This window comes from Rhinoraja longicauda, chromosome 16, assembly GCF_053455715.1.
Source record: "Rhinoraja longicauda isolate Sanriku21f chromosome 16, sRhiLon1.1, whole genome shotgun sequence".
Lineage (NCBI taxonomy): Eukaryota > Metazoa > Chordata > Chondrichthyes > Rajiformes > Arhynchobatidae > Rhinoraja > Rhinoraja longicauda.
Genome location: NC_135968.1, coordinates 6,227,068 through 6,298,712, shown reverse-complemented (window position 1 = coordinate 6,298,712; position 71,645 = coordinate 6,227,068). Strand labels below are relative to the sequence as shown.

General features: G+C 45.8%; 4 protein-coding genes across 4 annotated transcripts in view; 2 read left to right on the top strand and 2 right to left on the bottom strand.

Moving 5' to 3' along the window:
• Nucleotides 1-16,192: 16,192 nt before the first annotated feature.
• Nucleotides 16,193-34,703, bottom strand: LOC144601125 (uncharacterized). The gene is made up of 2 exons (XM_078413080.1): nucleotides 34,646-34,703; nucleotides 16,193-20,638 (listed from the first exon to the last, which is right to left on the bottom strand). Exon 2 carries the CDS (start codon nucleotides 20,545-20,547, stop codon nucleotides 19,762-19,764), a length of 786 nt encoding a protein of 261 aa, XP_078269206.1. The 5' UTR covers nucleotides 20,548-20,638; nucleotides 34,646-34,703; the 3' UTR covers nucleotides 16,193-19,761.
• A 1,077-nt stretch (nucleotides 34,704-35,780) lies between these two features.
• Nucleotides 35,781-55,824, top strand: LOC144600803 (uncharacterized). Its single transcript, XM_078412696.1, has 5 exons — nucleotides 35,781-36,053; nucleotides 42,729-43,663; nucleotides 48,914-49,038; nucleotides 49,429-49,535; nucleotides 51,736-55,824. The coding sequence occupies exons 2-5, from the start codon at nucleotides 43,215-43,217 to the stop codon at nucleotides 52,360-52,362; spliced, it is 1,308 nt and encodes a 435-aa protein (XP_078268822.1). The 5' UTR covers nucleotides 35,781-36,053; nucleotides 42,729-43,214; the 3' UTR covers nucleotides 52,363-55,824.
• Nucleotides 36,490-38,783, top strand: LOC144601115 (uncharacterized). The gene has a single exon (XM_078413067.1). The coding sequence runs from the start codon at nucleotides 36,544-36,546 to the stop codon at nucleotides 37,597-37,599; it is 1,056 nt and encodes a 351-aa protein (XP_078269193.1). The 5' UTR covers nucleotides 36,490-36,543; the 3' UTR covers nucleotides 37,600-38,783.
• A 15,423-nt stretch (nucleotides 55,825-71,247) lies between the features above and the next one.
• The window catches only part of LOC144600802 (putative G-protein coupled receptor 139), a 2,677-nt gene continuing 2,279 nt past the window's right edge, over nucleotides 71,248-71,645 (bottom strand). The window contains exon 2 of the mRNA XM_078412694.1: nucleotides 71,248-71,645. This exon is cut by the window's right edge and continues 513 nt beyond it. Within this exon, the coding sequence (XP_078268820.1) occupies nucleotides 71,248-71,645 (398 nt within the window).

Here is a 71,645-nt window from a genome sequence, read left to right as displayed (position 1 = left end):
GTAGTTTAATGTAGATAAGTGTGAGGTTATCCACTTTGGTGGTAAGAATAGGAAGATTATTATCTGAATGGTGTCAAGTTAGGAAAAGGGGACGTACAACGTGATCTGGGTGTCTTAGTGCATCAGTCACTGAAAGGAAGCATGCAGGTACAGCAGGCAGTGAAGAAAGCCAATGGAATGTTGGCCTTCATAACAAGAGGAGTTGAGTATAGGAGCAAAGAGGTCCTTGTGCAGTTGTACAGGGCCCTAGTGAGACCGCACCTGGAGTACTGTGTACAGTTTTGGTCTCCAAATTTGAGGAAGGATATTCTTGCTATTGAGGGCGTAGGTTTACTAGGTTAATTCCCGGAATGGCGGGACTGTCATATGTTGAAAGACTGGAGCGACTAGGTTTGTATACACTGGAATTTAGAAGGATGAGAGGGGATCTTATCGAAACGTATAAAATTATTAAGGGGTTGGACACGTTAGAGGCAGGAAACATGTTCCCAATGTTGAGGGAGTCCAGAACCAGGGGCCACAGTTTAAGAATAAGGGGTAGGCCATTTAGAACAGAGATGAGGAAAAACCTTTTTAGTCAGAGAGTTGTGAATCTGTGGAATTCTCTGCCTCAGAGGGCAGTGGAGGCCAATACTCTGAATACATTCAAGAGAGAGAGCTAGATAGAGCTCTTAAGGATAGCGGAGTCAGGGGGTATGGGGAGAAGGCAGGAACGGGGTACTGATTGAGAATGATCAGCTATGATCACATTGAATGGCGGTGCTGGCTCGAAGGGCCGAATGGCCTTCTCCTGCACATATTTTCTATTCTATTCTATTCTAACTCTACTGCTGCGCCGCCATGCAGCGAGTGTAGAGCAGATATGCAGAGAATGTATTGTAGAATGAACCAGGGACCAGACATGTTCATAATTTACCTGTTTTTCAGGACTTCACCATTATAATGAGCAGGTCCAGAGGGTATTTCAGTCCATGTTTGAATTCCTCCCTGAATTTCCTCTGGGTTGCCGCATAGGTGCAGGTGTTAGTGGAGCAGCTCAGCAGTTGCAACATAATCCCGATCTCCTGGAAAAGGAAGGTCGGGTCACCCGAAGATCCCGTCGAATAACTCCCGCTGTTAATTCTCACATTGAGGAAGTTTAAGAAGTAAGCCATCCACAACACGATGAAGCTCCCGGAGATAGTGAAGAGTAAAATGATGGACTTCCTCCGGCTCTCCATCTCCGGGTCTCTCTGTTTCTCCCCGTTACTCTGGGCTCGGAGTCTTTTGCGGGCTCTGTTGGCCAGGAGAATGTGTTTCACAGTCAGGGCGTTGAATACCAGCATCAGGAGGAAGGGAGCACAGGGGATTAAAAGGCGATCGATCCATTCAAGGATAGTCCAGAAAAAATCAGAGTAAAAGCTTAGCCTAATATTACAGTACCACGGGACGTCGTTAATCATGTACAACGGTTCGTACAGGAAGTACCAGGGTATATTTTTGACACAGCTCACAACACAAACTGTTCCGATGACAATCCCTGCCGTTCTTTCAGTGCAATATTTTGTTTTCATCTTCGGGCAACAAATGGCTATAAATCGATCAAAGGTGAACCCGACTGTTAGCCAGACCGAGCTGTCCCTGGCTATGAGAATGACAACTATTCTGGCACTGCAGATGGGAGTGGTGTGGATAACGAGAGCGGGAAAGTATAACATACTGATCCGGTGAAACACCACAGCCATGACAAGGAACAAGAGGTCAGTCGCCGCCATTCCCATCAGGTAACGAGAGATGCACCTGGAAAGACCACATTTACCCCGTGACAGGATCACTATCGTCACCAAGTTACCTGATTAGAGAGGAGGAGAAGACATCATTTTAATTCCTGAGTTTGTGCCGCACAAAAGTAGCATAAGGTCATAAGGTCATAAATGATAGGTGCACAATGAGACCCGTCAAGTCTACTCCCGCTATTCAATCTTGGCTGATCTATCTTTTTTTAAAAAAGAGATACAGACCCTTCGGTCCACCGAGACAGCACCGACCAGCGATTCCTGCACATTAACGCCGTCCGACACACACTTAGGACAATATACACTTATACCAAGCCAATCTCTTTGGAGCCTGGGAGGAAACCAAAGATCCCGGAGAAAACCCACGCAGTCACGGCGAGAACGCACAAACTCCGTACAGACAGTGCCCGTAGTCGGGATCGAACCCGGGTCTCAGGCGCTGTAAGCGCAGCAACTCTATCGCACCACCTTGCCGCCCGCCCCCCCCCCCCCCCCCTCCCACCCCCTTAGCCCCATTCTCCTGCCTCCTCTCCTTAACCCCTGACACATTCAGAGAGCTCAGGACTGTGGCTGCAGCCAAGCTCTGATGAGGGATAATTTATTTCACTAATCATGATGATACTAAGCAGATCTTTAAATAGTGGTGGATAGTGGTGACTGGTTAGCATGCAACAGATTTTTTTAAAACTGTACCTCGGTACACGTGACAGTAAACTAAACTAAACTATTTCAGATTTCCGAGAAATACTTGACCTAAAATCATTAAGGACAACATTTTAGACAAAAGTCATCAGAAAAGCAGGTTGTGATAGATAATTCAGATTTTTACAGAGTCTTACAACGTGGAAACAGGCCCTTTGGCCCAACTTGCTCACGCCGGCCAACATGTCCCATCTTCACTTGTCCAACCTACCTGCATTTGGCCCATATCCCCCTAAATCTATCCTAACCATGTTCTTGGAATCAAATCCTCTTACGATAGTCCCCTTACACGTAATGCTGATCCTGCATACTAACTTCTAGTTATTCTTGCACAAGAACTTCCAGATCATTCAGAACACCAATTTCTTAACATTTTAAAGTAATCAGCCTTCACATTTTTTCTGCGGAAAAACCTTTTTTGTTCCATCACAACAAATCCAGACAAAATTCCACTTGCGATGCCCTCACTCACTGTGCACAGTTCCCACACAATCAAATTCCATCCATTCAAAATATTCCAGCAACTGCAGTCACATTCATCTCAACACAGTCACATTGATCTTTTGCACAACTTTCAACGCAGGACCCTACCTGGAATACCAAAAGCTGCCAGAACTGGATAATAAATGGCAAAAACTAAGCCCGTAACTCGTGCATGCATTTTCCCTCTCGAGCCACAGGTAACTTGTTGACATTGTGCAACATTCGAATGGTCTCGTTATATATTTGTTGCAAATACCCAGTAGAACAATTCGATCACGTCATGAAGGACATAATGACGATTTGGAACATCCCCAGTAATATTACTCACGCTTGTTAAACAAACACACTAAATCCGTCGGTTATTGTTTTTCTCTTTTACCGGAATCCTCATTAAACGTATGTCGTTATTAAATTAAACAATGCACGAGTACAATCGAAGTTTGATGCACCAGTTCACTGTATGGAACTGAGTATGGGAAATGACGGGACGATATTAATCGCCCATCCTAAAGGACCATCCTAAAGGACCTGATCCGGTTGTACGCTACTTCCCATGGAACTGTTGTAATCTGCACCATGAGTTGTTCTTTTCACCGCTGGGGGTGTAGATTTCCACAGGTTTTCTAACTTTGGTCATATTTATACTTGCTACACGTTTTAGAACTACAGACCAATTCAGGGTATTGTCAAAGGCGATGTGTAAAAAAATAGTACAGTTCGTGTTGCTGACCTGTGTAGCACAGGTGGTGCAGCAGTAGAGTTGCTGCCTTACAGTGCCAGAGACTCAGGTTCGATCCTGACTATGGGTGCTGTCTGTACGGAGTTTACTGTGACCTACGTGGGTTTTCCCTGGGATCTCTGGTTTCTGGGCGATCGTTTATAGACAATAGACAATATGAGCAGGAGTAGGCCATTCGGCCATTCGAGCCAGCACCACCATTCAATGTGATCATGGCTCATCATTCTCAATCAGTACCCCGTTCCTGCCTTCTCCCCATAACCCCTGACTCCACTATCCTTAAGAGCTGTATCGAGCTCTCTCTTGGAAGCATTCAGAGAACTGGCCTCCACTGCCTTCTGAGGCAGAGAATTCCACAGATTTACAACTCTCTGACTGAAAAAGTTTTTCCTCATCGCTGTTCTAAATGCCCTACCCCTTATTCTTAAACTGTGGCCCCTGGTTCTGGATTCCCCCAACATTGGGAACATGTTTCCTGCCTCTAACGTGTCCAACCCCTTAATAATCTTATATGTTTCAATAAGATCCCCTCTCATCCGTCTAAATTCCAGTGTATACAAGCTTAGTCGCTCCAGTCTTTCAACATACGACAGTTCCGCCATTCCGGGAATTAACCGAGTAAACCTACACTGCACGCCCTCAATAGCAAGAATATCCTTCCTCAAATTTGGAGACCAAAACTGCACACAGTATTCCAGGTGCGGTCTCACTAGGGCCCTGAACAACTGTAGAAGGATCTCTTTGCTCCTATATTCAACTGCTCTTGATATCAAGGCCAACATTCCATTGGCTTTCGTCACTGCTTGCTGTACCTACATGCTTCCTTTCAGTGACTGATGTACTAGGACACCCAGATCTCGTTGTACGTCCCCTTTTCCTAACTTGACACCATTCAGATAATAATCTGCCTTCGTATTCTTACCACCAAAGTGGATAACCTCACACTTATCCACATTAAACTGCATCTACCATGCATCTGCCCACTCACACAGCCTGTCCAAGTCACCCTGCAACCTCATAGCATATTCCTCACAGTTCACACTGCCACCCAGCTTTGTGTCATCTGCAAATGTGCTAATGTTATTTTTAATCCCTTCATCCAAGTCATTAATGTATATTGTAAATAGCTGCGGTTCCAGCAACGAGCCTTGCGGTACCCCACTAGTCACTGCCTGCCATTCTGAAAGGGACCCATTTATCCCCACTCTTTGCTTTCTGTCTGCCAATCAATTTTCTATCCATGTCAGTACCCTACCGCCAATGCCATATGCTCTCATTTTGAACACTAATCGTCTTTGTGGGACCTTGTCGAAGGCTTTCTGAAAGTCAAGGTACACTACATCCACCGGCTCTCCCCTGTCCATTTTTCTAGTTACATTTCGCTGAACACCTTCGCTCAGTCTGCCAAGACCTACCTGTTCTGCTGGTTATCAAACACTTTTATTCCCCTACCCATTCCCACCTTGACCTTTCTGTCCTGGGCCTCTTCCATTGTCAGAGTGAGGCCGAACACAAATTGGAGGAAGAGCACCTCATATTTCGCTTCGGCAGCTTATAATGCAGCAATCAGCAGTAGCAGCAGCAACAGCAGCAATCAGCAGTAGCAGCAGCAGCAAGCAGCAGTAGCAGCAGCAAGCAGCAGCAGTAGCAAGCAGCACCAAGCTGTGTTGCTTGGGAAGTAGTGTTTGGGGATTGTGTGGGGATTGTGTGGGGATAGTAAGGAGTAAGACCTGTGTGATCTCCCGGACTAGTTTCGATCGCCTAGCTTGGGGTCGGAGAGGAATTTCCCGGATTTTTTCCCATATTGGCCTGGGTTTTTTATCCGGTTTTTCGCCTCTCCCAGGAGATCACTCAGTTCTTTTGGGTGGGCGGTTGGAGCGGTTGGAGAAGCGGCCGGGCGGTAGGTTTAGTAACCGAGCGCGGGGCTTTGTTTGGAGAGTATGACTGCCAGGGCAGTTTTTTGTTCTGGGTGTCAGATGTGGGGAATCTGGGAGTCTGAGAGTCTTCCAGACATCCACATCTGCGCCAGGTGTGACGAGATGGGGCTCCTAAGGGACCGTATTAGGAACCTGGAGCGGCAGATTGATGACCTCCGTCTGATCAGGGAGAGTGAGGAGGTTATAGATAGGAGTTACAGGGAGGTGGTCACTCCTAGACCACGGGAGGTAGACAAGTGGGTCACTGTTAGGGGGGGCAAGGAACAGAGGCAGGGACTAGGGAGTACCCCGGTGGCTGTACCCCTTGGAAATAAGTACTCCTGTTTAAGTACTGTTGGGGGGGACAGCCTACCTGGGGGCAACGACGGTGCCCGGGCCTCTGGCAAGGAGTCCGGCCCTGTTGCTCAGAAGGGTAGGGAAAGGAAGAGGAGAGCAGTAGTAATAGGGGACTCTATAGTGAGGGGGTCAGATAGGCGTTTCTGTGGACGCAGTCGGGAGACCCGGATGGTGGTTTGCCTCCCTGGTGCCGGTGTCCGGGATGTGTCTGAGCGTGTCCAGGATATCCTGAAAGGGGAGGGAGAGGAGCCAGAGGTCGTGGTACATATAGGTACCAACAATATAGGTAGGATAAGGGAAGAGGTCCTGAAAGGAGAATTCAGGGAGCTAGGAAGAGAGTTAAAAAAAAGGACTTCCAAAGTAATAATCTCAGGCTTACTGCCTGTGCCACGCGATAGTGAGAATAGGAATGGAGTGAGGTGGAGGATAAATACGTGGCTGAGGAACTGGTGCAGGGAGCAGGGTTTCAAGTTTCTGGATCATTGGGACCTCTTCTGGGGGAAGTATGACCTGTACAAAAAGGACGGGTTGCATCTGAACCCGAGGGGAACCAATATCCTGGCGGGGAGATTTGCTAAAATAACTGCGGAGACTTTAAACTAGTACGGTTGGGGGGAGGGACTCAAACACAGATAGCTAATAGGCAGTGTGTGAGGCAGGAGGCAGAAAAGGGAAACACTCAGACCCAATATGTAGGAGAGAAAGAAGGGAAAAGAAATAAACTGAGAATAAGAAATGATGGGTCCCTTAAATGTGTATATTTTAATGCTAGGAGCATTGTAAGAAAGGTGGATGAGCTTAGAGCCTGGATTGACATCTGGAAGTATGATGTTGTGGCGATCAGTGAAACATGGTTGCAGGAGGGTTGCGATTGGCAATTAAATATTCCAGGATTTCATTGTTTCAGATGTGATAGAATCGGAGGGGTAAGAGGTGGGGGTGTTGCATTGCTTGTCAGGGAGGATATCACAGCAGTGCTTTGGCAGGACAGACTAGAAGGCTCGATTAAGGAGGCTGTTTGGGTGGAACTCAGAAATGAGAAAGGTTTAGCAACACTTATAGGGGTGTATTATAGACCGCCAAATAGGGAACGAGAATTGGAAGAGCAAATATGTAAGGAGATAGCAGATATTAGTAGTAAGCACAGAGTGGTGATTGTGGGTGATTTCAATTTTCCGTATATAGACTGGGATTCACATTCTGTTAAAGGGCTGGATGGTTTGGAGTTTGTAAAATGTGTGCAGGATAGTTTTTTGCAGCAATACGTAGAGGTGCCTACCAGAGAAGGGGCAGTGTTGGACCTCCTGTTAGGAAATGAGATGGGTCAGGTGACGGAGGTATGTGTTGAGGAGCACTTTGGGTCTAGTGATCATAATGCCATTAGTTTCAATATCATTATGGAGAAGGTCAAATCTGGACCAAGGGTTGAGATTTTGGATTGGGGAAAGGCTCATTTTGAGATGAGAAAGGATTTAAAAGGAGTGAAATGGAAATTTTTGTTTTATGAAAAGGATATAATAGAGAAATGGAGGATATTTAAAGGTGAAATTTTGAGAGTACAGAGTCTTTATGTCCCTGTTCGGTGGAAAGGAAAGAATAATAATTTGAAAGAGCCGTGGTTTTCCAGGGAAATTGGACACTTGGTTCGGAAAAAGAGGGAGATATACAATAAATATAAGCGGCAGGGAGTAAATGAGGTTCTTGAGGAATATAAAGAATGTAAAAGGAATCTTAAAAAGGAAATTAGAAAAGCGAAAAAAAGATATGAGGCTGCTTTGGCAAGTAATGTAAAAGTAAACCCCAAGGGGTTCTACAGATATGTCAATAGCAAAAGGATAGTGAGGGATAAAATTGGTCCATTAGAGAGTCAGAGTGGACAGCTATGTGCTGAGCCGGAAGAAATGGGGGAGATATTAAACAATTTCTTTTCTTCGGTATTTACCGAGGAGAAGGATATTGAATTATGTGAGGTAAGCGAAACAAGTAGAGTAGTGATGGAAATTAGGAGGATTAAAGAAGAGGAGGTACGGACACTTTTGAAGAATATAAAAGTGGATAAGTCTCCAGGTCCTGATAGGATATTCCCTAGGACATTGAGGGAAGTTAGTGCAGAAATAGCAGGGGCTATGACGGAAATATTTCAAACGTCATTAGAAACAGGGATGGTGCCGGAAGATTGGCGCATTGCGCATGTTGTGCCTTTGTTTAAAAAAGGTTCTAAAAGTAAACCTAGCAATTATAGACCTATTAGTTTGACGTCTGTGGTGGGAAAATTAATGGAAAAGATACTTAGGGACAATATATATAATTATTTGGATAATCAAGGCCTGATTAGAAACAGTCAACATGGATTTGTGCCTGGAAGGTCATGTTTGACTAATCTTCTTGAATTTTTTGAAGAGGTTACCAGGGAAATTGATAAGGGCAAGGCTGTGGATGTTGTCTATATGGACTTCAGTAAGGCATTTGACAAGGTTCCACATGGAAGGTTGATTAAGAAGGTTAAATCGTTGGGTATTAATAGTGAGGTTGCAAGATGGATTCAACAATGGCTGAATGGGAGATACCAGAGGGTAACGGTTGACAATTGTATGTCAGGTTGGAGGCCAGTGTCTAGTGGAGTGCCCCAAGGATCTGTGTTGGGTCCACTGTTGTTTGTCATTTACATTAATGATCTGGATGATGGTGTGGCAAATTGGATTTGTAAATATGCAGATGATACTAAGATAGGTGGAGTAGTTGATAGTGAGGTAGATTTTCAAAGTCTACAGAGAGACTTGGGCCTTTTGGAAGGGTGGGCTGAAAGATGGCAGATGGAGTTTAATGCTGATAAGTGTGAGGTGCTGCATTTTGGTAGGACAAATCAAAATAGGACGTACAGGGTAAATGGTAGGGAATTGAGGAATGCAGTGGAACAGAGGGATCTGGGAATAACTGTGCATTGTTCCCTGAAGGTGGAATCTCATGTGGATAGGGTGGTGAAGAAGGCGTTTGGTATGCTTGCCTTTATAAATCAGAGCATCGAGTATAGAAGTTGGGATGTAATGTTGAAATTGTACAGGGCATTGGTGAGGCCAAATCTGGAGTATGGTGTGCAGTTCTGGTCGCCAAATTATAGGAAGGATGTCGACAAAATGGAGAGGGTACAGAGGAGATTTACTAGAATGTTGCCTGGGTTTCAGCACTTAGGCTACAGAGAGAGGTTGAACAGGTTGGGTCTTTATACTTTGGAGCGTAGAAGGTTGAGGGGGGACTTGATAGAGGTTTTTTAAATTTTGAGAGGGACGGACAGAGTTGACGTGGGTAGGCTTTTCCCTTTGAGAGTGGGGAAGATTCCAACAAGGGGACATAGCTTCAGAATTGAGGGACAAAGGTTTAGGGGTAACATGAGGGGGAACTTCTTTACTCAGAGGGTTGTGGCTGTATGGAATGGGCTTCCGGTGGAAGTGGTGGAGGCTGGCTCGATTTTATTATTTAAGAGTAAATTGGATAGGTATATGGATAGGAGGGGATTGGAGGGTTATGGTCTGAGTGCAGGTAGATGAGATTAGGTCAGGGAGAATGGTCGGCGTGGACTGGTAGGGCCGGACAGGCCTGTTTCCATGCTGTAGTTGTTATATGTTATAATGGTATAAATATGGGTCGTGACCTGAAATGTCACCCATTCCTTCTCCCCGGAGATGCTGCCTGTCCCACTGAGTTACTTCAGCATTTTGTGTCTATCTTCAGTAAGACTTTTGACTTCTCTAACTTTAAGTAACGCTGGCCTCCTCTCTCTCTCTCTCTCTCTGTCCCTCCCCCACCCAATTCGTTCTACTAGGTTCAAAGTCGTCTTGTTGAGTCTCATTGCCTGTAACTAATTTTCACCTAGCCCACAGCTAACAATGGCCTGTTTCCTTTATCATCATTACTTATGTTGCATATCTTTCATTCAATTTTTTCTATATCTCCGTATATCACCGTCTATATCTCTCATTCCCCTTTCCTCCGATTCTCAGTCTGAAGAAGAGTATCGACCCAAAACATCACCTATACCTTTTCTCCAGAGATGCTGTCTGACCCGCTGAGTTACTTTTTGTGGCTTTCTCACACAGCTCTAGTGTTTAATAGCCTGATGGTTGTCGGGATGAAGCTGCTCCTGAGCCTGGACATTACAGTTTTCTGGCTCATATACCTTCTACCCGAAGGTAGGAGTGAGATGAGAGTGAAATTAGAGTGTGGGCAGAGTAGTACGGGTCTCTGATGATGCTGTAGATCCCTACTATGATGGGAAGGTCACACCATCAGGTTCTAAGCTACTCAAGCGGAATAGATTAGTTTTAAGCCACCAACCTTATCGTTCCCCAGCCCCGCACGGCCCGATTTTATCTTCTCCCCAAAATCCACAAACAGAACTGTCCTGTACATGTCCAACCGAATTAATTTCCATCTACCTCGACTCCATCCTATCCCCCCCGGTCCAATCCCTCCCTTCCTATCTCCAAGACACCTCACATGCTCTCTGTCTCCTCAATAACTTTGTTTTCCAGGCCCCCACCTCCTCATCTTTACTATGGATGTCCAATCACTCTACACACCCATTCCCCACCAGGTGGGTCTTAAAGCCCCATGTTTCTTCCTCGACCGCAGAACCAGCCAATTTCCATCTCCCAATACTCTCCTCCACCTAGCAGAGCTGGTCCTTACCCTCAAAAACTTCTCCTTCGACTCCTCCCACTTCCTCCAAATCCAAGGCGTACATATGAGAACTCGCATGCACCCTAGCTATGCCTGCCTCTTTGTAGGGTACATCGAACCATCCTTGTTCCAGGCGTACACTGGCCCCATCCCTGAAATCTACCTCCGCTACATTGACGACTGCATTGGTGCTACCTCCTGAACCCATGCAGTACTCACTGACTTCATCAATTTCACCACTAATTTCCATCCTGCTCTTAAATTTACTTGGACCATCTCCGACATCTCCCTACTGTTTCTGGATCTCACCATCTCCATCACAGGAGACAGACTAGTGACTGACATCTACTACAAACCTACTGACTCCCATAGCTTATCCTGAGTACACTTCTTCCCAGCCGGCTTCCTGTAAAAACTCTTTCCCTACTCCCAATTCCTCCGTTTACGCCGCATCTGCGCCCAGGATGAGGTGTTCCATACAAGGGCATCGGAGATGTCCTCATTCTTTAGGAAACGGGTGTTCCCCTCTTCAATTATAGATGAGGTTCTCACTAGGGTCTCCTCAATAACCCGCACCTCTGCTCTTGCACCCCTCCCCTATTCGTAACAAGGACAGAGTCCCCCTTGTCCTCACCTTCCACCCGTTCAGCCATCGCATACAACAAATTATCCTCCAACATTTCCACCACTTCCAACGGGATCCCACCACTGGCCACATCTTCCCATCTCCACCCCTTTCTGCTTTCTGCAGAGACCATTCCCTCCAAAACTCCCTGTTCCACTCGTCCCTTCCCACACAGGCCACCACATACCCAGGTAGATGCAACACCTGCTCCTTTACCTCTCCCTCAACTCCATCCAAGAACAGAAACAGTCTTCCCAGGTGAGGCAGAGGTTCACCTGCACCTCCTCCAACCTCATCTATTGTATCCGCTGTACCAGATGTCAACTTCTCTACATCGGCGAGACCAAACGCAGGCTCGGTGGTCGTTTCGCTCAACACCTTCGCTCAGTCTGCCTTAACCAACCTGATCTCCCGGTGGCTGAGCACTTCAACTCCCCCTCCCACTCCCAGTCTGACCTTTCTGTCATGGGCCTCCTCCATTGTCATAGTGAGGCCCACCACAAATTGGAGGAACAGCATCTCATATTTCTCTGGGGCAGCTTGCACCCCAGTGGTATGAACATTGATTTCTTTAACTTCAGATAGTTCCTCTGTCCCTCTCTTTCCCCTCCACCTTCCCAGTTCTCCCACTGTCTTCCTGTCTCCATCAACATCCTATCTTTCCCCTACGCCCCCCCCGACATCAGATAGGCACAGACAAAGATAGTCTGAAGAAGGATCCCGACTCGAAAAAATATCACATCCATTTCTCCAGAGATGCTGCCTGACCTGCTGAGCTCCTCCAGCGCTTTGGGTCTGTTTCTTGTACTTGTGCATTGTTTAATTTAATAACCACATCAATTTAGTGAGGACTGTGAAAAAAGAGAAAAATAATAACTAAGGAATTTAAGGTAGACATAAAATGCTGGAGTAACTCAGTGCGTTATGCAGCATCTCTGGAGCGAAGCAATGGGTGACATTTTCGGTCGAGACCCTTCTTCAGACTGATGTCGGGGAGGGTGCGGGACAAAGATAGGATGTACTCGGAGACAAGAAGACTGGTGGGAGAACTGGGAACGGGGAGGGGATAGAGAGGGAAAGCAAGGACTATCTGAAGTTAGAGAAGTCAATGTTCATACCGCAGGGGTGTAAACTACCCAAGTTAAATATGAGGTGCTGTTCCTCCAATTTGCGCTGGGCGTCACTCTGGTAATGGAGGAGGCCCAGGACAGAAAGGCCAGATTGGGAACGGGAGGGAGAGTTGAAGTGCTGAGCCACCGGGAAATCAGGTTGGTTCAGACGGACAGAGCGGAGGCGTTCAGTGAAATGATTGCCGAGTCTGCGCTTGATCGCTCTCTAGATCGGATGTTTCAGTTGCCTGATAGCTGAGAAGAAACTATCCTTGAATCAAGAGGTGTGCATTTTCACACTTCCATGCCTCTCGCCCGATGGGAGAAGGGGAGAAGAGGGAGTGACCGGGATGAGACTGGTCTTTGGTTATGCTGGTGGCCTGAGTTATGGTGAGAATATATGATAATCTCACAAAAGCGTGCTCTGGTGGTTGAGACATTGATAAAGACAGATCCATCAACATTTTCTGAAGAAGGGTCCCGACCTGAAACATCACCCATCCTTTTCCTCCAGAGATACTGCCTGACCCGCTGAGTTACTCCAGAATTTTGTGTCTATCGTGCCAGCAAGTATTAGATTTGTCAGCGTTTTGAGGAGGGCCTTTATCTAGGGCGGCACCGTGGCGCAGCGGTAGAATTGCCGCCTTACAGCGAATGTAACCGGGTTTGATCCCGACTATGGGTGCTGTCTGTACGGAGTTTGTACGTTCTCCCCGTGACCTGCGTGGATTTTCTCTGAGGTCTTCGGTTTCCTCCCACACTCCAAAGACGAACAGATTTGTATGTTAATCGGCTTGGTAAAAGTAAAAATCGTCCCTCGTGTGTGTAGAATAGTGTTAATATGCGGGGGTCGCTCGCTAGTCGGCGCGAACCCGGTGGGTCGAAGGGTCTGTTTCCGCGCTGAAACTCTAAACTAAACTAAACTAAACTTATCGCCCGGTTCAGCAACCTTCCCTCCAACAGCTGCTGAAGAAGACGATGTGGTGGCCTGGAAGTGCCTTTGACCAAGTTGGGCCTCACCGATGTGGGAATGTATTTTGTGTCTATCTAGTGTATTTACTCAGCACCGGGGGCACATTGTCAAAACTTGTCAAAAGTCCTCTTGACAAAAGTCCAAAGCTTTGTCAATAATTTTCGGTCAAATATTTCTCAGAAGTCGGAATTATCCACCACTAACTAGTCAAGGATCTGCGCCACCATGTCGCCCAGTTGATATTTGGAAAGTCAAAATCCCCTCCTATTGCAACCCCATAGTTGCAGTTATTTGCGATCTCTCTCCATATTTGCTCCTCTAATTCCCGCTGACTCTAAGGAGCCCCAGGTAGAGTAACAGCGATCCTTCTTCCCTCCTTCTCAGTTCCACCCATATAGTTCCCACTTGCGCTTAATTCTTTAAGCAACTAAATCTTGGTTACATCTGTGAAGGATAATTTTAATTGCAGATTATTAAAGTATATTGTAGATATATTGAGCAAAACATATGTTTCAGAATCTCACGTAACTGCAGATGCCTGAGTTGGCGTGCAGCAGGCATTAATTCCGTTCACATGTCAGACACCTTCCTCACTGAGAAAACGCGTTGATATTCAAAACCCGGAGAGAATAAATAAGGAGAGGTAGGGGGGAGCAGGAGGGGGGGGGGGGGGAGATGGGGGAGGAGGGGGGGGAGAGGTGTGGAAGTCCCAAAAACAGTTGGAGGTGTGCAATTCATGAATACATTAAAAAATAAGCTGCCATATGCTATCTCTTGTTTAACATATTCATTTTCACTACCTTTGAACTCCGCTCCATGAGGTTTCAGAAGACGATAACTATAACATCTATATACTAAAACTCTCGTTTGTTTGTTTGTTTGTTTGTTCCTGAACTACAAGGCCAAAACGGTACATGACAGCGCGGCAGTTTTAGGCCCACCTTACTCACCGACGTCCCTTTGGTGCTAATGGAAGGAGTTTCATTGAAATCGATGTTATATTTTTAAAGCTATTCACATTTTAGGGAGGGCGGAGGATAAGGGGTTGAGGGGGATGGGGTGGGAGGGGAAGGGAAGAGGGAGGGGGTTGCAGGGAGGGGGAGGCGGAGGGGGGTGCAGAGAGGGGGAAGGGAGAGGGGAGGGGGTGCAGGGGGCGGAGGAGGGAGGGAGGGGAAGGGGAGGGGGGGAAGAGAGGGTGTTGCACCAATGCAGGAGAGGTTTGGGTTCAACGTGTCGTGCTCACTATTATTTCCATTATACCTTCAATACCTTCAGACTTTCCATTAACACATTTGTTGTCACTACCTTTGAACCCCACTACGTGCAAAATTCAGCGGACACCAGCTAGTATCAATTGTCAACATGTGCAGGGAAAAAAAAGCAGATGCTGATTTAAATCGAAGGTAGACACAAAATGCTGGAGTAACTCAGCGGGAGAGAAGGAATGGGTGACGTTCCGGGTCGAGACCCTTCTTCAGACTGATGACGCAAAATGCTGGAGTATTTTGGAGCTTCAGTCTGAAGAAGGGTCTCGACCCGAAACGTCTCCCATTCCTTCTCTCCCGAGATGCTGCCTGACCCGCTGAGTTACTCCAGCATTTTGTGTCTACCTTCATATCTGCACTTCCTCAGTTGGTATCTTTTCTGGTGCGTAAATGTCCTGCTGTACCAACTTAGCTTTGGAGTTGTGGTCACAGCTTTTGACTGAGACACTTCTCCACCTGTGCAAATAAATCTCGCTGCTTGTGGTTAATCTTATAGTTCCTGAAGTCTTATTAAAGGGTCGATTTCATCAGAGGGAGGGAGGGAGCGAGGGGATAAAGCCACCGCCGGCAGCAAGAAACAGCAGCGGGTGAGGGGGTCTCGTTGGTGCACCTTGCGAGTCTGGAGTGGGGTCGGCCACCGGGGATCGGTGGCAGGTCATTCTATTAACATTCAGTTTATACTTTATATTTGTTTTGTTTTTTTAAATTTCTGGCACTTCATGGTGCTTTAGAGATACGGGAGGGGTGTCATTAGCGGGCCAGGGGTGTATTGGCATTTCATTATCGCGTGACCTCTGTTGATTCGGAGAAACGGAAAATCCAGAAAGGCTCTGGAACCGAGGGTGCCGGAAAATCGGTGTTCAACCTGTAGTGGGGTGTAGGCAGAGTAACTCAGCGGGACAGGCAGCATCTCTGGATAGAAGGAATGGGAGACGTTTCGGGTCGTGACCCTTCTTCAGACTACCTGTGGTAGGATGTCGCAGGCTGAGCCCTAATCAATAACTAACATCCTGACATAAGTACCCTCATTGTCAAGTTGATTCAGAGCTGAATGTAATGGAAGGAAGATGGCGTCCTGCAAGGAGCCCATTTTTATCTGTAAGCGCATTGCAGGGGGATCTTAATTGTCCTGATAACTGGCCCGGATATGGGCCATTACCAACCTTCAAAGCACTTCATTATGGTCAATGTTAGAGCTACTGGGCGGTAATCATTGGGACAGGTCTCTATTTTTCTCGGAGACTAGATTGATGGAGCTTTTCTTGACACAAAGCACTAGAGGAACTCAGCGGGCAGGTAGCATCTGTGGAGGAATGGATAGGCAATGCGTTGGTTTGGGATCATTTCTCCAGAGTGCGCCATTGTGCTGCGTGGAAAAATCTGTTCCATCCCAACCTATTTGCTTGACTCACACAACACATGCGTGCACAATCCGTGTCCAGTGCACAGCTGTATCCGTGTTCTGTACTCCAGTCTTCCACTGGCCCTGCATAAAACAATGCATCAGGAAAGTCCAGTTTATCAAAATAAAAATGACTTTATTCCTAATAGGAAGAAACATAAGATTCACATTGGGGCTATTAACAACAGATTGAGTGCAGATTACACAGTAAGACAAAGCAGAACGTTGCAGTGAAAGTTTTGTGCACTTGTATCAAATGCAGCAAAAGCACATTTGCCTCAGCCTTTCGCATCTCAGATGTCCAACACTGTTACAGTAAAGATAGACACAAAATGCTGGAGTAACTCAGCAGGTCAGGCAGTATTTCGCCAGAGATCCCAGCCTCTCTGGAGAGAAGGAGTGGGTGATGTTTCGGGACCCGAAACGTCACCCATTCCTTCTTTCCAGCGATATTGACTGTCCCACTGAGTTACTCCAGCATTTTGTGTCTATCTTCGGTATAAACCAGCATCTGCAGTTTCTCCCATGCACTGGCATGGTAATGTCCTCCAATCAGCCATTTGTTCTAGGTAGGGGCAGTGCCACTGAAGATCTCATCCAATAATTGACTGTGATTAGAAATGTTCTGTTCAGCTATACTTTAGATTTTAGAGACCACGCTGTAACAGGCCCTTTGGCCAACCGAGTCCGTGCTGCCCAGCAATCACCTCGTACACTCGCACTATTCTACACACTAGGGACAATTTAAAGAAACCAATTAACTTACGAACGTGTACATGTGGAAGGAAGCCAGGGCAGACGGTGAAAACCCAGGCAGTCACAAGGAGAACGTACAAACTCCGTACAGACAGCACCCATAATCAGTAGTGTAAGAAAATAACTGCAGATGCTGGTACAAATCGAAGGTATTTATTCACAAAATGCTGGAGTAACTCAGCAGGTCAGGCAGCATCTCAGGAGAGAAGGAATGGGTGACGTTTCGGGTCGAGATCCTTCTTAATCAGGATCAAACCCGGGTCTCTGGTGCTGTAAGGCAGCAACTCTACCATTGTGCCTCTCTTCAAGCATGATCTAACTAAATTAAAAGATTGATCTCTACCTCAATTCCATTGACACATTTTAGGTTTGGAAGAATATGGGCCAAATGGGACTGGCTTAGATGGGGCATCTTGGTCGGCATGGACGAGTTGGGCTGAAGGGCCTGTTCCCATGCCGTGTGACTTTATGACATGCCTAGTTAAAACACAAAGTGCTGGAGTAACTCAGCGGGTCAGGCAACATATCCGGAGGGCATGGAGGGTCGGGACCGTTCTTCAGACCTATTGTAGTAGTGGTGGGTGGGGAACTTCCACAGATAAAATCAAGAAAGTAATAGGTAATTGCAGGTAAAGGAGATGGGAAGAAGGGGGTTGATTGGCAAATGGATGGACAAAGGCCAGAGATGAAAAGGAGACAAAAGTGTGACAGATACGGAGAGGAGTGAAATATGAAGCCACAGGGATACAGGTTGAAGATGAAGGATAATATGAGAATGGGTGTGCACCGGAATAGGTCGAGGGGGGAGAAGTTAATGAAAATTTGAGATTTCAATGTTCATATCATTGAGTTGTAAGCTACCCAACACACTGTATTGCTTGAACTCAAAGTACAACTGCCAAATAAAAATCCACCATCTTCAGCATATCATTTTCAGTTTACTCCAAGATTCAACAGCCTTGTGAGGGACAAAGTTCTGGCTTTCCACTAACTTCTGCTTGATGAGGTGTTGTGCAAAAGGAGCTTTACACTGAGTTGGCGACCACATTCAGTTCATCAAACTTGCCTCTGCCGAAAGACCTCAAACAACAAAGAAAACTAAAGGGAATCTATTAAAATGCAAAATGTTAGCCTCAGAAGGATGCAAAGTGATAGAGTAACTCCAGTGGCATGGTGGTGCAGTGGTAGGGTTGCTGCTTTACAGCGCCAGAGATCCGGGATGGATCCTGACTATGGGTGCTTGTCTGTACGGAGTTTGTACGTTCTCTCCTGACCTATGTGGGCTTTCACAGGTAAACCTCCCACACTCCAAAGACGTACAGGTTTGTAGCCTAATCGGCTTGGTATAAATGTAAGTTATCCCAAGCGTGGGTAGGAGAGTGTTAATGTGCGGGAACTGCCGGTTTGTGTGGACTGAAGGGCCTGTTTCCGCGCTGAATCTATAAACTAAAAAAACTCAACGGGTCAAGCAGCATCTCTTGAGAACATGGATAGGTGAAGTTTCAGGTCTGGACCCTTCCTCAGACTGATTACTTGGGGAGGGGCAAAGAAATTTGGAAGAGAGGAGGGGCAGGACAAAACATAGTAGGTTATAAGTAAATGCTGGCGATGGGTAATAGGAGAACACAGGCAAGGAATAGTCCAGACCCGAAACGTCACCTATCCACATTCTCCGGGGATGCTGTCTAACCCGCTGAGTTACTCCAGCACTTTGTGTCCTTCTCTATAAATCAGCATTTAAAGTTCCTTGCTTCTACATATTATTCTCTGTGTCAAACGTACTGACCGATGGATACAGAGGAAAGGCAGTTTTTCATCAGCAGATTAATTACATTGATTCAACCATCCATAAAACAATAGTCTCCGCATTTCCGCATGGAAGTAGAATACTTATCATTTTCAGTAAAGAATAGATTCGAATTTTCCAAGTCTCTGATCGGACAGCAGATATCCAGTATTCCTTATTGTCCTTGCCAACTTTAAATGCATTGTAGAGGGAAATTATTTTCCTCAGGATTAACCCTTAATTTTGTTGTTAAGGAGTAGAGATGAGAGGAGACAAAGTGCTAGTTGCTGTTTCCAGTATGCTCCTGCATCCAAGCAGAATTTGTGCTGCAATTTTACTATTCTCCTGATTATGACTTCTAAGTTGCAGCCAGGTCTTGGGACCTCATGGGAGGAAAAGACAAAAGCACATGGCACAGTGGCAGGGTTGCTGCCTGACAGCGCCAGAGATCCGGGCTCCATCCCGGGTTCGGTTGCTGTCGGTACGGAGTTTGTATGTTCTCCCTGTGACCGCTTGGGTTTTCTCCGAGATCTTCGGACTCCTCCCACACTCCAAAGACGTCCAGGTTTGTAGGTTAATTGGCTTGGTATAATTGTAAAATTGTCCCCAGTGTGTTAATCTGCAGGATCGCTGGTCGGTGCGAACGCGGTGGGCCGAAGGGCCTGTTTCCGCGCTGTATCTCTAAACTAAACTAAACACACAATTGTTACCAGCTGATTTATTTCTCCAGAACGGAGAAACAAGAGACTGCAGATGCTGGCTTACACTAAAGAACATAAAGGGCAGGAGTAACTCAGTTAGCCAGGCAGCAGCTGGAGTAACTCATTGGGTCAGGCAGCCTGAAGAAGGGTTCCGACCAAAATGCCACCTATCCACATATCCACTGAGTTACTCCTCAGTGTTCTTTTATCTTTAACATCCTTCAATCCAGAACGTGGAAACAAGGAACTGCAGATGCTGGTTTACACAAAAGGACACAAAGCTTTGGAGTAACTCAGTGAGTCAGGCAGCCAGAAGGGTCCCAACCCGAAACTTCACTCATCTATGTTCTCCAGAGATGATGCCTGACCCGCTGAGTTACTCCAGCACTTTGTGTTCTGTTATATTTAACTCCAGGCCAGGAATATTAGATGAAATAAATCCAATGGGTAGCAGTGATTCCTTGGGTCAACAGTAGCAGAATCCAACTTTAGCAATCACTTGTGAACTCGCTGGTGCCTCAGCAGTGTGGATGACTGAGCAAATCCTTTCCCACACACGGAGCAGAAGAAGGGTCTCTCCCCGGTGTGAACTCGCTGGTGCTTCTGCAGGTGGGAGGAACGGGCAAATCCCTTCCCACACACGGAGCAGATGAATGGCCACTCCCCGGTGTGAACTTGCTGGTGCGTGAGTAGCACCTTCTTGCTCTTAAAGCTCTTCTCACAGTCAGAACATTTGAAGGGCCGCTGGTCGGTGTGAACCAGTTGGTGAGCCGTGAGCTGGGACGACTGAGGGAACCCCTTCCCGCACTCCGAGCAGGTGAACGGCCTCTCCCCGGTGTGTGTCCGCTGGTGCACCGTGAGGTCAGATGATCGCCTGAAGCCGGTCCCGCAGTGAGAGCACCTGAACGGCCTCTCGTCAGTGTGAATACGCTGGTGGCAAGTTAGTTCCCCAGAGCTCTTGTAGCACTTGCCACAGTCCGGGCAGTTGAAAGGTCTCTCGTCGGTGTGAACCCTCCGATGCTTCAACAGGGCGGAGAAATGCGTGAATCCTTTGCCGCACACGGAGCAGTTGAACGGCCTCTCCCCGGTGTGGCTGCGCCGATGGATCTCCAGTTCGAAAGGGTAACTGAAGCCCTTCCCACAATCTACGCACTTGCACGGTTTCTCCCTGACGTGGCTGTGCCTGTGCCTCGACAGGCCAGACGCCCGGCTGAAGCCTCGCCCACACACGGAGCACATGTACGGCTTCTCCCTGCAGTGAGCGGGACCCTTCGCTTCCATCTCTCGGGGCCAACAACAATCGGGTCTCAGTGGATCAGGTGACAGCGCCGCCTGTTTGGCATCTGTCCGCAAATCCCCACCTTCTGAAACCCTACAAATTGAATTTAAAGCAGGAGAAGGAAACAAAATGGAGTACGAGTTTGCACCAAAGAACTGAAAAAGACTGAAACCGAGTGAATAGATGTGGTGATGTCGTGAATACGATTGTCACGTAAAACACAAAAAAAATGCTCAACATTTATTCAGGAGGAGGGAACGAGCTGGAAGATAGTGAAGGAGAGGTATTTTATACCTCAGCAGGCTGATCTGAATTTTGACTATGCTTCCCAAATTGTCAAACTTCAGCTCTAAGATAAAGAAGAAAGGGCACAATAATTCCGTTTCCTTCTGTGGTGTAAACTAAATTGTTTTGCAGACATCACTGTGAAAGGTGGACACAGTGACGTAACCGGTAGAGCTGGTGCTTCACAGCACCAGAGACCCGGGTTTGATCCTGATCTCGGGTGCTGTCTGTGTGGAGTTTGCACGTTCTTCCAGTGACCGCGTGGGTTTCCTCGGGTGCTTTGGTTTCGTCCCACATCCCAAATGCATGCGGGTTTACTGATTAATTGACCTCGGTAAATTGCCCCCAGTGTGTAGGGAGTGGATGCAAATGTGGAGTAACAGAACTTGCGTAATGAGCAAGAGAGCTGTATTCAGGGCCAGGTATGTCTTCTGCATTGAACACTACTCCTTTAATATCTAAATCTGATCTTATTAGCTCTGCCAGAGGTTCAATGGCCAATACAAATAAAGCCGGTGACAAGGGACATCCCTGTCTACTAGATCTTTCCAAATTAAATGATTGAGAAGATTGGCCATTTGTCACCACTTTGGCTTTAGGTTGTTTATAAAGAGCTTTTACCCAGTTAATAAAACTGTTTCCTAATCGGTACTTCTCTAATACTTTAAATAAAAAATCCCATTCTAACCTGTCAAATGCCTTTTCAGCATCTAAAGCAACAGCTACGCTCAATTCCTTTCTTTTCTGTGCTAAATGTAAAATACTTCTAAATCTTGCTACATTATCAGATATTTTCCTTTTTTTGACAAATCCAGTTTGGTCCTCTTTAACCAGCTTCGGTAAATATTCTGCCAATCTCCTTGCTAAAAGTTTAGCAACTATTTTATAATCTACATTCAACAATGATATTGGTCTATAAGAAGATGCATTTAAAGGGTCTTTCCCTTTTTTTAAAATTAGTTATAATTGCCAATGAGAAGGAGTCTGGTAATGTACATGTTTTCTCCGCTTGATGTATCACTTCCATAAATAGTGGTAACAACAACTCTTTAAATTTTTTATAGAACTCAGGCAGAAAACCATCTTCCCCTGGAGATTTATTACTTGGTAAAGAATATAGTACTTCCTCCACCTCTCTCAAAGTAAAGGAGGCATTTAGTCCCATCTGCTCCTCATTAGAGATTGTTGGTAATCGTATCTTGGATAAAAAATTATTTATCTTAATTTCATCCTTTTCAGATTCAGAATGGTAGAGATTAGTGTAGAATTGCTTAAATACCTCATTGATTTCTCTAGGTTTATAAGTAATAATGTTCTGATCTGTTCTAATTGAATTTATTGTTCTTGATATTTGTTCTTCTTTCAGTTGCCATGCCAATACCTTGTGGGCTCTTTCTCCTAATTCATAATATCTTTGGTTAGTTCGTAATATTAGTTTTTCAGTTCTGTGAGTGTGTAATGTATTGTATTGAAATTTTTTATTTGCAAGTTGTGTTTTTTTGTATCTGAAGAAGTTTTCTGTAAGTCTTTTTCTAATACAGTGATTTCTTTTTCTAATCTTTCAGATTCCTTCCTATAGTCTTTCTTTATCTTAGATGAGTAGCTTATAATTTGGCCTCTCAAATAAGCCTTCATTGCATCCCATACAATAAATTTATCATCCACTGAATTTAAATTTGTCTCCAAATATAATTCAATTTGTCCTCGAATAAAATCACAAAAGTCTTGCCTTTTCAATAGTAAAGAGTTGAGTCTCCATCTATACACTGCCTGTTCTTTATCTCACCACGTAATTTTCATTAATAATGGTGAGTGATCCGATAACAATCTAGCCTTGTAATCTATTTGTATTATTCTACCGCTTAATTGAGCTGAAATCAAAAATAGATCTATTCTAGAATATGTATCATGTCTATTGGAATAAAAAGAGTAATCTCTTTCCTTGGGATGGCTTTTCCTCCAAACATCTATTAAATTTAAACTTTCCATTAAATTCAAGGTTGTCTTCGCCAGGAAGATTACAAGATTACTTTGTTTGCAGATGATGTCTTAATTTGTCTTACTAGACCATTGGAATCCTTAAGAAAACTATATTCTAGACTGGAAGAATATGGGAAAGTATCAGGACATAAAATTAATAAAGATAAAACTGAAATAATGCCTCTTGTTGAAGGCAATTATGATCAATGTAAAAGAGAAAGTCAGTTTAAATGGCAAAAAGAAGGCATTAAGTTTTTAGGAGTTAAAGTAGATAATAAGTTAAATAATTTGTATAAATTAAATTATAAACCACTAATAAAAAAAATAGATGAGGACCTGAAGAAATGGATGAATCTTCCAATTACATTGATAGGGAGAGTTAACTGTATTAAGATGAATATTTTTCCGAGGATACAGTATTTATTTTCAACACTGCCTATACCTTTGCCAAATAAATTTTTCCAAGAATTGAACAAAACTGTGAGGAATTTTCTTTGGAAAGGTAAAATGCCAAGAGTGTCTCTGGAAAAATTAACATGGAAATTTGAATTAGGGGGATTGCAATTACCAAATTTTAAAAATTACTACCTGGCAGCGCAAATGAGTTTTATTTCATCCTTTTATCAAGAGGGTGGAAAAACAGCATGGGTTAAAATTGAAATGGATAAAATAAAAGAGTCTTGTCCAGAAGAATTTATATATAAATGGGAAGCGAAGATATTAGTTAAGGATAGAGTCACCCTTGCTAAAACATTTAATTAATACATGGTTGAAAACAGTTAAAGTTAAGGATAAAAGATTTTTTTTAACAGCTAAAACTCCATTAGTAAAAAATGGATTATTGCCGTTTGCTTGGAATAATCAAATACTACAACTCTGGGAACAGAAGGGTATTAAAAATATAGGAGATTGCTATGAAGGGAATATCTTTTTGACATTTTCTCAATTGAGAAATAAATATCAAATTCCAGGGAATAGTATTTTCTTCTATTATCAATTACAATCTTTTTTAAGGGAAAAGTTAGGAAATTCAATGTCTCTATTTCAGATTAAAGGAATCGAATCCTTGATTCAGGGTAAGGGAATTAAAAAAATTATATCATCAATGTATAAACTACTACAGATAGCTAGTCCAAAGATAGGAATTAATAAAGCAAGACAAAGATGGGAAACAGATCTTAATATTATTATTGATGAACCAAGTTGGGAAAGACTGTGTCTAGATATTATGAAAAATACTATTAATGTGAGGTATAACTTAGTGCAGTATAATTTTTTGCAGCAACTATATTTAACCCCGGAAAAATTAAATAAATTTAAACTAAATTCAACTGAAAGGTGTTTTAGATGCAACCAAGACGTGGGCACTTTTATACACTCTACTTGGGCATGTCAGAAGGTAACTCCTTTTTGGCAAGACCTAAAAAGGTTTTAAGAGCAATTGATGAATAAGATTATACCAATGGATCCAAGGTTGTTTTTGCTAGGAGATACAAAAGGAATAACACCAAAGCTAAGTCTCGATAAACATCAGGAAAGATTTCTCAAAATATCATTAGCAGTAGCCAAAAAATGTGTTGCGGTTACATGGAAAGAACAAAATGAAATAAGATTCGAAAGATGGCATGCAGAAATGCGGAGTTGTATCCCATTAGAAAAAGCAACGTATAATCTGAGAAATGGATACGACTTCTTTTTGAAGGTGTGGAACCCATTCATGGCAAAGTTAGGATTAAGAATAGGAAGTACTTAAATTCAGGATTGCCTTGTTACCTAGCAAGAATTTAAAAAGAAATTACTCGGAAGTGACCCCCTCGGGACTCCAGGTTTCTTTCTTTCTTTCTTTCTTTATTCTGCTTTTTCTTTCTTTTCAACTGAGGGGTGGGGGGGCGGGGGTGGGGGGAGGGGAGAAAATACAGAACAATACGTGTATAATCGAAGTTATAGGTTAGTGACTATTGTTTACTATGAAATGTATAATGTATAACGTATGGGTTCTGTTAAAACTTAAATAAAATATTAAAAAAAAAAAAAAAAAAAGAACATTACTCCTAATGCAAATGGCCTTATCTGCAATTTGCAAAATGCTGCAAAATTCAACATGTCTTTCCTTTACGTGACCCAACCTCACTTGTTGCTCCAAGCCCAATCCACAAACATTATTAGGGTAGAGCAATTGTTTCTGCCGAGACACAAAAAGCTGGAGTAACTCAGTGGGTCAGGCAGCATCTCTGGAGAGAAGGAATGGGTGATGTTTTGGGTCGAGACCCTTCTTCAGACTGACCTTTGATAACTGGTTCTGCCTGCTGTGTTGTCCTACCAAACTTATTTTGTCCTATCTTCACATGATCCTTCTGACTACTACCCACACACCCCCTCCCTTCCCAAGCTCCAGCGGGCCCAGTCCCTTCTCATGACATGGTACATGGATAGGACAGGAGTAGAGGGACATGTAGATGGGACATGTTGGATGGTGTGGGCGTGTTGGGCCGAATGGCCTGTTTTCCCGCTGTAAGACTCTATGACTGATCTATGACACATCTTTCCAGCATTTACAGTTTTATTTGTTTTCTATTGCTACAGGTTGTAGATTTGGTTACATGCATGACATAGGAAATAAAACAAGAGAAAGAAACCCACTTCCGCCTTGGTAAAATGAAATATCAAGGTGACAATGATGGAAATTGCAGCTGATGGATGTCGGGGGTCAGGAACAATACACATGGAAAACGTACCTATGCTGTGGACTAATGGCGGGTAAAAGATCCACAATGCTCTGCGCGCAGCAAGTGGCCTATCCATCCTATTGATTTTCCCAATGGAGAGTGCGCATGCTCCCCCGGGCCGCGCTGCCGTAATCTGTCCAGAGTGGGAATCACTGGAAACGGGAGGAGGCGGCGAGGGGTCGGTTCGCAGGGCGGCGCCGCCGCGGCGTGGTTCGACTGGTGGCGGGGGTGCGCTGACGATCCGTAGGGTCCCACTGCGGCCCGGAGCTGAGGCCCGGGACGTTGCCCGGCGTTACCGAAGCCCAGGACGGCCGCTCAGCTGCCTCCGCCCATAACGCGCATGCGCAGAGTAGGGGAAGGGGCCGGCTCTCCCCTCGCGCATGCGCATTTCTCCCCTGTCAGCTGCAGACCTGCCTGGTCACTGAGCAGAGAACAGCTGCAGGCTGTTTGAAGCAACTGTAGCTGCTGGTTAACACCGAAGATAAGGCACAAAATGCTGGAGTAACTCGGCACGACAGGTAGCATCTCTGGATGGAAGAAAGGGGGGTGACGTTTCGGGTCGAGACCTTTCTTCAGGCTGAGAGTCAGGGCAGAGGGGAATGAGAGATATGGAAGGGTAAGATGTGAAAACGAGAGATCAAAGGGGACGCAATCAAGGAAAATGTCGCAGAGCACGAGGAATCAAAGATGGGGTGCAGCGAGAGGGAATGTTGCAAAACTCTCGTTGGACAGAGGAGGAGAATTTCGTGTCTAAATTCAGTGTAAACCAGCATCTGTATTGTCTTTCCTTCTACACGTTGCGTCTGCTTCACTGTGAAATCTCCTCACGGTATGCCTACTTTGAAGACATTCTTCAAAGTAGGCATTCTTCAATTCTGCAACATTCTCTCTCATTGCACCATCTCTGTCATTCCACCTGCTCTCCAGCTGTACAACATTTTCCTTGATCTTCGCCCCCTTCGAATACTTGTTTTCACACTTTACCCTTCCATGTCTCTCGTTTCCCTCTCCCCTGACTCAGTCTGAAGAAGGGTCTCGATTCGAAACATCACCCATTCCTTCCATCCAGAGATGCTGCCTGTCCCGCTGACTTACTCCAGCACTTCGTGTCTATATTCTGTTTGAATGAATGAAACGTTATTATTATTACTACAGTGAAATTCTTTGTTTTGCATACCATATACGAAATATGCAAAGAATCGCCATGTAAAGGATGCTGACAAAGTTACAAAGTGCTCAATGTAGTTCCAATGGTCTCTCTTTCTCCTCTTGGCGGCCTACCCATGCCGGGTCCCTTTTTGGTTTGTCTGCTAATTCTGTTACTTAATTAGGTTTAGGTTTATTATTGTCATGTATACTGAGGAACAGTGAAAAGCTTTGTTTTGTATGCTATCCAAGCAAATCAGATAATACTATACATAAGTACAATCAATGTGTAGGAAGGAACTGCAGATGCTGGTTTACACTGAAGATAGACACAAAGGTAGACACCAAGGCACATTCCTTATATTTGTACATACTTGGCCAATAAACTTATTCATTCATTCATTCATACAAAATGCTGGAGTAACTCAGCAGGTCAGGCAGCATCCCAGAGAACATGGATTGGTGAGCTTTCGGATCGGGACATTACAGTTGTTTGTTGCAAAGTCCTCTATTTACAGTAATGGCTTTTTAAAACTCTGCAGGATGCTGGAGATTAATGATTTGCTGAAAAACTCAACAAGAACTTATGTAAAGTTCTGGCGTGTCATCCACTTCATTGGAGTTTTGAATGCATAGAGAAGCGTTTGTTTGTAGGGCAAGTGGAAAACGATTTGAAACATCATTTGGGATGGGGAAGGCCCTCTAAGCAACTCAGGCACAGTAGGAGAGTGCAACGTTACATTGAATGGAAAACAGGTATGATCACTTTGCCTGTGCTATTAACAACATGGAGACATTGTACACCTGTATTTACTTTTAGTTTTAGAGATTCAACACGGAAACAGGCCCTTCGGCCCACCGACTCCGCGCTGACCAGCGATCCCCGCACACTAACATTATCCTACACACACTAAGGAGAATTTACAATTTTACCAAAGCCAATTAATCTACCAACCTGTAAGTCTTTCAAGTGTGGGAGGAAACCAGAGCACCCTGAGAAAACTAAAACTAGGTCACGGGGAGAACGTACAAACTCTGTACAGACAGCACCCGTACTCAGAATCAAAGCCGGGTCTCTGGCGCTGTGAGGCAGCAACTCTACCGCTGTGCCACCATGTTCAGCTTGGAGAAACACAGGGATGCTTACACGACGGAGAAGCCATGGAAGTGTGGGGACTGCGGGAAGGGATTTAATTATCCGTCGCAGCTGGAAACACACCGACGCAGCCACATGGGGGAGAGGCCGTTCATCTGCTTCCTGTGCGGAAAGGGCTTCACCAAGTCATCCGGCCTGGTGACGCACCAGCGGATTCACACGGGGGAGAGGCCGTTCACTTGCCCCCTGTGTGGGAAGAGGTTCACGGAGCTCTCCAAGCTGCAAGCCCACCAGCGGGTCCACACCGAGGAACGGCCCTTCCAATGCCCAGAGTGCGACAAGAAGTACAAGGGCAAGAACGACCTGCTGACCCACCAGCGCACTCACACGGGCGAGAGGCCGTTCACCTGCTCCATGTGTGGGAAGCGGTTCTCCTGGTCGTCCAACCTGCTGCGGCACCAGCTGGTCCACGCCGATGACAGACCCTTCCGCTGCTCCGCCTGCAAGAAGAGCTTCAAGACGGCGAAGGACCTGCTGACCCACCAGCTCGTCCACACCGACCGCAGGCCCTTCCAGTGCGGGAAGAGCTTCAAGAGCACGCAGGACCTGCTGACCCACCAGCGCACTCACACCGGGGAGAGGCCGTTCACCTGCTACGTGTGTGGCACGAGATTCACCTGCTCCTCTGACCAGCTTAAGCATGAGCGGGTGCACTCGTGACTGGCACCTAGGCTCTGTTCATCATATCGTGGACTGATCGCGTTCATTCTAACGGGTCATGGTTAATATCTGTAGATTTTAAACTGCATCATTTTTCAGGTAATTATTCTTATCATGGGTAAGCCATCCAGTGTAATGTGTACGATGCCGGAACCACTGTCCCCCCCTCTCTCTCTCTGCCCCCATCTCTCTCTCCCTGTCCCCCTCTGTCCACACTCTCTCTGTCCACACTCTCTCTCTGACCACACTCACTCTCTGGCGGCATGGTGGCACAGCGGTAAAGTTGCTGCCTTACAGCGAATGCAGCGCCGGAGACTCAGGTTCGATCCTGACTACGGGCGCCATCTGTACGGAGTTTGTACATTCTCCCCGTGACCTGCGTGGGTTTTCTCCGAGATCTTCGGTTTCCTCCCACACTCCAAAGACGTACAGATATGTAGGTTAATTGGCTGGGCAAATGTAAAAATTGTCCCTAGTGGGTGTAGGATAGTGTTAGTGTGCGGGGATCGCTGGGCCGCGCGGACCCGGTGGGCCGAAGGGCCTGTTTCTGCGCTGTATCTCTAAATCTAAATATCATTCTTTCTGTCTCTCTGCCCCACTCTCTCTGTCTCTCTCCTTCTCTCTGCCCTACACTCTCTGTCTGCCTGTTTAGATGCATAGATGAATGATGCTTAAACCTCTGTCCCTCTTTCTCAGTCCTACTCTATCCCTCTGTTTCTCTATCCCACTTTCTCTATCTCTCTCTGCCCCACTCTGTGCCTGTCAGTGATGATGTTGAGATGAATGACGTTTAAACCTGTGTCTTTCTGTCCCACTCCCTTGTTCTGCCCCTCTCTTTTTGCCACACCATCTCTATTGTCCCACTCTCTTTCTTTGCCTATAAGTGTAGATGTAGATAGACACGAAAAGCTAGTAACTCAGCGGGTCAGACAGCAACTCTGGAGGAATTGGTGACAATTGTGTCAAGACGCTTCAGACAGAAACATCACCTTTCCTTTCCTCCAGAGATGCGTTCTGACCTGCTGAGTTACTCCAGCTTTTTATGTCTATCTTCGGTTGTGAATGAATAGTTTATTGTCACAGTGAAATCCTTTGCTTGCATATCCAAGGTATGCAAATAGTCGCCCTGCAGTTCCTTCCTACACAGTGTAGATGTAGAGATGGATGATGTCTAAACCTCAGCCCTCCTCTCTTTCTATCTCTTTCTGTCCCCCCCTCTCTCTACATCCCACTCTCTTCTGCCCAACTCTTTGCTGCATTCTCCCTCTGTGTAATTGTCTGTCTCATTCTCTCTCTCCCTCTGTCCCAGTCTCTCTCTCTGTCCCACTCTCTCGCTTTGTCTGTCAGTGTAGATGTAGAGAGACAATGCCTGAACCTCTGTACTACCTTTCTGCGAATGTAGTTTGGACCAAGAGGAATGGCAGTTCACAGAGAATAAGGCTGAAAACTACTTGCAATGAGAGGGCCAAATGCAGTCATTGGAGGAGCCAAACAATTCTCATAAAAATTGCAAAATAATTTCCAACTGTGTAGGAATCAGGAACCATGAAAAATGGTTTGCGCCAATGCATACAAATTCCCAGGCTATACTGGTTTCGCCTTGGTCTCTCTTTGTGCAAGTGATGTTCGGATTCAGAGCTGAAGAGTATTTAATTGACATATATACCTTCAAAGAAACAATGGAATTCTTACTACCAGCACCATTACAGGCCTACAAACACAACACAGTCATGTTATTGTGATTCTGGTAATGGTTAGTTTAGAAATGCAGCATGGAAACAGGCCCTTCATCCACCCAGTCCGTGACAACCATTGTTCACCCGCTTAGTGAATAGTTGTGAATAGTTATCGCATTGCACACTAGGGGCAATTTACTGAGGCCAATTATCCTACGAACCTGTACGTCTTTGGAATTTGACAGGAAACCGGAGCACCCGGAGGGAAACCCCCAAGGTCACGGTGAAAACGTGCACACTCCACACAGACGGCATCTGAAGTCAGGGTCGAACTCGGCTGTCTGGCGCTATGAGGCAGCAGGTCTACTACTGCGCCACTGTGCCGTCCTAATGGGGTAACAGAAGCCACAGAGTCACGCACTATACAACACAAAAAGGAGAATATTGTTCGGAGCAATGTAGTGCGCTCTACTTTACTTTAGAGTCTAGATCACCCACTGTGTCACCGGGAAAGGACTTAGTGGTTACGCTGGTGTTTGACCCTCATGGGGCAAGTCCTCTGTAAATAAACCAAAATAAACACCTCAAAAAAAAGATGCATTTTGAAAAATTATATTAGAGTTGTCAATAATCATTCACTTTCACTTAGCACTATCATGATCTAGTTTAATCTGAATAAGTGATAATTTATTGAATACATTGTTATTATAATGTTGCCTTTAATGTGTCTGTAAAACTAACAATCAAGAATTTTATTATTCCGCTTTTTATCTGCTGTACAGTAGATGACCTCTGTACTTTTAATTTCCTCTGTTGAAATTCGGGGGATTTTTAATACAAATTACGCATAATTTTTAAATGGTAGACCATGTATCTTCACCTTCTTTCAATATATTTCCCGATAAACCACGCCCTTCCATGAGAATACATTCTTTTATTTCACTTTAAGACTATAATTTCAAGTTGAAAGACTTTTGAATTCTGTAAAAAATAGTATCATGTTAGTCTAGTTTATTTATAGCATTATAATAATAATAATAATAATGCATTTTATTTATATAGCGCTTTTCATATACTCAAAGACGCTTTACAGAGATTTTGAGAACATAGGGAAATGAATAAATAGATAAATAAGTAAATAAATAAATGAACAGAGAAAGGAGACAGAAGGTGAGGTGACCTTCAGTGGTTGAAGGCAGTACTGAACAGGTGAGACTTCGGCGATGTTTTGAATGTGGTGAGTGTGGAGGAGACTCTAACGGTTTGGGGTAGTGAGTTCCATAGGGTGGGAGCAGCGATGGAGAAAGCCCTGTCCCCCCAGGATCTGAGTTTGGTCCGGATGTGGGGGGGATAGGAGATTGGCAGCGGCAGAGCGGAGGGTGCAGGTGGGAGTGTGCCTGTGGAGGAGGTCGGTCAGGTAGGATGGGGCCAGGTTATGGAGGGCTTTGTAGGTTATGAGGAGGATTTTGTACTGGATTCTCTGGGGGATGGGGAGCCAGTGGAGTTTATAAAGTACGGGGGTGATATGGTCACGGATCGAGGTGTGTGTGAGTAGACGGGCAGCGGAGTTTTGAATGTATTGAAGTTTATTGATGATTTTTGAGGGTGCGCCATAGAGGAGGCTGTTGCAGTAGCCCAAACGGGAGGTGATGAAGGCGTGGATGAGGGTTTCTGCAGCTGTGGAGGAGAGGGATGGACGGAGACGGGCAATGTTTTTGAGGTGGAAGAAGGCTGTCTTTGTGATGTGTTTGATGTGTTTGTCGAAGGAGAGGGTTTGATCAAGGATGATTCCAAGATTCCGGATGTGAGGTGAGGTGGATACTGGGAGACCATCAATGTTGAGGATGAAGTTTTGGGTGGATTTGGTGAGCGTTTTTGGACCAATGATAATGATTTCAGATTTGTTGCAATTGAGTTTGAGGAAGTTTGATTGAAGCCAAGATTTTATTTCAGTGATGCAGTTTGTCAGTGTAGAGTGTGTGGTGGGGGAGATTGACTTGGTGGAGATGAGGAGCTGGATATCATCGGCGAAGCAGTGGAAGTTGAGACCATGACGGCGGATTAATTGACCAAGGGGGAACAGGTAGAGGATGAAGAGGAGGGGGCCAAGGACTGAGCCTTGGGGGACACCTTGGGGGAGGGGAGCGGTGGGGGATTTACAGTTGTTAATGGAGATGAACTGGTGTCTGTCAGAGAGGTAAGATTTGAACCAGGATAAGGCTTTTCCGGTGATGTTAAGGGAGGTTTCAAGTCGGGTGAGGAGAATGGAGTGATTTATGGTGTCAAAGGCGGCGCTGAGGTCAAGTAGGATGAGGATGTTGAGGTTGCCAGCGTCGGAGGAGAGGAGAATGTCGTTTGTGATTTTGAGGAGCGCAGTTTCAGTACAGTGGTTTGAGCGGAATCCGGATTGGAAAGTTTCATACAGGTTATTGGTAGAGAGGTGGTATTTGAGTTGGGAAGCTACAGCACGTTCCAAAACTTTGGACAGAAAGGGTAGGTTGGAGATTGGTCTGAAGTTGTTTGGGGTGTCAGGGTTTAGACCAGGTTTTTTCAGAATGGGGGTGACAGCAGCGATTTTGAGGGATGGCGGGACGATGCCAGTGGACAGGGAGGAGTTTATTGTTGCAGTGATAAGTGGAGAGAGAGCAGGAAGGCAGGCCTTGACAAAGCTGGAGGGGATGGGGTCCAGAGAGCAGGTGGCAGTTTTTATTCCTGTGAAGAGGTCAGAGAGGTCGGTGGTGGAGATTGGGGAGAACTGAGGCAGGGGCTGACAGGATAAGGGGGGGGGGGGGCAGGTGGTTTGAGGGGGAGCAGGTGCGTTGGTGGTTAAGGTGCTGTAGATGTTGTCTATTTTGCTTTGGAAGAATAAAAGGAAAGTGGTGCATTTGTCAACTGTGAATGATTGGGAGATGGTGTCCAGGGGGCTGAGGAGTTTGTTTATTGTAGAGAAGAGTGTTTTGGGGTTTCCGGAGCCAGAGTGAATTATTTGAGAGTAGTAGGTGGAGTGGGCACGGGAGAGGGCATCTTTATAGTGCTGTATGTGGTCTTTGTAGGCTTGGGAGTGAATTGTGAGACCTGTTTTGTTGCGGAGTCTTTCAAGTTGGCGGGCATGAGTTTTCATCACGCGGAGTTCAGGGGTAAACCAGGGAGCAGAGTGGGTGAAGGAAACTGTTTTGGTTTTTATAGGTGCAAGCTGGTCGAGGCAGGAGGAGAGAGTGCGGTTGTAGTAGTCAGTGAGGTCAGAGGGGCTGTGTAGGTCAACGAAGGGAGAGGCGGACATTATTTCAGAGAGGGAGGATGAGAGCGAGGTAGGTGAAACAGAGTTCAGCTTGCGGAAGTTGATTTTGCGTTTTTGCTTTGGAGCTGGTGTGGGAATGTTGACAGACATGGTGATGGCTAAGTGATCAGAGAGGGTGGGGTCGGAGCCAGAGAGGTGATGTAGATTTAGTCCAGTGGAGCAGACAAGGTCCAGAATGTGTCCACGGTTATGGGTGGGAAAATTGACGTGTTGAGTGAGGTTAAAGCAGTTGAGTATTTCAGTGAAGTCAGCGGTTATTGTGGAGTCAGTGGAGTCCATATGGATGTTGAAATCACCAAGGAGGAGGATTGAGGGGGAAAGAGAACAGAACTGGGTCAGAAAGTCAGAGAAGTCAGAAAGGAATGATGGGTGTGGTTTGGGAGGGCGGTAGATAACTGCCATGACTAATTTTGTGTGGCCAGAGAGTTTGAAAGCCAGGTGTTCAAATGAAGGAGCAGATGAGATGGAGATGAGGTTGATCTTGAAGTCCTGTCGGTGAATTACGGCAATCCCACCACCTCGGCCTTCCGAGCGTGGTTTATACAGTGCAGAAACAGCCACGTCAGACCACAAAAACCGTAGACTATCAAGCACACATTTCTACAATAAGCCGATGCAAATAATTTAATTCTTCCCACAACACAGGAGGAAGAGATGGTAGAACACATTTGTGTTCTCCTGTGTTCCACAATTTCTCCAGCATTTTTTGTCTATCTTCGGTGTAAACCAGCATCTGCAGTTCCTTCCTACACAAAGTATTTACCCAGATTGAATACACTGACATCGAAACTTATTCTCTTTTTTAAATAACAGCAGTCGACAGCTGCGATTTAAAAAATCCAATACAATTGTTAATTTAGATCATTTATCCTCTGGAGCAAATCTCAACTGGCTATTCCTGAAAGTAATCGGTTTTACGCGGCACAATCCTCGGCTCATCAATGGCGGCGTGTTAATCCAGAATACATTGCGCGCCAGAAAGTGCCCTCTCAGTGCCGACAAGCGCCAGGTGCGCATGCGCTCGATGGCAGTCAGCTCTGGGCGCACGGGGACCGAATGGCGGCGGCGCCAAGCGCAGCCGGTTGGAGGTTGTACGGATTCGTACTGTGGGTCGGGCTGGAGGGAGAGAGCGCCTACCGTGATTCATGTCCCATCAGCTCCATCTCTCCTTACCTGGGGCGGTCTTGCGGGCCGCCTCGGCGGTGTAATCGCCCACCGGCGGCTGCGATGGCGAGGAATGGGCGCGGCCATCTTGGTGACGTCTTGGGGCCAGGGGGCGGGTCTCCTGCCCTGACCCCGCAGGCGGCCGCGTCATTGGCAGCTCAGCAGATGCACGTCCCACCTGAGCAGAGGGAGGGAGGCAGGAAAACATCCTTCGGTACAGCAGCAGCTGTAGGAGGAGGAGGAGGAGGTGGAGGAGGTGGTTGAGGTTGAGGCCGAGGCCGTTCATTGCACCGCCATTCAGTAGGATTATTTGCATCAATGCCACATTCTGCATGTTTCTTGATCCCCTCAATTGTCCAAAGCAATCGACATTCGTATTGAAGGAAAATAACTGCAGATGCTGGTTCAAATCGAAGGTAGACACAAAATGCTGGAGTAACTCAGCGGGCCAGGCAGCATCTCAGGAGAGAAGGAATGAGTGACGTTTCGGGGTCGAGACCCTTCAGACTGATGGGCGGGACAAAGATAGGAAAACAGTGGGAGAACTGGGAAGGGGGAGGGAAAAGAGAGGGATAGAGGAACTATCTGAAGTTACCCGAAATGTGACCCGCTGAGTTACTGCAGCATTTCGTGTCTACCTTTGACATTCGTATTGAATGTATTCTGTGACTGAGCCGCCACTGTCCCACTGGGGAACGGATTGCAAAGACTAGGAAGAAGGGTCTCGACCAAAAACCTTTTCTCCAGAGATGCTGCCTATCCCGCTGGGTTACTCCAGCATTTTGTGTCCATCTTCGGTGTAAACATATCTGCAGTTCCTCACCTACCTTCGCTCAACAAATTTCTTCTCATCTTGGTTTTAAACGGCATCTCCTTATTTTTGGACTGTTGTATAGACGCCCACGCTGTGAAATCACGTCCTGTCGGTCTGAAGAAGAGTTCCAACCCAATTTGTCACCTATCCATGTTCTCCAGAGATGCTGCCTGACTCGCTGAGTAACTCCAGCACTTTATGTCCTTTTCTGTAAACCAGCATCTGGAGTTCCTTGTTTCAACATTGTCCTGTAGGTATTTTGGTGTGAAGACACTGCGGGTGGAGGGGGGGGGGGGGGGGGGTAGAATGCGGTTTTGGGTTTCACAGGAAGAGAGATTTTGTGTGTGTGACTGAGATCGGAACTTACAAGGTTTGGGGAATAGGGAAGAATACAATTAAACGGACATTCAAAAGCAAAACATCGTGAAATTAAACCTGGTGCATTAATTGTTTCTTTCTCCACAGATTTTGCCTGACCTGCTGAGATTTGCAGCTTCTATTCTCTGCCGTAAACGTTAGAAATGTTTGTTCTGAATTTCTGCCCCATACCAGAGAGAAAACTTGCATTCATTTTTTGAGTCTGAAGATGGGACCCGACAAAAGGTAAACTGTCTATTCCCTCCATGAATGCTGCCTGACCTCGCTGAGTTGCTCCAGCACTTTGCGTTTTACTCAAGATTCCAGCATCTGCGGTTCATTAGCCAAACACCAGTTCATGGAAAAAGGGCTTTGAGCCCACAGAGTCTTTGCTCATCATCGATCACCTGTACACTAGTTCTATGCTATCCCAGCTGACACGCTAGGGGAAACTTACAGAAGCTGATTGACCTGCACGTCATTGGTATGTGGGAGGAAATCGGAGCATCCGGAGAAAATCCACGCGGTTACATTGAGACCGTACAAACTGCGTACACACAGCACCCGTAGTCGGGATCGAACCAGGGTCTCTGCTGTGAGGCAGCAGCTCTACTGCTGCACCACCGTGCCACCTTAACGCACTGACTGTGTGTGGGGGGGGGGGGGGGGGGAATACCGCTCATTTGCTTTTTGAAGTTTTGTGATCGAGTTTTCAACTCACTCGTCCAACCTGGAGATGCACAAGAACACACGTAAAACGGAGAGACAGTGGAAGTGCGGCGAATGTGGGAAAGGCTTCCGCTTCCCTTCGCAACTGGAGGTACATCGTCACAATCACACTGGGGAGAGGCCGTTCACCTGCTCCGCGTGTGGCAAAGGATTCACTCTATCCTCCACCCTGCTGACACACCAGTCCATTCACACGGGGGAGAAACTGTTCACCTGCAAGTGTGGCAAGGGATTCAATTTTTGGTCCCACTTGCTGAGACATCAGCGAGCCCACAGTGACCAGCGGCCGTCTCGCTGTCCCCGCTGTTGGAAGAGGTTCAAGAGCGCCGAGGATCTGGCCAAACATCAGCTCATCCACACGGAGAGGCGTTTCTGTTGCTCCCGCTGTGGGAAGGTGTTTAAGCGATTGCCCAACCTCGTGGAGCACCAGCACAGTCACACTGGGATGAGGCCCTTCACCTGCTCTGTGTGTGGGAAGGGATTCTCGAGGTCATCCACCCTCCTAACACACCAGAGCGTTCACAACGGCGAGAAGCCCTTCATCTGCTCCTTGTGCGGGAAGGGCTTCACACGGCCATCCAATCTTGCCACCCACCAGCTCGTCCACACCGACGAGAAGCCTTTCGGGTGCTCCATCTGCGAGAAGACCTTCAAAGCCGCCAGGGATCTGCTGAGGCACCAGCCGGTCCACTCCGGGGAGAGGCCATTCACCTGCTCCGTGTGTGGGAAGGCATTCAGCCTCTCGTCCAGCCTTCTGACCCACCGACGCAGTCACTCCGGGAAGAAGCCCTTCACCTGCCCCATGTGTGGCAAGAGCTTCATGTACTCGTCCCACTACACTGAACACCAGCTGGTTCACTCTGAGCACAGGCCTTTTAAATGTGCCGAATGCGAGAAGAGTTTTAAAAGCACAAAGGACCTGCTGAAGCACCAGCACACCCACACCGGGGAGAGACCCTTCATCTGCTCCGTATGTGGGAAGGGGTTCACTCGTTCAGCCCACCTAATGAGGCACCAGCAGGTTCATAGAAGGCTACAGAGTTTGGATGCTGACGTCTTTTAGACTTTTGAGATACAGCATGGAAACAGGACCTTCGGCCCACCGAGTCCGCGTTGACTAGCGATCACCCCGTGCACACGCACTATCCTAAACACTAGGAACAATTTACCATTTTACCGTAGCCAATTAACTTACAAACTTGCATGTCTTTGGACCAGGAGGAAACCGGAGGATGCGGGGAAAACCCAGTGGGTCACAGGGAGAACATACAAACTCCATACAGCCAGCACCCGTCGTCATGATCAAACCTGGGTCTCTGGCGATGTTCAGCTGTGGCTCCTGGCGCTGCGCCACCGTGCTGCCCTCAGTTTTGCTCTGCTGCCTTTAATCACATCCAGGCCTGAACTGCGTTCAATCTGCTGATGTTACTGTCTGGAGTTTCCCATGTCTAGACGATGGGAGAGAAATGGGGATCTCATTTGAAACCCACCAAATAACAAAAGACCTATATTGAGTGGATGTGGAGAGATTGTTTCCGGTGGTGGAAGGATGTAGGACAAGAGGGCATAGCCTCAGAATAAAAGGACAAAAGGATGTGCTTTTAGAATGGGGGATGAGGAGGAATTTTTTAATTTTTAGCCACAGTGGGGTGAATCTGTGGAATTCATTGCCATAGATGGCTGTGGAGGCTAAGATATGGGGTAATTTTAAAGCGGAGATTGATAGTTTCTTGATTAGTAATGGCGTCAAAGGTTACTTGGAGAAGACAAGAGAATGGGGTTGAGAGGGAAAAATAGATTGGCCATGATCAAATGGCAGAGTAGACTCGATGGGCTGAATGCCCCACTCTGCTCATATGTCTTATGTCTTATGTCTATTAAAACCGGAATTAGTTTCAAGCATTCTGCTGATCAGACCAAGATAGGATGGGACCAACTGATATTCTAGAAAATTTCAGTGTTCATACTTTTACACCTAGGTTATGTTATTTTCTACCCCCTTCCCACCCATGCTAATTGATCACTAAACGTGGATTGCAAACCACTTTCAGCTACTGGACTCTATTCTGCGGCATTATCTTTCAACGTGTGAACAGTGTTTCAGCCCAGCAAACTTGCTTTTAAAAATAAATTATGAAACAAGTGTTTTAACAAAAGCCTTCATTTCAGGCAGCAGTAAGCTTCTGTACTGTGCTCAATTCTCCTATAAAGTAGAATGACTGAACGGCTGTCTCTTGTGAGATATGTTACTGTGAAATGTCCATTGATATTAAACAAATTTCCTTTTGTTTTGTTGTGGAAATGTGCTCAAATGGTATTCCGTAACGATGTAAAACTGGACTTTTTTCTCTGGAATGCTGGAGGTTGAGGAGAGACCTGATAGAAGTAAATAAAATTATGAGAGGCCTAGATAGGGTAGAGAGTCAGAACCTTTCTCCCCGCGTGGAAATGTCAAAGATTTGAGGGCATAGCTTTAAAGTGAGAATGGCAACGTTTGAAGGAGATGTGCAGGGCAAGTTATTTTTTAATTGGATATTGATGGGTGCCTGGAATGTGGTGGAGGTAGTTTAGTTTATTGTCACATGTATCGAGGTACAGTGCAAAGCTTTTGTGGCATGTTAATCAGTCAGCAGAAAGACAATATCATCACAATCAAGCCAATCGAGGTAGATATAATAGGGTTGTTTTGAAGCTTTTGGATGGACACGTGGATATGGAGGGATATGGATCATGTACAGGCATGACGTTAGATTAATGTGGCATCATGTTTAACAAATACATTGCAGATTGAAGAGCCTGTTCTTGTGCTGTACTGTCACATGTTCCAAAGAATCAAGATCTAGGAAAGAAAAAGGTGCGTGAGGCAGCATAGCTGTAGAACATGGATGGCTGACGTTTTGCGTTGGGAACTTTCTTAAGACTGATTGTTGTGTGGAAGGGGGGGGGGGGGGGAACTGGAAGAAAGGGGGGCAGGACAAAGCCTGGCAAACGACGGGTGGATACAGGTGAGTGGAGTTTGATAGGCAGATGGTTCGACAAAGGCCAGAGATGAAATGACAACTGGTGTGAGTTTCTGTTTCTGTTTTCTACTGCACAACCGCCAACAGCTGGGCTATCTTGTGCAGGTTTCGCTCGCGTGGGTACTGGTTGCAAAAAGGTTATTTAGATTTTTATGTGAGCAAGTTTGGTGAGATGATCCATGTCCCAGTTGTCGAGCTGTGACTTGAAGAGTGACAAGGTTGGTGCACATCTGGTGGTGTCGGGAAGGATGTTCCACTCTGGAATAGTCCATGGATATAGTGACTGTCGGTAGCTATTTTTGTTTGGTCTAATTCTAGTATAAATGAGGGTATTTATTCACAAAATGCTGGAGTAACTCAGCAGGTCAGGCAGCATCTCAGGAGAGAAGGAATGGGCGAATTTCGGGTCGAGAACCTTCTCAGTATAAATGAAGTGACCTGAGGACTGTCTAAGGATAGAAGAGGAAGCAGAGATGAAATGATAACTGGTGTGAGATAAGGATAGAAGAGAAAGCCTGAGGAAGCAATATTGGTGGCGAGGGCGGGGGATGGAATAGGTGTGAAATAGGGGTCTACTGCGCACGCGTAGAAACGGGCAATGCTACGAGCATGCGCAGTGTGCAGAGTGGAGAGGGACAAAGGAGGACCCGTCGGGTCGTAAAACGGTCGGTATTTGTGAATGTCGGGGTGGAAATGCACTGGTTGGTGGGTGATAAAGCAATATGAACACCCGGTGTAGAACTCAGGGCTTAATTAAAGGCTCCCGTGTCCCGTACTTCTGGAGCCCGACTGCCAGTAACAGAACAGCCGGGCGGCCGGCCGCAATTTTGGACACGGCGAAACCAGGACGCATGCGCGATCACGGTCCCGGGTACTGAGTGGGGGCGGCTCGACTTTGAACTGGGTCCTAGTGCCCTGGCAGCTGAACCCTCCAAATGGGTTCAAAGCCAATTGAGCAACTCACTGGCTGCACTGTAAATTAAATGATTGGTAAGATGCATTGCAGCATTCTGGGTTACTTATGAAAGGTTGCATTGTTTTCATCAGCAGCGTATCAATAATTAAAGATGAAATAAGTAATTGTTTCGGAAAGCTGAATGTAATTATATTTTTGTAAACTCTTGTCTCGACACGCAATGTCACCTATTCCTTTTCTCCAGAAATGCTGCCTGACCCGCTGAGTTACTTTCTTGTCTATCCTTGTTATTACGGATTTAACTGTTATTACGGATTTAACCGTTATAACTGATTTAGGTTATGGTGGAGACTTTCACCACCATGTTATGGTGGAGACTTTCACCACCAGGTTATGGTGGAGACTTTAGTGGCTGGCTGCTAATGACACCCCTGAACCCCCCCCCCCCCCTCCTCCTTGGCCACATCCAGGCTGGGCTGCCGATGTCATCTCCCACCCGCACCGCCTTCCCGGCTGCTTCCAGTCTGGGCTCATTGCCGCCACTGCAGGTCCGCGCAGTTTCCTTGGCCTTTTCCAGACTGCGCTTGCTGCTGCCACTGCCGATCCTTACGACCAACGGCTCTGCTGATCCTCACCTTTCCCCTGGCTGCCAGCCGGGCCAGGGTCGTCAACTCACCTAGATTTCCAGGCGACAAACAGGTGAAGTTCAGAGGGGGAAAAAGACACAAAAGTACCAAAGTGCTAACTCAGCAGGTCAAGCAGCATCTCTGGAGAGCATTGGATAGGTGACATTTCAGATCAAAACCTGAAGCGTTGCCCACCAATGTTCTCCAGAGAAGCAGTCTGACCTGTCGAGTTACTCCGGCACTTTATGTCTTTTGTTTTGTAAATGAGCATCTGCAGTTCCTTGGGTCTACAAATTCAGAGGGAACTAGGAAAGTGAGTGCAAGAATCACAAAATGTTAGCAAAAAGCAAATGGCATGTTGACCTTTATTGCAAAAGGGTTAAAGTTTAAGAGTAGGAATGTTTTTTTTTGTACAAGGTGTTGTTAATGCCACACCTGCAGCACTGGGCACAGTTTTAGTCCCCTTCCCCAGAAAACGACATGGGTAGTATTTGCGACCATTCAGAGGAGAAACGCCAAGCTAATTCTTGGGGTGAGAGGGTTGTCCTGTCAAGAGAAGCTGGATTGTTTGACTCTGTATTCCTTGGAGTTTAGAAGAATGAGGGGCTACCTTTTTCAAACTTACAAGTTCCTAAAGGAGCTTAACAGGTGAGCTGTTAAATGGATACACATGAGACTGTAGACGTTGAGATACTGCCTGACCTGCTGAGTTCGTCCAGCAGTTTGTTCTTTGTTGTCCGTAGCTGTTGAGATATTTTAATTGATGGGAGAATCATGAACAAGAGGACACAGCTACAACATGGAAGGCTGGGCATTTCAGACAGATTTGCTTAGAAACGTCTTCTTTTGGGATTCTCTGCCCTTCAAACGTGTTGAACGAGTTGGTGGCAGATCATTAGATATATTTAAAGTGGAGATGGATTAGTATTTGAATGTTTGGGAAATTGAGGGTCATGGAGAACTGGTACAGAATTGAGGTCAGCATAGATCAATATTGTAGCGTACACCTGCTCCTATTTCCTTGTGTTCTTGTGTGCTGCTCATTTTCGATTCTTTTTAAGTTAGATTTGTTTTGTCTGAAGAAACAGCGCAGAAACGGGCCCATCAGCCCACCGGGTCCGTGCCGACCAGCGATCCCCTTACCTTAACACCATCCTACACACGAGTGGCAATTTACCATTTTACCAAAGCCACATTTAACCTACAAACCTGTACATCATTGGAGTGTGGGAGGAAATGGGAGCACCCGGGGAAAACCCACGCAGGTCACGGAAGAACGTGCAAACTCTGTACGGACAGCGCCTGTAGTCAGGATCGAACCCGGGTCTCCAACACTGTAAGGAACTCTACTGCTGTGCCAACGTGCCGCCCAAATCTATTCTTCAGATTAGATTTTGGGAATCTGGAAAGAAAGGAATCTTGCAGAAACAAGAAACTGCGGATGCTGGTTTACCGAGGAAAAACATAAAATGCTGGAAGAACAGTGGGCCAGGCAGCATCCCCGGGAAACATGGATAGGTGATGTAACTCTTCCCTCGTCTGAAGAAAATAATCTTCTGTGACCAGAATAGTATGCCGTAAGTTTCTATCCTCTACCTATAGTATTGAAGTTTCTTTACGCCTTTTACAGGACATGATAAGGAACGATTTACAGATGGGGAATCCAAACCAAGCATCACATCAAGATCTGCCAGAGTTAACCTTATTCATCAGGTCCTGAATATCATTGGCCTTTGAATGTGAAAGGAGAGATGTTTGTCTGTCCCATCTGCGGGAGGAAGTTTGAGCAACCTGTGACTGGAAAGATACTGCCACACGCACCTGAGTGAGGAGTGAGTGGGTCCCAGTGTACTGACTTCCGTAAGAGCTTTGATCTGTTGAAAGAACCTCAACAACAAGGTGAAACTGTGCTTGTACCCTCTGTGGGTAAGGGAATCACTAGTGGAGCAACCTGGCGAGACACAAGGTCAGTCGAATCACGGAAAAACCGTGGAAATGTGGGGATTGCGGGAAGGGGTTCAATTCCCCATCGCAGCTGGAAGTGCATCGTCGCAGCCACACAGGGGAGAGGCCCTTCATCTGCTCCGTGTGTGGAAAGGGATTCACTCAGCTGTGTATGCTCCAGAGGCACCAGCGTGTTCACACCGGCGAGAGGCCGTTCACCTGCATTGCCTGCGAGAAAGGGTTCACTCAGCTGTCCAACCTCCTGACGCACCACCGTATCCACACCGGAGAGAGACCCTTCACCTGCACCGAATGTGGGAAGGGCTTTGCCAAACTGACCAACTTGCTGACGCACCACCGCATCCACACCGAGGAGCGGCCGTTTAAGTGCAGCGACTGCGAGAAGAAGTTCAAGAGCAAGAACAACCTGCGGATCCACCAGCGCACCCACACCGGGGAGAAGCCGTTCACCTGCTCGGTCTGCGGGAAGGGCTTCGCTCAGTCATCCACCCTCATGAAGCACCAGCACGTCCACACGGGGGAGAGGCCGTTCACCTGCTCTGTGTGTGAGAAGGGATTCTCGCAGTCTTCCACCCTGCTGAAACACCAGCACATTCACAAGTGAGTGTCGAGGCATTGGTTTATCACATCCAGAAAGACTTTGTGGTACTCCAGCATTTTGTGAATAAAAAGACTTTGTGGTACGCCTCCCACATCTTCCCTTCGGAAACTTCCACTGCGTATAATTTGGCTGCTTATCTAAATCGTCATAACAATTCTGCAAGTTAAATACATTCCACTGGGGTGTTTCCACTCGTGGTAGAGCCTAGGACCAGAGGCCATTATCTCAGAAGGATAGCAAATGTTATCCCACTTTTTAAGAAAGGAGGGAGAGAGAAAACGGGTAATTATAGACCAGTTAGTCTGACATCAGTGGTGGGGAAGATGCTGGAGTCAATTATAAAAGACGAAATTGCTGAGCATTTGGATAGCAGTAACGGGATCATTCCGAGTCAGCATGGATTTACGAAGGGGAAATCATGCTTGACAAATCTACTGGAATTTTTTGAGGATGTAACTAGGAAAATTGACAGGGGAGAGTCAGTGGATGTGGTGTACCTCGACTTTCAGAAAGCCTTCGACAAGGTCCCACATAGGAGATTAGTGGGCAAAATTAGGGAACATGGTATTGGGGGTAGGGTATTGACATGGATAGAAAATTGGTTGACAGACAGAAAGCAAAGAGTGGGGATAAATGGGTCCCTTTCGGAATGGGAGGCAGTGACCAGTGGGGTACCGCAAGGTTCGGTGCTGGGACCCCAGCTATTTACGATACACATTAATGACTTAGACGAAGGGATTAAAAGTACCATTAGCAAATTTGCAGATGATACTAAGCTGGGGGGTAGTGTGAATTGTGAGGAAGATGCAATAAGGCTGCAGGGTGACTTGGACAGGTTGTGTGAGTGGGCAGATACATGGCAGATGCAGTTTAATGTAGATAAGTGTGAGGTTATTCACTTTGGAAGTAAGAATAGAAAGGCAGATTATTATCTGAATGGTGTCAAGTTAGGAGGAGGGGGAGTTCAACGAGATCTGGGTGTCCTAGTGCATCAGTCAATGAAAGGAAGCATGCAGGTACAGCAGGCAGTGAAGAAAGCCAATGGAGTGTTGGCCTTCGTAACAAGAGGAGTTGAGTATAGGAGCAAAGAGGTCCTTCTACAGTTGTACCGGGCCCTGGTGAGACCGCACCTGGAGTACTGTGTGCAGTTTTGGTCTCCAAATTTGAGGAAGGATATTCTTGCTATGGAGGGCGTGCAGCGTAGGTTCACTAGGTTAATTCCCGGAATGGCGGGACTGTCGTATGTTGAAAGGCTGGAGCGATTGGGCTTGTATACACTGGAATTTAGAAGGATGAGGGGGGATCTTATTGAAACATATAAGATAATTAGGGGATTGGACACATTAGAGGCAGGAAACATGTTCCCAATGTTGGGGGAGTCCAGAACAAGGGGCCACAGTTTAAGAATAAGGGGTAGGCCATTTAGAACGGAGATGAGAAAGAACTTTTTCAGTCAGAGAGTGGTGAAGGTGTGGAATTCTCTGCCTCAGAAGGCAGTGGAGGCCAGTTCGTTGGATGCTTTCAAGAGAGAGCTGGATAGAGCTCTTAAGGATAGCGGAGTGAGGGGGTATGGGGAGAAGGCAGGAACGGGGTACTGATTGAGAGTGATCAGCCATGATCGCATTGAATGGCGGTGCTGGCACGAAGGGCTGAATGGCCTACTCCTGCACATATTGTCTATTGTCTATAATATGCAATAGCATGAGAATAAAAGAACGTACCCATTGAAAGGAAATGAGGAGGAATTTCTTTAGCCAGAGGGTGGTGAATATGTGGAATTCATTGCCACAGATGGTTGTGGAGGCCAAGTCAATGGATATTTTTAAGGCGAAGATTGACAGATTCTTGATTAGCACGGGTGTCAGGGGTTATGGGGAGAAGGCAGGAGAATGGGATTGAGGGAAAAATAGGTCAGCCTTAATTGAATAACGGAGTTGACTTGATGGGCCAAATGGCCTAATTTTGCTCCTATAACTTATGAGCTTATTCGTCACCTTAAGCTTTTCTCCCTGACTTCATCCTTGCTCTGTTCTCTTCTCATGCTGCATCATAATAAAAGTCCATCTTTGACTCTTCTCCCATTTCAGCCCTCACCTGCATCCACCAATCACTTGCCAGGTTTTGCCCCCCCATTTCTTTTTCAACTTTTTTGCCCCATCTCCCATCAGTTGAAAGAAGGGTAAAAAGTTCATAAGTTATGGGAGCAGAATTAGGCCATTCGGCCCATCAAATTTACTCCACCATTCAATCATGGCTGATCGATTTCTCCCTCCATACCCCATTCTCCTGCCTTGACCCCATAAGCTCTGAAGCCTATTCTAAACAAGCATCTATCTATCTCTGCCATAAAGATATCCATTGACTGCCTCCACAGCCATCTGTGGCAATGATTTCCATATATTCACCATCCTCTGACTAAAGAAATTCCCCTTACAATACAATACAATATATCTTTATTGTCATTGTACAGGGGTACAACGAGATTGGGAATGCGTCTCCCATACGATGCAATAATTTAATTAGCTAGTCAGCATTAATTTAAACAACCCAATGAAACAAATTGTAATAGTTTTGATCTCCTCTATAAAGTCTGAAGAAGATTGTCTCGACCCTTCTCGAATCTGTCCATTCCCTGCACATATATGGCCAATTGAACTACTCCAGCACTTGCTTTTTGCCTAATATCTACATGTTGTACCACTGCATTTGTTTGTACATTGGTGTATCCAAATTTACTTCAAGGGCAAACTTTTTTCATTGCTCCACTGACCCTCTCAACATTTGATTCTCCTACCATTCAAATATTTGGGAGAATTTTGCACGTTCTGCCTCCTACTGTGTGGGTTTCCTCTGGGTGCTCTGGTTTCCTCCCACATCCCAAACATGTGTGGGTTTGTAGGTTAATAAACCACCCTCTCACTAAAAAAAATCCTCCTCCTCATCTCCATTCTAAAAGTATGTCCTTTTATACTGCGGCTGTGCCCTCTAATCCTAGACTCTCCCATTACTTGAAACATCCTTTGCATGTCCATCCTATTGAGGCCTTTCATTATTTGGTAGGTTTCATTCAGATCCACCCTCATCCCTCTAAAATCTGCAGTCTCTTGTGTCTCCCTGGAACTGCGTTAACCTGCTTCCTTTCTCTTGCATGAGAGAACTGAATAGATCATCAATTGGTTGAAGGCATCTCAAGATGGGAGATAACTGAATATTGTTCTTACCCTAGCTGTTTTCCACTGCCTGCATAAGTGTTGGGTGCATTCATTGAAGAAGACAAGAGAATGGGGTTGAGAGGGAAAAATAGATTGGCCATGATCAAATGGCAGAGTAGACTCGATGGGCTGAATGCCCCACTCTGCTCATATGTCTTATGTCTTATGTCTATTAAAACCGGAATTAGTTTCAAGCATTCTGCTGATCAGACCAAGATAGGATGGGACCAACTGATATTCTAGAAAATTTCAGTGTTCATACTTTTACACCTAGGTTATGTTATTTTCTACCCCCTTCCCACCCATGCTAATTGATCACTAAACGTAGATTGCAAACCACTTTCAGCTACTGGACTCTGTATTCTGCAGCATTATCTTTCAACGTGTGAACAGTGTTTCAGCCCAGCAAACCTGCTTTTAAAAATAAATTATGAAACAAGTGTTTTAACAAAAGCCTTCATTTCAGGCAGCAGTAAACTTCTGTACTGTGCTCAATTCTCCTATAAAGTAGAATGACTGAACGTCTGTCTCTTGTGAGATATGTTACTGTGAAATGTCCATTGATATTAAACAAATTTCCTTTTGTTTTGTTGTGGAAATGTGCTCAAATGATATTCCGTAACGATGTAAAACTGGACTTTTTTCTCTGGAATGCTGGAGGTTGAGTAAATAAAATTATGAGAGGCCCAGATAGGGTAGAGAGTCAGAACCTTTCTCCCCGGGTGGAAATTTCAAAGATTTGAGGGCATAGCTTTAAAGTGAGAATGGCAACGTTTGAAGGAGATGTGCAGGGCAAGTTATTTTTTAATTGGATATTGATGGGTGCCTGGAATGTGGTGGAGGTAGTTTAGTTTATTGTCACATGTATCGAGGTACAGTGAAAAGCTTTTGTGGCATGTTAACCAGTCAGCAGAAAGACAATATCATCACAATCAAGCCAATCGAGGTAGATATAATAGGGTTGTTTTGAAGCTTTTGGATGGGCACGTGGATATGGAGGGATATGGATCATGTACAGGCATGACGTTAGATTAATGTGGCATCATGTTTAACAAATACATTGCAGATTGAAGAGCCTGTTCTTGTGCTATTGTGCTGTACTGTCATATGTTCCAAAGAATCAAGATCTAGGAAAGAAAAAGTGCGTGAGGCAGCATAGCTGTAGAACATGGATGGCTGACGTTTTGCGTTGGGAACTTTCTTAAGACTGATTGTTGTGTGGAAGGGGGGGGGGGACTGGAAGAAAGGGGGGCAGGACAAAGCCTGGCAAACGACGGGTGGATACAGGTGAGAGGAGTTTGATAGGCAGATGGTTCGACAAAGGCCAGAGATGAAATGACAACTGGTGTGAGTTTCTGTTTTCTACTGCACAACCGCCAACAGCTGGGCTATCTTGTGCAGGTTTCGCTCGCGTGGGTACTGGTTGCAAAAAGGTTATTTAGATTTTTATGTGAGCAAGTTTGGTGAGATGATCCATGTCCCAGTTGTCGAGCTGTGACTTGAAGAGTGACAAGGTTGGTGCACATCTGGTGGTGTCGGGAAGGATGTTCCACTCTGGAATAGTCCATGGCTATAGTGACTGTCGGTAGCTATTTTTGTTTGGTCTAATTCTAGTATAAATGAGGGTATTTATTCACAAAATGCTGGAGTAACTCAGCAGGTCAGGCAGCATCTCAGGAGAGAAGGAATGGGCGAAGTTTCAGGGTCGAGACCCTTCTCAGTATAAATGAAGTGACCTGAGGACTGTCTAAGGATAGAAGAGGAAGCAGAGATGAAATGATAACTGGTGTGAGATAAGGATAGAAGAGAAAGCCTGAGGAAGCAATATTGGTGGCGAGGGCGGGGGATGGAATAGGTGTGAAATAGGGGTCTACTGCGCACGCGTAGAAACGGCCAATGCTACGAGCATGCGCAGTGTGCAGAGTGGAGAGGGACAAAGGCGGGCCCGTCGGGTCGTAAAACGGTCGGTATTTGTGAATGTCGGGGTGGAAATGCACTGGTTGGTGGGTGATAAAGCAATATGAACACCCGGTGTAGATCTCAGGGCTTAAGTAAAGGCTCCCGCGTCCCGTACTTCTGGAGCCCGACTGCCAGTAACAGAACAGCCGGGCGGCCGGCCGCCATTTTGGACACGGCGAAACCAGGACGCATGCGCGATCACGGTCCCGGGTACTGAGTGGGGGCGGCTCGACTTTGAACTGGGTCCTAGTGCCCTGGCAGCTGAACCCTCCAAATGGGTTCAAAGCCAATTGAGCAACTCACTGGCTGCACTGTAAATTAAATGATTGGTAAGATGCCTTGCAGCATTCTGGGTTACTTTTGAAAGGTTGCATTGTTTTCATCTGCAGCGTATCAATAATTAAAGATGAAATAAGTAATTGTTTCGGAAAGCTGAATGTAATTATATTTTTGTAAACTCTTGTCTCAACCCGCAATGTCACCTATTCCTTTTCTCCAGAAATGCTGCCTGACCCGCTGAGTTACTTTCTTGTCTATCCTTGTTATTACGGATTTAACTGTTATTACGGATTTAACCGTTATAACTGATTTAGGTTATGGTGGAGACTTTCACCACCAGGTTATGGTGGAGACTTTCACCACCAGGTTATGGTGGAGACTTTCACCACCAGGTTGGGCTGCTGACACCACCTCCAAGCATGTGCCACTTCCCCACCCCCACCCCCATGGCTGGCTGCTAATGACACCCCTGAACCCCCCCCCCCTCCTACTTGGCCACATCCAGGCTGGGCTGCCGATGTCATCTCCCACCCGCACCGCCTTCCCGGCTGCTTCCAGTCTGGGCTCATTGCCGCCACTGCAGGTCCGCGCAGTTTCCTTGGCCTTTTCCAGACTGCGCTTGCTGCTGCCACTGCCGATCCTTACCAATGTTCTGGCCTGCCATGACCAACGGCTCTGCTGATCCTCACCTTTCCCCTGGCTGCCAGCCGGGCCAGGGTCGTCAACTCACCTAGATTTCCAGGCGACAAACAGGTGAAGTTCAGAGGGGGAAAAAGACACAAAAGTACCAAAGTGCTAACTCAGCAGGTCTAGCAGCATCTCTGGAGAGCATTGGATAGGTGACATTTCAGATCAAAACCTGAAGCGTTGCCCACCAATGTTCTCCAGAGATGCAGTCTGACCTGTTGAGTTACTCCGGCACTTTATGTCTTTTGTTTTGTAAATGAGCATCTGTAGTTCCTTGGGTCTACAAATTCAGAGGGAACTAGGAAAGTGAGTGCCAGAATCACAAATGTTAGCAAAAAGCAAATGGCATGTTGACCTTTATTGCAAAAGGGTTAAAGTTTAAGAGTAGGAATGTTTTTTTTTGTACAAGGTGTTGTTAATGCCACACCTGCAGCACTGGGCACAGTTTTAGTCCCCTTCCCCAGAAAACGACATGGGTAGTATTTGCGACCATTCAGAGGAGAAACGCCAGGCTAATTCTTGGGGTGAGAGGGTTGTCCTGTCAAGAGAAGCTGGATTGTTTGACTCTGTATTCCTTGGAGTTTAGAAGAATGAGGGGCTACCTTTTTCAAACTTACAAGTTCCTAAGGGAGCTTAACAGGTGAGCTGTTAAATGGATACACATGAGACTGTAGACGTTGAGATACTGCCTGACCTGCTGAGTTCGTCCAGCAGTTTGTTCTTTATTGTCCGTAGCTGTTGAGATATTTTAATTGATGGGAGAGTCATGAACAAGAGGTCACAGCTACAAAATGGAAGGCTGGGCATTTCAGACAGATTTGCTTAGAAACGTCTTCTTTTGGGATTCTCTGCCCTTAAAACGTGTTGAACGTGTTGGTGGCAGATCATTAGATATATTTAAAGTGGAGATGGATTAGTATTTGAATGTTTGTGAAATTGAGGGTCATAGAGAACTGGTACAGAATTGAGGTCAGCATAGATCAATATTGTAACGTACACCTGCTCCTATTTCCTTGTGTTCTTGTGTGCTGCTCATTTTCGATTATTTTTAAGTTAGATTTGTTTTGTCTGAAGAAACAGCGCAGAAACGGGCCCATCAGCCCACCGGGTCCGTGCCGACCAGCGATCCCCTTACCTTAACACCATCCTACACACTAAGGGCAATTTACCATTTTACCAAAGCTACATTTAACCTACAAACCTGTACATCATTGGAGTGTGGGAAGAAATGGGAGCACCCGGGGAAAACCCACGCAGGTCATGGAAGAACGTGCAAACTCTGTACGGACAGCGCCTGTAGTCAGGATCGAACCCGGGTCTCCAACACTGTAAGGAACTCTACTGCTGTGCCAACGTGCTGCCCAAATCTATTCTTCAGATTAGATTTTGGGAATCTGGAAAGAAAGGAATCTTGCAGAAACAAGAAACTGCGGATGCTGGTTTACCGAGGAAAAACATAAAATGCTGGAAGAACAGTGGGCCAGGCAGCATCCCCGGGAAACATGGATAGGTGATGTAACTCTTCCCTCGTCTGAAGAAAATAATCTTCTGTGACCAGAATAGTATGCCGTAAGTTTCTATCCTCTACCTATAGTATTTAAGTTTCTTTACGCCTTTTACAGGACATGATAAGGAACGATTTACAGATGGGGAATCCAAACCAAGCATCACATCAAGATCTGCCAGAGTTAACCTTATTCATCAGGTCCTGAATATCATTGGCCTTTGAATGTGAAAGGAGAGATGTTTGTCTGTCCCATCTGCGGGAGGAAGTTTGAGCAACCTGTGACTGGAAAGATACTGCCACACGCACCTGAGTGAGGAGTGAGTGGGTCCCAGTGTACTGACTTCCGGAAGAACTTTGATCTGTTGAAAGAACCTCAACAACAAGGTGAAACTGTGCTTGTACCCTCTGTGGGTAAGGGAATCACTAGTGGAGCAACCTGGCGAGACACAAGGTCAGTCGAATCACGGAAAAACCGTGGAAATGTGGGGATTGCGGGAAGGGGTTCAATTCCCCGTCGCAGCTGGAAGTTCATCGTCGCAGCCACACAGGGGAGAGGCCCTTCATCTGCTCCATGTGTGGAAAGGGATTCACTCAGCTGTCTATGCTCCAGAGGCACCAGCGTGTTCACACCGGCGAGAGGCCGTTCACCTGCATTGCCTGCGAGAAAGGGTTCACTCAGTTGTCCAACCTCCTGGAGCACCACCGTATCCACACCGGAGAGAGACCCTTCACCTGCACCGAATGTGGGAAGGGCTTTGCCAAACTGACCAACTTGCTGACGCACCACCGCATCCACACCGAGGAGCGGCCGTTTAAGTGCAGCGACTGCGAGAAGAAGTTCAAGAGCAAGAACAACCTGCGGATCCACCAGCGCACCCACACCGGGGAGAAGCCGTTCACCTGCTCGGTCTGCGGGAAGGGCTTCGCTCAGTCATCCTCCCTCATGAAGCACCAGCACGTCCACACGGGGGAGAGGCCGTTCACCTGCTCTGTGTGTGAGAAGGGTTTCTCGCAGTCTTCCACCCTGGTGAAACACCAGCACATTCACAAGTGAGTGTCGAGGCGTTGGTTTATCACATCCAGAAAGACTTTGTGGTACGCCTCCCACATCTTCCCTTCGGAAACTTCCACTGTGTATAATTTGGCTGCTTATCTAAATCGTCATAACAATTCTGCAAGTTAAATACATTCCATTGGGGTGTTTCCACTCGTGGTAGAGCCTAGGACCAGAGGCCATTATCTCAGAATATGCAATAGCATGAGAATAAAAGAACGTACCCATTGAAAGGAAATGAGGAGGAATTTCTTTAGCCAGAGGGTGGTGAATCTGTGGAATTCATTGCCACAGATGGTTGTGGAGGCCAAGTCAATGGATATTTTTAAGGCGAAGATTGACAGATTCTTGATTAGCACGGGTGTCAGGAGTTATGGGGAGAAGGCAGGAGAATGGGATTGAGGGAAAAATAGATCAGCCTTAATTGAATAACGGAGTTGACTTGATGGGCCAAATGGCCTAATTTTGCTCCTATAACTTATGAGCTTATTTGTCACCTTAAGCTTTTCTCCCTGACTGCATCCTTGCTCAGTTCTCTTCTCATGCTGCATCATAATAAAAGTCCATCTTTGACTCTTCTCCCATTTCAGCCCTCACCTGCATCCACCAATCACTTGCCAGGTTTTGCCCCCCCATTTCTTTTTCAACTTTTTTGCCCCATCTCCCATCAGTTGAAAGAAGGGTAAAAAGTTCATAAGTTATGGGAGCAGAATTAGGCCATTCGGCCCATCAAATTTACTCCACCATTCAATCATGGCTGATCGATTTCTCCCTCCATACCCCATTCTCCTGCCTTGTCCCCATAAGCTCTGAAGCCTATTCTAAACAAGCATCTATCTATCTCTACCATAAAAATATCCATTGACTGCCTCCGCAGCCATCTGTGGCAATGATTTCCACATATTCACCATCCTCTGACCAAAGAAATTCCCCTTACCATACAATAAAATACAATATATCTTTATTGTCATTGTACAGGGGTACAACGAGATTGGGAATGCGTCTCCCATACGATGCAATAATTTAATTAGCTAGTCAGTATTAATTTAAACAACCCAATGAAACAAATTGTAATAGTTTTGATCTCCTCTATAAAGTCTGAAGAAGATTGTCTCGACCCTTCTCGAATCTGTCCATTCCCTGCACATATATGGCCAATTGAACTACTCCAGCACTTGCTTTTTGCCTAATATCTACATGTTGTCCGACTGCATTTGTTTGTACATTGGTGTATCCAAATTTACTTCAAGGGCAAACTTTTTTCATTGCTCCACTGACCCTCTCAACATTTGATTCTCCTACCATTCAAATATTTGGGAGAATTTTGCACGTTCTGCCTCGTACTGTGTGGGTTTCCTCTGGGTGCTCTGGTTTCCTCCCACATCCCAAACATGTGTGGGTTTGTAGGTTAATAAACCACCCTCTCACTAAAAAAAATCCTCCTCCTCATCTCCATTCTAAAAGTATGTCCTTTTATACTGCGGCTGTGCCCTCTAATCCTAGACTCTCCCATTACTTGAAACATCCTTTGCATGTCCATCCTATTGAGGCTTTTCATTATTTGGTAGGCTTCATTCAGATCCACCCTCATCCCTCTAAAATCTGCAGTCTCTTGTGTCTCCCTGGAACTGTGTTAACCTGCTTCCTTTCTCTTGCATGAGAGAACTGAATAGATCATCAATTGGTTGAAGGCATCTCAAGATGGGAGATAACTGAATATTGTTCTTACCCTAGCTGTTTTCCACTGCCTGCATAAGTGTTGGGTGCATTCATTGAAATCGGGAACTGTGGTTTATCAGAGGAAGAAATGGTTCAAACACAGTCAAGTACAGTGCCCTGCATAATGTTTGGGACAAAGACCCATCATTTATTTATTTGCCTCTGTACTCCACAATTTGAGATTTGTACTAGAAAAAAATCACATGTGGTTAAAGTGCACATTGTCAGATTTTATTAAAGGGTAATATTATACATTTTGGTTTCATCATGTAGAAATTACAGCTGTGTTTATATATAGTCCCCCCGTTTCAGGGCACCATAATGTTTGGGACACATGGCTTCACAGGTATTTATAATTGCTCAGGTGTGTTTAAATGCCTCCTTAATGCAGGTATAAGAGAGCTCTCAGCACCTAGTCTTTCCTCCAGTCTTTCCATCAGCTTTGGAAACTTTTATTGCTGTTTATCAACATGAGGACCAAAGTTGTGTCAGTGATTGTCAAAGAAGCCATTATGAAACTGAGAAACAAGAATAAAACTGTTAGAGACATCAGCCAAATCTTAGGCTTACCAAAATCAACTGTTTGGAACATCGTTAAGAAGAAAGAGAAAGCTGGTGAAATTACTAATCGCAAAGGGACTGGCCAAGGAAGACCTCCACAGCTGATAACAGAAGAATTCTCTCTATAATAAAGAAAAATCCCCAAACACCTGTCAGACAGATCAGAAACGTGCTTCAGGAATCAGGTGTGGATTTGTCAATGACCACTGTTCGCAGAAGACTTCATGAACAGGAATACAGAGGCTACACTGGAAGATGCAAACCACTGGTTAGCCACAAAAATAGGATGGCCTGGTTACGGTTTGCCAAGAAGAACTTAAAAGGGCAACCACAGTTCTGGAAAAAGGTCTTGTGGACAGATGAGACAAAGATGAACATGTATCAGAGTGAAGCATACCACCTCATCTGTGAAACACGGTGGTGGGGGTGTTATGGCCTGGGCATTTATGGCTGCAGAAGGTACTGGCTCACTTGTCTTCATTGATGATACAACTGCTGATGGTAGTAGTGTATAGACACATGCTATCTGCTCAAGTTCAAACAGATACCTCAAAACTACAGCAAGACAATGATCCCAAACATACTGCGAAAGCAACAAATGAGTTTTTCAAAGCTAAAAAATGGTTAATTCTCGAGTGGCCAAGTCAATCACCCGATCTGAACCCAATTCAGCATGCCTTTTATACGCTGAAGAGAAAACTGAATGGGGCTAGGTATAAAGATGGCTGCAATACAGGCCTGGCAGAGCTTCAACAGAGAAGACACCCAGCAACTGGTGATGTCAGTTATTATGGTGTCCTGAAGTGGGGGGGGACTATGTATAAACACTGCTGTAATTTCTACATGGTGAAACCAAAATGTATAAAAATGGCCTTTTGTTAAAATGTGACAATGTGCACTTTCATCACATGTGATTTTTTTCTATTTCAAATCTCAAATTGTGGAGTACAGAGGTAAATAAATAAATGATGGGCCTTTGTCCCAAACATCATGGCGTGCACTGTACACATTGTACTACAATGCGAATTGCCAGATTAATTCTGTCCTGGTCACCTGGAAAATCATTGGTGCCAAGAGAACAAAATAATAAAATAAAATCTATTTGTTTCAATCAAAGGATACAGGGAGCCTGTAACTGTTTAAATTGTCTGACGGATAAATGATGTTTTACCTTGCAGAGAATAAAGAGATTTGTTTAACAATAAAGGCTTGTGACTGCCATAAAATGGTGTTTACAGAAGTGTACACACATTCATTCATTGACAGCAGAATGAGGACAATAGCATGTTTTGTTCCATCTGCAGAATGCACTGCCCAGCTGCTACATGCCAGATAAGAATGAATGAATGAATAAATTTATTGGCCAAGTATGTGCATATACATGGAATGCGCCTTGGTTCTCCGCTCACAAATGACAACACAAACATAAAGTGAACTGTTAAGAATAGAGCATAAACACATCAAAACAATAAGGACACAACATTACGGGTCAAACATAAGGGTCAAATTATTTGTGTGACCCAGTTAATGGCTTACACTGGAAGCAATGTAGCATCACATACTCTCGCATGAATATCCGTCTGGGGAATTACCACCAGTTGGACAGTCACACAGCAAAGCCAGTCAATCAGAAATTAGCTTTCTCACCAATTTGGCGACACAGTGGCGCAGCGGCAGCTTTGCTGCCTGAAAAGCGCTTTCAACGCCGGAGACCAGGGTTCAACCCCGACTGTGGGTGCTGTCTGTGCGGAGTTTGTACGTTCTCCCCGTGGGGTTTCCCCGAGATCTTCGGTTTCCTCCCACACTCCAAAGACCTACAGGTTTTAGATTAATTGTATAACAGTAAAATTGTCCCGAGTGCGTGTAGGATTGCATTAATATACGGGAATCGCTGGTCGGTGCGGACTCGGTGGGCCGACAGGGCCGGTTTCCGCGCTGTATCTCTAAACAAAACTGACATTCATTTCAGAACAACCAGAGCTGATTATCTAACCATGAATGGGATGGGGTGTTAAAATGGTTACTAACCCCTTCCCATTCCCATACTGACCTTTCTGTCTTGAGCCTTCTCCATTGTCACACGCAAATAGAGGAACAACTCTATATATACACGCAAATAGAGGAACACTTGGGTAGTTTGCAACCCAGCTCTCCAATTTAAGGTATCCCCTGCATTCCACTTTCTCCCCCACGCCCACTCTTCCCCTCCCATGTACCTCACCTCGCACCTATTTCTCCTCTCCCCCACCACCTTCACCCACATTCCTTTCTCTGGCTTCATAATTTGCAACTCTGCAATACTTTTGTTTCACACATCATTTTTTAATGAGTTTAGTTTGGAGATACAGCGCGGAAATAGGCCCTATGGCCCATCGAGTCTGCGTCGGCCAGCGATCCCCATACACTAGCACTATCCAGGGGCATTTTGCAATTTGCAAAGCCAATTAACCTGCAAATCTGAACGTCTTTGGAGTGTGGGAGGAAACCCCGGAGAACCCGGAGAAAATCCACGCGGCCGGTGGGAGAACGTACAAACGTACAAACGTACAAACTCCGTAGAGACAGCACCCGCAGTCAGCATCGAACCAGTGTCTCTGGCGCTGTCGCAGCGACTCTACCGCTGCACCTCCTAGACTTGGTAGAACTATTCAACACCCGGAAAATGTGATTAAAAGCTGGTTTTGTAAGTAATGTTTTCCCACTTGACAGGGAGGCGGTGCTGGAGGCTCTGGCAGGCTTAAAAGTGGATAAGTCTCCGGGCCCTGACGAGATGTATCCCAGGATGCTGAGAGAGGCAAGGGAGGAGATTGCGGGGGCTCTGGCACAAATTTTCTGAGCCTCTCTTGCAACAGGGGATGTACCGGAGGACTGGAGGATAGCTAATGTGGTGCCATTATTTAAAAAGGGCAGTAGGGATAAACCTGGGAACTACAGGCCGGTGAGTCTGACATCGGTGGTGGGGAAGCTGCTAGAAAAGATTCTGAGGGACAGAATCAGTCTTCACTTGGAGGATCAAGGGTTAATTAAGGATAGTCAACATGGCTTTGTTAAGGGAAGGTCGTGTCTGACTAACTTGATTGAATTTTTTGAAGGAGTGACCAAGGAGGTAGATGGGGGTAGTGCAGTGGATGTGATATACATGGATTTCAGTAAGGCTTTTGACAAGGTCCCACACAGGAGACTAGTCAAGAAGGTTAGAGCCCATGGGATCCAGGGCACCTTGGCAAAATGGATAAAAACTGGCTTAGTGACAGAAGGCAGAGGGTGATGGTAGAAGGGTGCTTCTGTGACTGGAGGCCGCTGTCTAGTGGGGTGCCGCAGGGATCGGTGTTGGGTCCCTTACTGTTTGTAATCTACATAAATGATCTGGATGTCAACGTACAGGGCATGATCAGCAAGTTTGCAGATGACACAAAGGTAGGGGGGGGGGGGTGGTGAATAGCGAAGAAGGGATCTGCAAGCTGCAGGAAGATATAGATCAGATGGTCAGATGGGCGGAGCAGTGGCAGATGGAATTTAATCCTGAAAAGTGCGAGGTGATGCACTTTGGCAGAAATAACTTGGAGAGGGAGTACACCATGAATGGAAGGACCCTAGGGAAGACAGGGGTACAGAGGGACCTTGGAGTACAGGTACACAAGTCCTTGAAGGCAGCAGGACAGGTGGACAGGGTGGTTAAAAAGGCATATGGGTTACTGGCCTTCATTAGCCAGGGCATCGAATATAAAAGTAGGGGGGTAATGAGGGAATTGTACAGAACACTGGTGAGGCCACAGCTGGAGTATTGTGTACAGTTCTGGTCACCACATTATAGAAAGGATGTGATAGCTTTGGAGAGGGTGCAGAGGAGATTCACCAGGATGCTGCCAGGGATGAAGGGCCTCGGCTATGAGGAGAGACTGGGCAGACTGGGGTTGTTTTCCCTGGAGCAGAGAAGGCTGAGAGGGGACATGATCGAGGTGTACAAGATCATGAGGGGCATAGATAAGGTAGATGGCGGGGAACTTCTTCCACTGGTGGAAGGTTCAACAACGAGGGGACATAGATACAGGGTAAGGGGAGGGAGGTTTCGGGGGGATGTGAGAAATAACTTTTTCACCAGAGGGTGGTTGGAGTCTGGAACTCACTGCCTGGGGTGGTGGTGGAGGCGGGAACACTCGCAAAGTTTAAGAGGCATTTGGATGGGCACTTGAAATGCTACATCATTCAGGGCTACGGTCCAAATGCGGGAAAATGGGATTAAAATTAGACTGTGTTTGGTAACGGGCGGCGCGGACACGATGGGCCGAAGGACCTCTTTCTGTGCTGTAGGACTCTATGACTCTATGACTTTTTAAGAAAGGAGGGAGAGAGAAAACGGGAAATTATAGACCAGTTAGTCTGACATCAGTGGTGGGGAAGATGCTGGAGTCAATTATAAACAGGATTATTCCGAGTCAGCATGGATTTACGAAGGGGAAATCATGCTTGACTAATCTTCTGGAATTCTTTGAGGATGTAACCAGGAAAATTGACAGGGGAGAGCCGGTGGATGTGGTGTACCTTGACTTTCAGAAAGCCTTTGACAAGGTTCCACATAGGAGATTAGTGGGCAAAATTAGAGCACATGGTATTGGGGGCAGGGTACTGACATGGATAGAAAATTGACAGACAGAAAGCAAACAGTCGGGATAAATGGGTGCCTTTCAGAATGGCAGGCAATCACTAGTGGGGTACCGCAAAGCTCGGTGTTGGGACCGCAGCCATTTACAATATACATTAATGACTTGGATGAAGGGATTAAAAGTACCATTAGAAAATTTGCAGATGATACAAAGCTGGGTGGTAGTGTGAACTGTGAGGAAGATACTATGAGGTTACAGGGTGACTTGGACAGGTTGTGTGAGTGGGCGGATGCATGGCAGATGCAGTTTAATGTGGATAAGTGTGAGGTTATGCACTTTGGTGGTAAGAATAGGAAGGTAGAGTATTATCTGAATGGTATCAAGTTAGGAACGGGGACGTACAACGACATGTGGGTGTCCAAGTGCATCAGTCACTGAAAGGAAGCATGCAGGTACAGCAGTCAGTGAAGAAAGCCAATGGAATGTTGGCCTTCATAACAAGAGGAGTTGAGTATAGGAGCAAAGAGGTCCTTCTGCAGTTGTACGGGGCCCTAGTGAGACCGCACCTGGAGTACTGTGTGCAGTTTTGGTCTCCAAATTTGAGGAAGGATATTCTTGCTATTGCTATTCTTGCAGCGTAGGTTTACTAGGTTAATTCCCGGAATGGCGGGACTGTCATATGTTGAAAGACTGGAGCGACGAGGCTTGTATACACTGAAATTTAGAAGGATGAGAGGAGATCTTACCGAAACGTATAAGACTATTAAGGGGTTGGACACGTTAGAGGCAGGAAAAATGTTCCCAATGTTGGGGGAGTCCAGAACAAGGGGCCACAGTTTAAGAATAAGGGGTAGGCCATTTAGAACTGAGACGAGGAAAAACTTTTTCAGTCAGAGAGTTGTGAATCTGTGGAATTCTCTGCCTCAGAAGGCAGTGCAGGCCAATTCTCTGAATGCATTCAAGAGAGAGCTGGATACAGCTCTTAAGGATAGCGGAGTCAGGGGGTATGGGGAGAAGGCAGGAACGGGGTACTGATTGAGAATGATCAGCCATGATCACATTGAATGGCGGTGCTGGCTCGAAGGGCCGAATGGCCTCCTCCTGCACCTATTGTCTATTGTAACATATTCCCCTGCGTCTGTCATAGGCATGATGTTTACGTCAGGGAAGTGGAAAATATGGAGTGGTCCATTTAACCAGTGAGCATGAACAAAAGATCCCACGGGATTTGCGTTTCATAATCTTTCTAAAGGATGAATATTTATTGTAGGCTGGGACTGAAAATGCCATAAAGTGCTTAATAAATGGCTCAATATATTGCATCTGCAAATGCAATTTTTATCATCTAATCTAAGCCATTGAATAAAATATTACGCCACTTAATCACCATGTACCCACTTTCAAAAGCACCACTGTTTCATAGAAATATAGAAAAATATTTGCAAGAGTAGGCCGTACGAGCCAGCACCGCCGTTCAATATAATCATGGCTGATCATCCAAAATCTGTACCCCTTCCTGCTTTTTCCCATATTCCTTGATTCCGTTAGCCCCAAGAGCTTAATCTAACTCTCTTGAAAACATCCAGTGAATTGGCCTTCTGTGGCAGAGAATTCCACAGATTCGCACACAAAAATATAATTCATGGTTTTATTTGATATTTAGCCGACCAATTTGTCAACTTGTCTTTTCGTGCAGAACTGAAGTACAGTATATCTAACAGCTGCTCATGTCATCATGCCAAGGGAAAATTTTCATTATGTAGTTGAATCTAGTCTTCATTAACTCACTTTACCAAGGGCCTATTCATTTATCTCGAAACCATTATTGCAGGTTGTCCCCGGGTTACATAATCATTCCAGAGACTGAGTCTTCAGACTGAGGGCGAGTCCCGACCCGAAGCGTCACCTGTCCATGTTCTCCAGAGGTGCTGACCTGCTGAGTTACTCCAGAGCTGTGTGTGCTTTTTTTGTACAACACAGGAACCTTTTGGCCTATAACGTCCGTGCCGAAAATGATGCCAGATTAAAATGATCTCCGTCTGCATATAATGCACATCCCTCCATTCACTGCAGATCCCCGAGCCTATGTAAAAGCCTGCATCCGCAGTGCCTTGTGTCAACGCTAATCAACGGTCAGGTTTAGATCTTTTCCTGATAACAACTTGCAAGTTTAGTTTAAAGCAAAGATAGACACAAAAAGCTGTAGTAACTCTGCGAACAGGCAGCGTCTCTGGAGAGATGGAATGGGTAACGTCTCGGGTCGAGACCCTTCTTCAGACTGACCAAGTTTAGTTTAGTTTAGAAATACAGCGCGGAAACAGGCCCTTCGGCCCATCGACTCTGCAGCGACCAATGATCCCCGTACACTTGCACTATCCTACACACACAAGGGCCGATGTACAATTTTGCGGAAGCCAATTAACCTACAAACCCGTATGTCTTTGGAGTGTGGAAGATAACCGGACCACCCGGAGAAAACCCGCGCAGGTCATGGGGAGAACGTGCAAACTCGCTACAGACAGCACCCGTAGTCAGGATCGCACCCGGGTCTCTGGCGCTGTAAGGCAGCAACTCTATCGCTGCGCCACCATGCTGCCCTAATTTTTTTTGTTGTTGTGAAAATATAAAAGATTTATACCCACCACATCTCATGCGCCGAGCGGTACAAATATACACAAATTCAACTATTGAACCTCCGCTGTTTACATTTATTATTTAACTTGTATATCCCTTCGTTTAAGGCTGCAGGTCAACATTGTCGCAACCTGTTCCCTAAATTTACTCTGAGTCACTGCATAAATAAACGTGTTTGTGCAGCAACTCAATAGCTGGAGCATATTGGCAGATTCTCTGAGAATGAATTTGGGGTCGTTGTAACCTTTGATTTGGTAATCATTTGTAAATCGGTCATAAAAGAACTGTACTACGTAAGTGGTCCACAGCAGGATGAAACTACCCGAAATGGCAAAGAGCAAAACGATTGACTTCCTCCTGCTCTCGATCTCTGGGTCACTCTGTCTCTCCCCATCACTCTTCACCCGGAGTCTCCTGCGAGCTCTACTGGCCACGAGAATGTATCTGACCGTCAGAGCGTTGAGTAGGAGAATCAGAGAGAACGGGATGCAAGGGGTTAGAAGACGGTCACTCCATTGAAAAGTCGCCCATATTGGTGAGCTGTATCGGATCTCCTTCAGTCTGCAGTACCACGGGACGTCGTTAATGATGTACACTGGTTCGTGTAGAAAGTACCAGGGGATATTGATCAGACAACACAAACAACAGACCGTTGCAATGACTTTAGTCGCCATTTTATCCGTGCAATATTTAGTCTTCAGCTTCAGGCAGCAAATAGCCACGAACCTGTCAAATGTGAAAGCTACTGTCAGCCAGATTGAGCTGTCTCTGGCTACATAAATCATCGTGATGCTGACGCGACACACCGGTGTGACGGAAAGGTAACCATCTGGGAAGTAAATACCAGCGATGCGGTTTAACATCACAGCCGTGACAATGACCGCGAGATCCGAAACCGCCATCGAAAGCAGGTATCTAGTGATGCATCTAGAAAGGCCGCATCTTCCACGGGACAAGATCGCAATCGCAATTATATTAACTGTAATGAGAGAGAAGGAGCGGGGTGGGTCCATTAAAGAACAAACTAGAGACAGAAGTAATATATTGCACCAAATTCTTTACGGTTTCTATTGATCGGGTATAGTGTAACTCAATTCAATTCAATTCGATTCAATGGCCCCAGGAGGTCGGAGGCTTTATATTATTGAAGATGGACACAGAATGCTAGAGTAATTATTGAATTTGATTGAAAGACGCAGCAGGAAAGCGGCCAACCGAGTCCACGCCGATCATCGATCACCCGTTCACACCAGTTCTATGTTATCACACTTTCTCACCCACTCCCTGGACTCTAGGGGTAATTTTACAGAGGCCAATTAAGCTACAAACCTGGACATCTTTGGGATGCGGGTTAGAACGGGGGCACAAGGAGCAAACCCAAGCAGTCTCAGGGATAACGTTCAAAATTCATACAGGATCCGAAGTCTGGATCGAACATGGGTTTCTGGCAGGACTCGGTTTAAAGAGCATATTTGATTCGGTCCCAGTTCCGAGAAATGTGGCGACTGCGGCTCGATATAAATATCCACGTTGAGGGAATTAAAAGTCATTTCTAAAATTTCTGTCTGAATCCCATTAGGAGAGACAAATAGGCTAGAGATGAACTAAATTCACTATGATATACAGAGATTTAGAGTCGTCGACATACAGCGTGGAAACAGGCCCATGCCCCATCTGCACTAGTCCCACCTGCCTGAGTTTGGCCCATATCAGTCTAAACCTATCGTATCCATGTACCTGTCCAAATGTATTTTATTTAAAGTAATAATCAATGCCGCAAGGAACGAAGGGAATGAAGAATCAACAATTCGCACAGTATTGGTTCACTTTTGATTCCACGGTAGAAGAAATGGAATAAGCGACAAAATGGAGAAAAAGGGACATCAATTTCATATAGAACTATATAAAATTACGAGAGGATGAAACTGGGTAGATAGTCATAACCGTTGTCTCAGAGTGGAAACTAGAGGGTACAGCATTAATGAGATGGAGTAGAGGGTACAGCATTAATGAGATGGAGTAGATACGAGAGTGGCATTTTAAAGGATTTAAGGTACATGAATATGCAGGGAATAGAAGGGTATCGATCACCTGCAGGCAGAGGAGATTAGTTTACCTTTGCATCATCTTCGGCCCGGATACCTTTACCTTTGCATCATCTTCGGCCCGGATATTGTGGGCCGAAGAGCATGTTCGTGAACTATGCTGTTCTATGTTCTACGTTTGGTATTTCCCAGTGATATTACTCTTCAATGGGGTAAGAGTTCTAAATTCCACCGGGTTTCCAGATTTTTTTTTGTGTGGAAGAAACAATCCCCCTTTAATCTTAACCTTATAACTCTTTATTTTTATGCCATGTATTGAATTAACCACTACTGCTGCGTGCACGTTAGAACACTTCAGCACCTTTAAATACTTCCTGAGACAGAGGGTCGTGCATAGATACACTCTAACCACAAATAATGTCTAATCACAGCGCACGCATTTCACTTAATGACTTTACTTTGGAGATACAGCGCGGAAACAGGCGCTTCGGGACACCGAGTTCGCCCCGACCAGCGTTCACCACGGGTACGAGCAATATCGTACACAATTAGGACAATTTACACAAAACAATTTACAATTTTTACCGAAGGCAATTAACCTACAAACCTGTACTTCTTTGGAGTGTGGGAGGAAAGGAGCACCCGGAGAAAACCCACGCGGTCACAGGTGGGAACGTAAAAACTCCGTACAGACAGCACCCGTAGTCAGGGTTGAACCCCGGTCTCAGGCGCTGTAAGGGAACAACTCTACCTCTGCGTCACTGTGCCACCTCCGCTGCGCCAAATGTTATGGTTCAAATATGAATTGGTTTAAATGAATGAATAAGTTTATTGGCCAAGTATGCACACAAACAAGGAATGTGCCTTGACGCTCCGCTCGCAAGTAACAACACGAACATAAAGTAAGCAATTAAAAATAAAGCATAAAACAATGAAAACATTAAGAATACAACATTACGGTTTAAATATGTGAGTGAAGTAAACTAGAGCAAAGAGAGACTGCAGACTTCTGGTTATTGAGTAGAGCTATTACACGCGGAAAAAAAGCTGTTTTTATTTCTGGCTGTGGCTGCTTTGACAGTCTGGAATCGCCTTCCAGAGGGAAGTGCTTCAATGCGTTTGTGGCCAGGGTGAGATAGGTCAGAGATGATCTTACCCGCTCGCTTCCTGGCCCTTGCAGTGTACAGTTCGTCAATGGGGGGAAGGTTGCAACCAACAACCTTCTCAGCTGATCGAAAGTTGCAGCCTCCGGATGCTGGTCGTGCATGGTGACTGAGCCAAACCAGACCACGATGGTGAAGGTGAGGACGGACTCTCCGATGGCAGTATATAAAACGAATAGCTGTTTAACATTTTACCTGGGACGGCGATAGCTGCAAGGGTTGCGTAATAAATGGCATACACCAGACCTCTGGGCGGAGTATGCATTTTCGATGAGAAGTAGCAGGTGAGATCTCATCTCTATTCTATCAGACCTGCTAATTATCCTTTATTAGACCCTTTGCGAAATCTCCAGAGGCGCGCTGTGATAGTAGCTCAGTGATTGTCAGCTAGAGTGATCTATTAACATGTTAATGATGTCATTGATGGTAGTCCATACAGTGCTGAACCATCGTGTTAACGAGACTTGGTTTGGATAGAGTGCATGTGGAGAAGATGTTTCCACTAGTGGGGAGGTCTGGGACTAGAGGTCACAGCCCCTGAATTAAGGGGCGTTCTTTTAGGAAGGAGATGATGAGAAGTTTATTTGGTCAGACGGTGGTGAATCTGTGTAATATTTTACCGCAGAAGGCTGTGGAGGCCAAGGCAGTGGATATTTTAAAGGTAGAGATGGATAGATTCTTGATTAGTACAGGTGTCAGAGGTAACGAGGAAAGGGTAGGAGAATGGGGTTAGGAGGGAGAGATAGATCAGCCATTATTGAATGGCGGAGTAGCCTTGATGGGCCGAATGGCCTAATTCTACTGCTATTCCTTCTGTCCTTATGACGTTATACTGTGAATGAAGCAAGCTCATGGAGTCGATATTCTCATGAACGCTGCTTTAATGCGATGAGTGAAATTGATGTCAATATTGAATATTGTGTTCACCGGACGTGGTAGAGGATGTTTCCACTAATGGGAGAATCTGTGACCAGAGGATACAGCCTCAGAATAAAAGCAGTTACCTTTAGCAAAGCGGCGAGGAGGAATTTATTTGATCAAGGATAGTGAATCTGTGGAGTTCATTGCAGCAGACGGTTGTGGAGGCCAAGTCATTGGGTAGTTTTAAAGTGGAGATTGCCAGATTCTTGATTAGCGAGGGTGTCAAGGGTGATGGGGAAAGGGATTTAGAGGGTAGAATAGATTAGCCATGATTAAATGGCGGAGCGGACTCGATGGTCCGAATGGCCTAATTCTGTTCCTATGACATGACCTGAGGGACAATGTATTCTCCGGGGAAACTGAATACTGTCAACGCTCGGGTCTTGCCCGAGTGTGAGTTAACTTCAGTAAAACATCTGCGGTTTCATGTGGCCCCATATATTAAACCAGTCAACTCAGGTGTGAGACTTGCCCTTGATCCCTAATCGCCCCATGTATTCCAATTCTTCCCATGTATCTTTTCAAATACAATTGAGCTGGTTTTGTGAGGGTCTGTTTTATTGTCTTCTCTGATTAATTGCAGGCGATTCAGAGAGTTGAATCTTCTGCCTTTCAGGGACCCAGAGTCACAGAGTGATAAAGTGTGGATACAGGCCCTTAGGCCCAACTTGTTCACACCGGCCAACATGTCCCATCTACACGCCAGGGTCCCAGAGTCACAGAGTGATAAAGAGTGGAAACAGGCCCTTCGGCCCAACTTGTTCACACCGGCCAACATGTCCCATCTACACGTCACACCTGCCGACATTTGGTCAATTTCCCTGCAAACCTCCCCCGTGCATGTACCTGTCTAACTGCTTCTTAAGTGTTAGGTAGTCCCTGCCTCAACTACCTCTTCTGGCAGCTTGTTCCATACACCCACCACCCTTTGTGTGAAAAAGTTATCCTTCAGATTCCTATTAAAGCTTTTCCCCTTCACCATAAATTTACAGTATGTCCTTTGATCCTCGCTTCACCTACTCCGAGCAAGAAACTGTGGATATACCCGCTCTACTACTCTCATGGTCTTCTACGCCTCTATAATCTCAAACTTCATCCTCCCGCGCTCCAAAGAATAGAGTCCCAGCCTACCCAACCTCTGCGTGTAACTCACACCCTCTAGTCCTGCCAACACCCTTGTAAAATCTTCTCTGTACCATTTCCAGCTTGACATCATATTTCCAAAACACGGTGCCCAGAACTGAACACAGTACTCACTATGGGCTCACCAACGTCTTGTACAACTGCAATATGACCTCCCAACTTCTATATTCAATACTCTGGGTGATGAAAGCCAATGTCCCAAAAGCCTTTTTGACCACCCGATCTACCTGCGACTCCACCTTAAGGGAACTATGCCCTGCACTCGTAGACCCCGCTGCAATACCTAGAGCCTTACCATTCACTGTGTAAGTAGACATAGAAAGCTGGAGTAACTCAGCGGACAGGCAGCATCTCTGGAGAGAATGAATGGGTCACGTTTCGGGTCGAGACCCTTCTTATTTACTGTGTAGGCCCTGCCCATGTTAGACTTCCTCAAATACAAGTGAACAGCATATTTAGAGCTCGTGATTTTGTTAAAATATGCTGAAATTTAGTTACTAAACTTGAACCTACATGTGCATAACTCCAGTCCATAAGCAGTCAGTAATATGTCCATAAAGATATAGTGGGCTTCTTTGAAATCATGCAGTTCTCGGGATTGTTGCATAGGTGAATCGAACATGGAGCATGGATGATCGGGGGCACGGTGGCGCAACTGGTCGAGTAACTGCCTCACAGCGCCGGAGACCGGGGTCCGATCCAGACCTCGGAGCTATCCGTGTGGAGGTTTCACTTTCTCCATGTGACCCAGTGTGGATTTCCTCCAGCTGCTCGGGTTTCCTCCCACATCCCAAAGACATGCGGCTTTCTAGGTTAATTTGCCTCAGTAATTTGCTCCGAGTGTGTAAGGGAGTGGATGAGAAAGTAGGATAATATAGAAAGAGTGTGAACGAGTGAGGATTCGTGGAATCAAAGGGCTAATTTCCCCATTCTGTGCCTGTCAATATCTAATGCAATGTATGTACAGAGAACATATGCAAATCCAGATTAACCTCAGGTTAACCCAGTCAAAACCGGTCCCAGTTCCAGCAGGGTTTACTGGCACCACATTGTCTTCATCGGCCATCCCGCAGTCGATAGTAATGAGCAGAAATCAGTCACTCTCAACCCTGAGTAAATATATTTAAAGAGGATTTTAAGTTGTTTTAAGTGAACCAGTTTAAAACCAAACTGGCTGGTATTGCGTGAAAGAATCAGATCAGATTTCCATTGCACCTGCGAATTTACCGCTCAAAATACAATAACAATGGCATTTCCAGATAGATGTGCATCTGCTATCAACATTTCCTGGGCATTTTGACTGCCATTTTATTCTTCATGACGGCGCGGAGGAGGCTCAAGATTTCGTACTTACGGGTTTAGATGGAAATTCTAATTCCACAACTTTAATTAACGTACTGTTCGTTTAATGTAAGATAAATTAAATCAAACTGTTAAAGTGAACTGTTACCGCAATCTTTGAATTGATGCAAAAGTTCAACAATGTAACATTAAAAATGGTCCTATCAACTACCATATATTAATGATTTAAATTAGAATGCAGGTGGCACCTTCAGTAAGTTTGCCATTCAGTAAGTGTGACAAATAAACTTGACTTGATATGGCACGAACATTGGTGGCAATGTGGACATTGAAGAGGGTTGTCGAGGAACTGCAGATGGTGGAACCTTGTGCAAAAACACAAGGTGCTGAAGTAACTGGGCGAGTCAGGTGGCATCAGTGAAGGAAATGGACAGCCGATCTTTCGGATCGGGCACCTTCTCCAGAAGAAGGGTGTCCCCGGTTACAACGGGACACGTGGCAAGGAAATGGTAGATGGAATTTAACTTGAGTAAGTGCAAAGTGATGTATTTTAGGTAGTTAAACCAGACCAGGACATGCACACCGAATGGTAAAGTTCTAGCATCTGTTGTTGAATACAGCTTAGGAAAGAGATGCAGTAGACACTGGAATTTAGAAGGATGCTTGTATACACTGGAATTTAGAAGGATGAGGGGGATCTTATCGAAACATATAAGATTATTAAGGGGTTGGACACGTTAGAGGCAGGAAGCATGTTCCCAATGTTGGGGGGTCCAGAAACAGGGGCCACAGTTTAAGAATAATGGGTAGGCCATTTAGCACAGAGATGAGGAGAAACGTTTTCAGTCAGAGAATTGTAAATCTGTGGAACTCTCTGCCTCAGAAGGCAGTGGAGGCCAATTCTCTGAATGCGTTCAAGAGAGAGCTAGATAGAGCTCTTAAGGATAGCGGAGTCAGGGGGTACGGGGAAAAGGGAGGAACAGGGTACTGATTGAGAATGATCAGCCATCATCACATTGAATAGTGGTGCTGGCTGGAAGGACCGAATGGCCTACTCCTGCACCTACTGTCTATTGTCTGTTGTCTATTGTCTAGACAGGGTGGCGAGTAAGGCATTTGTCATGCTTTTTTTTTTCATCGGCCGAGGCATTGAGTCTGAGCATTGAGATGTTATGTTGCTGTTGTACAAAACGTTGATCGACCTCACTTGGAGTATTCAGTGCTCAGTTCTGATCCCCACACTATAGGAAGCCATGGTTTATCTAGAGAGGGTGCAGGGAAGATTCACGAAAATGTCACCTCGATTGGAGGGGTTGATTTATCAGAAGCGATCAGATAGGCTAGGTTCATTTTCACTTGAGCAAAGGAGATTGGGAGTAAATGTGACAGGGATATAAAAACTAGATATGGTAGAAAGTCTGTGTTTATTTTCTACGCAGGCGAGTCTAAAACTACAGGACACAGGTTTAAGATGAGAGGTGGAAGATTTAAATGAGGTATAGTGTGTACAAAATCTACACAAAGGAGTAGTTGGAATATGGAGTGAGCTGTCAGAGGAAGCAGTGTAAATAGGAACAGTGAAATTTAATGTATTAAAACAATACAATTTTATCTCCACATTTATTTGAATGAGCGTAGCATAGTGGGTTACTCAGCGGTCAGGCAGCATCTCTGGAGAACGTGGATAGGTGACGTTACGGATAGTAACCCTCAGTGATTCTGCTCATAGACTCGGAAATAAATCGGCAAATTTTCCTAGGTATTTATTGATATATATTTAAAAATCAAGCAAGAAGCTGGCATCATTACCGCTTATAACTGAGTTCTCCATAGGCTTTTAGTATCAGTTGATTCAAGTAGATTAATGACAATATATTGGGTCTTAAGTACAATTTGTGCGACCACACGGAATTCTAGCTGTACCAATTAAGCTGCAGATTTCTTACCACAAATATCCAAAGATTGTGAAAAAGCATATTTATCATTCCATTCTAAATATAATAATTTAAGGCAAAGTTAATCGTAGGCGACATGCAACCATGACTGAACGGCATTCCCGCAATATATTGACAAGCCCCGCAAGAACTTTGCAAATTTCAATTAGATCAAAGAACTGCAATGAATCAGTTAGCATCCCATCGCTGCTTTGGTCGGTGGCGACTATTACAGTGGCAAGAATGAGTCCGGGGGAAGGGTGTGCAGGGGGTGACCACGAAATTAAACCGGCGTTTCTATAGCCCCACCTGTTCTAGATTATTGGTCATTACTCAAGAATTTTCTTCAAATTTCTGAACGCAATAACAATTGGGCAGCGGTAGAGTTGTTGTTTGACAGCGCCAGAGACCCGGGTGCGGTCTTGACGACGGGTACTGATTGTATGGACTTTCTATGTTCTCCCCGTGACCTGCGTGGGTTTTCTCCAGGTGCTCCGGTTTCCTCCCACATCCCAAAGACGTACAGGTTTGTAGGTTAATTAGCTTGTTCCCAGTGTGTGCAGGATAGCGTTACTGCGCGGGGATCGCTAGTCGGTGCCGACTCGGTGGGCCGAAGGGCCTGTTTCTGAGCTGTATATGTAAACTAAACTAAACATGGCGGCACCACTGTGCTTCCTTCGGTTCCCTCTCATTTACGTTCAGCCCTTGTCTGTTTGGGAATAACCACTTTCTGGGGATCTGGAATGGCGACAGAATGACCAAGAAGGCTACGCGGCTAGACGCAGTGAATACGACAAAAGAAAGGAAACCAAACACGAAAGCGCAACTGGTTCTAAGGTAAGCAAACATCCCTCTGTCTTCACGACCTTGCCAGTTTCCTGATCACATTCAGCGGATACCTCAAACCTTTTTTGATCTCCTCTCTGAATCTCCTCTGAGTGCCGGCGTAAATGCAAGTGTTGGTGCAGCAGCTCAGAAGCTGCAACATATTCCCACTTTCCTGAAGAATGAACCGCGGGTCTTTGGCGTTAGAACCCGTCGAGTAATTGCTCTTGGTAAATCGCACGAAGAGGAAATTCACGACAAACGTCGTCCACAATAGCAGGAAACTTCCCGAGATGGTGAAGAGCAGTATGATTGAGTTTCTTCGGCTCTGCACCTCCGGATCACTCTGCTTGTCCATGGTGTTATGGGCTCGGAGCCTCTTGCGGGCTCGGTTTGCCAACAGAATGTACCTGACGGTCAGAGCGTTGAGCA

Coding starts and splice junctions, on each gene's coding strand:
- LOC144601125 (XM_078413080.1), bottom strand. CDS start 20,547: ATGGAAGCGAAGGGTCCCGCTCACTGCAGGGAGAAGCCGTACATGTGC.
- LOC144601115 (XM_078413067.1), top strand. CDS start 36,544: ATGCACAAGAACACACGTAAAACGGAGAGACAGTGGAAGTGCGGCGAA.
- LOC144600803 (XM_078412696.1), top strand. CDS start 43,215: ATGCTCCAGAGGCACCAGCGTGTTCACACCGGCGAGAGGCCGTTCACC. Junction 43,664..48,913: donor AAACACCAGCACATTCACAA/GTGAGTGTCGAG, acceptor CACCCGGTGTAG/ATCTCAGGGCTTAAGTAAAG. Junction 49,039..49,428: donor AGGACGCATGCGCGATCACG/GTCCCGGGTACT, acceptor TAACTGATTTAG/GTTATGGTGGAGACTTTCAC.